Below are 72,089 nucleotides of genomic sequence, written 5' to 3'. Positions count from 1 at the left end.
AGTACTACAGTCTACACGCTCCCGTGAGAGTCTAATTCTTTTTCATAGATCAAGTACGTCAATTTTTTTTTTATATGAGTGATGGTGAGATTCGATCTCAAGACCTTTGTCTGCTTGGATACCATGTTGAAGTGTGTGACCATCTCATCTAAAAGCTTAAGTTATTAGAGAAAACACATTTTTTAATAGTTAATTATATTCTCAACAATTTGAAGTATTAGGTAATTCCAAGATTATTATATTCCATCATTTATAATAAAATAGTATGATCACCATTTCATATAGAAAGTGAAAATAATTAATTTCATGAGATATTTTTATTTATCCCATCCCGCATACCAAACGTCTCCATTAGTCATAGTTTATCACCGAAAGTTTCCCAGTGAATTATAAGAATTAATTTATTAAGTAAATAATTAAAGGAATAAAATCTTCAAAATAGTGTTATAGTTTGTACGGACATTGAAGGGGTTCAGGTATTATGGTTATGGTCGGTAAGCACAAGTGGGCAAAATCAAGAACATAATCAAAGTGCTAACACTTTTTCTAATTTTTTTGTTTGTTAATTAAGGTCTCCATACTTATTTGATTCCTTTAGTTTTAAGAATAAATATCTTTAGTGAATTTCCTCTGTTTCATTTTTAGCTAACTTTAGTATTTTTGGCCTTTGAGTATTTTGCCTTTTTCTAGATAACTATAAACAATGTAATCTATATACTCCATCCATCCCTTTTTGGTTGTCATGATTTTTTTTTTTTTTAGAGTCAAAACGATGAAAATTTTGACTAACATTTGCAAAAAATTACAATTTATAGTACTTTTCGTATATCGTTTTTGAAATATCTAAATTTATAGTTTAAAATGTTGAATTAATGTAATATTAATCAAATTGACTTTCAAAAAGCGCAACATGACAACTAAAAAGGGACGGAGGGAGTACCTATCAAGAATCCCTTATAAATAACCTCAAACATCACTAAACCTTACAACACTAACATCATCATTCTACTTCCTTCTGTTCCACACGATATTTTTTTCTGTTCTCGTTGAGCTCATATTATAAGAAAACTTAATATGGATAAGATTAGAGATTTGTCATCAAAGAGGGCAGCAGTAATATTCACAAAGAGTTCATGTTGTATGTGTCATAGTATCAAAGCACTATTCTATGAACTAGGAGCAAGTCCAGCAATACATGAACTTGATCAAGATTCAAGAGGCAATGAAATGGCATTGGCATTGAGAAGTCTAGGTTGTAATCCATGTGTTCCTGCTATTTTTATTGGTGGACACTTTGTTGGATCAACAAAAGATGTTATTTCTCTTCATGTTAATGGTTCTCTTAAACAAATGCTTATTAATGCCAAAGCTATATGGTTGTAGCTAATCAAACTAGTTTTCTTTCGCCAGGATTGTGGTAGAGTAGTAATTAAGTACTCTTTTATTCTTAACCAAGAAGTCTCAGGTTCGAGCCTCCTTGGTATGGAGTCGTCTTTGTTAGGGATCGCTTTACCTCCAAGGACTTTTCAGTGTGAATTCGAATTTAATCGGACTCCAATATGGGTACTAGACACCGGATGAAAACCAAAAAAATATAATAGTTTTTTTTCTTGTCTTGTTGGACTCTAAAGAAAGCCATGTTTATTATTACTATTATTATGACAATTGTCCATAATGGAAACTATAGTTTTCTCTCGATTCATTTTCATCAATATTGTTATACCGGGACATAACATAATTAGTGGTCTGAAATCAAAACATAGTAGGATATCCTATTAAGTATTAATAACATTACATTTTATGGAAAAATAAAAATAATTAATTTTAAAAAGTGGAATTTAATATAATATATAAAATAATCATCAAAAAAGGGAAAAACTAGAATAAGAAAAAAATCAGAACCAACGGATTAAGTTATGTTAATTAATGAGAGATAAATTTGACTTAATTTTCTCACCTATTTGAGCAACACAATCTAATTAAAATCTTTTTAAAAAATGAAACCTTTATTTATGATGATTAGAAAGAATATATATTTTAGGGAGTTAAATATCATTTTCAAGTCTTTTTAATATAAGAAATTTATAAGTTTCTTGTGTAGTTATGAAATATGAATGTATTAAATCTTATTTTTATATAATCAAGTATTTATTTCAATATCTCAAATTATAAATAATTGTTAATTTTCGACAACGAATCTTCTTATAACCACTTTAAAAATACTACAATATGTATCAGTATTACAATCAAAATTTAGAAAAGTTCATTATTTCCTGATAAAGTCATGATATTATTAGTAATGTAGTAAAAAAATTATTTAAAATTTTAAGTTTGAGATAAATAATAGTAGAACTTTGTTTGGTAATTTAGAATATTGAATTAAACTACTTATAACTTATTAGTTACAAATAAGAGTTTGAGAATAAGAATCAAGTCATTATATTGCAATAAATGGCTAATATTTTACTTCCCAAATTATATAATAAGATACTGAATTTTTGCATACAAACTATAAACTATAAATATTATGATTAACTAGTTATTTAATAAAAATAATATTTTTGAAAACTTTTCACTCTTGAACCTTTGAATCTCTATAACACACTCAATCAATTTGATGAATTCATCCGATAAATTTATTTTTCTTTATTCCGTATCAATAAACTCATTAATAATTATTTGTTTCTCTAAAAAATTATTAAATGCTAGGTTATGATAAAGAAAAATATTATATTTATGAAAGTTTCAAAGCACATGTTCAGGGTTGATCCAACATTTGGATGGTTTAAGTTATGAGTTCTTTGACTTAACAATTTTCGATATCTCTTTTGGTAATCATATGGTTTGTGTTCCATCACTATATATCTCTTTTAGCCAGGGTATGCATTTTGATAATGTTGAAGTCAATACACTAGGATATTGCATTTTGAGAAAGCATTAGTTTTTATATTTATGTTCCAACAAAAAAATGTTGCTACATATTAAATGGAGAGTCTTGCTGATATGCCAGATACTCTTATTGAAAAAAATTATCACCCAAAATTATTTTCTAGATTTTTGAAATACTCCTTTTTATGTAATATAAGTTTAGATGAAGAAGTGTTGATTGAATCTATGACTTTAACACATTTTGAAATTGAGATTTTTTTTAAAAAGAATATTTATTTATCTTATTTGAATTATTGAGCATTCATTGTTTGTTGTTAGGTAAAAAGATACAATGTGGGTCTATTCTGTTGCCTTTGGTTATGCACTATTCTAATTCCAAAAGGAATGCAACAACTTTTGTCATATTGTTGCATGCCTTGTCCAAGTTTCATAGCATAGTGTGATGATCCTCCATGTTATCATGCCACTTAGGCGTCATACATGGTATAAAATTGTCTATATGGTGCTTACATTGAAAGAACAATAGTCCTTGTAGATTTGCATGGAAGGTTCTTGAAATCTTCTAGAGAGAGTTGTCGAATAGGGACTTGTACATAATTAATATTTGTAAATTAACCCTTAGTGAGTAATATAAATAAAGAGACTTTTATTTGTAATGACATCAAGCAAAAACAAGTAATCTTACAAGCAATATAAAAGTCTTCTTAGAAATTCATGAAAAAGGCTTACTTAAGCTTACAAGATCGTGAAAAATTCATGAGTAAGTTGTCAAGTCTCGCACGAAGTACTTAATTGGAGTCTAAGTCCGTGACAATAGGCCAAAAATAGTTTTTCCATTGTTGTATTTTATTATTCCTTCTCTCCCATATTGATGCTTGATTTAACTTTCATCATTGTTGAGTTTAAGGCTTAGAAAAGCTGTTTGATCCACTTGACTTGTATGATAATTGGTACTTAGTAGTTTATATGATGATATTTTTATCCTAAACAATATTAAACTTTTATAGGCACTTTTTTTTTTGTCTAAATTACTTAATTAATAATTAAGAATATTAAACTTTTATTAATTAGATTATGGTCAATCCTTTGAAAAAGGGTTGAAAATTTTTATCATGGTAGAGGTCCAACCAATTAAAGTTGTGTGAGGTTCCATTTATTTTTTGACACGTGGATTGTGGGCCAATATGTGTACTTCGCAAATGAAATCAAATGAAACAAAATTAAAATAAAGATAGATTTTTATATAGTACAATAAAAGTGGAAGGAAAGAGAGTACTATTTTCCCTCCTTAATTAGGATCTTTGCATATCATATCTAAAACAAGCAAAGTAAAAGCTCCAAAATAAAAATACACCATTGTTGATCTTTTATTCTCCAGAGACGTTCAAATTTTATTTAAGTAAAGTTACAAAATATATAGATCTATGAACTTATTTCTTTTACTCTCTTTGTTTCTCAATATTATTTATATTTGTACAATGATATTTTTTTACTAAAATTTTAAATAGAATGAGAAGTTGTTCATTAATAATCCTCATTATACATATATATAAATATTTTATACACAACTTGAAAGAAAAATATTGCTTTTATCTTGTGCAGAATGCTCAAGATTGTGTGACACAATTATCTATGTAGACTTTTGTGTATCATTCAGCAACACTGTCTCTAAAAATTGAACACTAAGGAGTCGTTTGGTAGAGTGTATAAAAATAATACTCAATAAAGTATATTAATAATGTTTGCATTAGTAATGCATGTATTAGTTATGCATATATTATTTCTTATGCTTTGTTTGGTTTGGGTGTATTAAAAATAATATGCATTGTATAAAAAAATTTATTTACAAAAGTATCCTTCACAATTATGGTGGAAAAGATGTAAAAGTATTTTTGAGGGATAATTGAGTCTTTAACCATATTAATGCATGTATTAAATCATTTACATTACTAATACCTAGAAATCCATGGTATTAGTAATACACTCCTCAATACACAATAGAGTGTATAAAGCATTAGTTATACATAGCATGAAAAAATGCAACAAACAAGGGACTACTAATACATATAATCAATGCATGTATTGTTTTTCTAATACACTACCAAACGACCCCTAAGTCTTTAATATGTTAAAATAAAAATATAACTAAAAGTTAATAGTGGGGTTTACATATATTAATGTTCACTTATATCCAAGAGAAAAAGTAATGGGTTTCTTTTCTCTTCTCCAAAGGAGAAAGAAGATTAACATTCAAACCATTTCTTCTAGATCAGAAATTTCATGAACTTTTAGTTATATTTTTATTTTATTTAAAACCATCTTTTTATAGGGTTCTGTCACTTTTGATAGATTTTTCTCCTTTTGATTTTTTTTAGCCTTTACTTTAAGAAAGAGTCCACAATCCACGTGTCAGAAAATGAATGGAGTCTCACACAACTTTGATGATTGTACCTCTACCATGATAAATTTTTTCAAAAGAGTTTTACCTATATGTCTCTCAACTTTTAATTTATCCCAAAAAAGTTAGAAGTTATTCTTCAGAACAAGAAAGTTATAACTTAATTAAATTTAACTATCATAAAAAGTATAAAAAAAATATTATTAAAAGATTTTCGATTTTGCCTAAGTATCAAAGAAAAATATTATGTTCGTTGTCGAGCCATATCTTCTTAATTTTTTTGGCCTAGTGATTTTTATGTCAATTAGGCTATGTTACTTTTTTATTAAAATTTTTTTTTTAGCTATCTTGATTATACTATTTCATAGTAAAGTTGAATGAATGACTTTTTATTACAAATAATTTAGTATCTTTATTGCAAGAAATTAAATTTTTTGCTACCGTCCTAACTTTTTAATCCAAAAGTAGTTTAGTAACTTTATTGTAAGAAAGTAAAATTTTAGTGATCATCCATGCATGCGTAATATATTCCAATACATTCATTAGGTAAGAACATAAGTATTCTGCATCATCTTTATTAAACCAGTTGCGTGTATTTCACATCATTAGTCATTCGTTATAGCAAACAGATTTAAACAAATAATGCTCCATAGATATAGTTTATCTAATTACGCTTTATGACTATAGTTTAGTTTGTTATGGAGCTTTAGATTTGTGTATCTTAGTTTTTTTGTTTTAAATTCTTACAACTTTTTTTTTTAATAAATGGATACATGGACGCTGAATACGGTAACAAAAAATTTACAGAAGCCCATAATTCACACTAATTGTTTTTTAATAAAATGTTTTGTCCAAAATGAGTTCTACTACAACACTAACACCAATATTTATACAAATTAATTACTATATACAAATGCAAATGTATAAATATACAAATATTTGTATTTGTATATAATTATGGATTATATATGTATATGAATATATGACTTAAATATACAAATATATAAATACACCTCAATATAGTTATGTATATATGGAATTAAATCACAATTTGTATGTGTATAAATAATAATATAACTACTAGACATACAAATTGATATATATATATTTAGGATTTATACGAATACATGTGGTTCTTTAGATCTGTCCAGAACCACCTCTTGTTTCCTCTTTCAACTATTTTGATGTCGCTTATCTTAACATTATTGATAACTTCTTGTTGCTGCGATGTCATTGGATCGTTTTGTTTCTTGGATTTCAACTCTTGAATAGATTTTTCCTCTGAAATTTCTCTAGATTTTGCAATAAATCCTACATTGACTCCAAAATCTTGCGTTAAATCCAACGAAAAATTGGACAGCTACCTGCAAAATCTTGTGTTACGCAGCGAAAATTTGGATGCCTACCTGCAGTACATAACACGATTAGGAGGGAGGGAGTAAATTTTGAAATTCAAATTGGATGTGTATAAGTGATTTTATGAGAGAATTAGGAAATGGAGAGAGGAAAGATAAAATTGTGTTTGTATAAATGAGTATACAAAAGCCGAGAAGACTATTTTTGTTTTGGTGTACAAAGTAGGAGCAACTCATATTTAATAAACAAAATATATTAAACTATAGTCACGTATAGTATTAAATGAAACTACACCCTTGTTGAATAATGAACTAGTAAAATTTGCTAACTCACGTAATTTTCCTTGTTATAATGAGGTAATGTTATATGTATACTCACAGTGGCATATGACATTTAGACCAAACTGTTATAAATAAAATAATACAAAAAAATAGTTTAATGATGGTGTATATGACGAAGAAGGAATGTATTCGTTAACCAATTTAATTAAAAAGAATATGAATATAAAAAGTCAAATACTAGCGTAAATTTATGACTATAAGTGACGAGCAACATTTGAATACATTCTTTTCTTTCGGATACTCATATTTGAAATTTATTATATGCACGACAATAATAATAATTATCATGAATATTTATTTTTATACATAGTATGTTTTTTTATATAATATATCATGAAAAATCTGTTTTAAATATAATTAAATTATTATAGTAAAATATTATCATAACAAATGATTGTTATATCGAGATTTGATCGTAAAATTTATCCGCACCGTGTTATGATAGCAATCAATCAATCATTTTAGCTATACTTGCTCTACCATTTGATCAATTTTATCCCATTAAGACAATGGATAGAACAAGAGACTTGGAGCAAGCCCAGTAGTTCTTGAACTGGACCAATTACAAGAGGAAATGAAATGGAGTGGGCCTTGAGACGCTAGCCTACGCTGCAATATGGTGATTTACAAGAAGGAGATATTTATAAATGGAAAAATGATGCAAAATGGCAAACATTTATAGCATATTATTTAGTTTAGCTACAATTTTAAATATTTATAATTTGTTGCATAGGTTCTTAAATTTTATTATTCGGTTTCTAATTGTATGAATCCAAAATTTGTACAATTCGATTCTTGATAGTATATGTCACGACCCAGACCGTCGTGATTGACACCCACACAAACCCTCCGGTGGGAAAACCATTACTACAACCCAAACAAACAAATTTATGAAAACTAAGACATTTAAAGATACAAATGCAGATTTAAATGACTATAAAAATAGAGTTTCCATAAACTCCAAGATTTTAACAAACAACTAACCAACTAATGCGGAAGAGCAACCCCTAGAACTTGAAAGTCATTGTACCAAACTCTACTTATGACAAGTCTAAGAACAAGGGGCACAACCCTGAAACTAAACAAACGCCTTAAACAAATAGTCTGAGTCCGAAAAGAATGGACTTAAACAAGAAAGATCCATGGCAGCCTGAAAGAACGGGCTCACCCTTGAATCCGGTCACGCTCAATAGTCACCTAGCTGAGGTCTATCAATAGCCGCCTGAAGATGCCCTGTACTCAACAAAGAACAAGCAAGTGCAATATCAGTACACAACCACAGTGTACTGGTAGGATCACACGGCTATCCCAATGTGAAACACATGCAAGTAACCACAATCATTATAAAACAGGCATATACCGAACATATACAATATTAGTCAACTATTACGAACAACGAACAGTTTCACGATTCTCACATATCACAGTTATTCAATTTAGAGCAGCATACCGTCTTCCAATATAAATTATCATTAGATATGAACGAAATCATCACAAGTAGATACACAACACAATTCAATGGTCCTCTCACGGAACCCAATTCAATGGTCCTCTCATGGAACCCATACCCAAATCGTTAGCATACCGGAACGTGGTACCCGATCCAATGTTTATGTCGGAACGTGGCAATCGATCCCATATTTATGCCGGAACGTGGCAACCGATCTCGTGGTTATGTCGAAACGTGGCAACCGATCCCATATTTATGCCGAAACGTGGCAGCTGATCCATTCAACAAACCACAATCACAATCACAATCACAATGTATATTCCCACAATCATACAACAAGAGGTGATTCATGTCATACAATTATTCAATTATCCTCTAATGCAACATTTACGATCAGGGTGATCAATAATGCAACATTCACATACATACATGCATTATAATGAGCAATTATTACAAACATATATCACACCAACATGAAATCACAACCATCACCTACCTCGAATCCAAGCTTGAATACCCTAAAGCACTTGAATCTTCCCTTTTCAGATTATTTCCGCTTGTTCTAGGTTTACAACACCAATTTATATGCAAGGATTAATAATCAAGACCCAATTACCCGGATCATAAACAATAATAGCAACCCTAGGTCAATAATTGATCCCTATACCTATATTAGGGTTTTTTCCACCATTAACTTCAGATCAAAACCTTTCCCCAATGATAATTATTCAAGAAACTACATTTTACGGATTGAAAACGGATTCAGAGAGTTAAAACCTTACCTTTAGCCTCAAGAATGGTGAAAATTGGTCAAGAACTCGTCTGGGGTCCTTCCTTAACTCTCAAAGTCGAAAAGTGCAGAATAAAGACGTTTTGAGGTTTATTTACGACCTTAAGTCGCGTCGAATCCACCACAACGGTCCTCACCCCGCTACAACGGCCCCGCTCTAGCGGCATGCACAGAATTAATGAGCTATTTTAATAATTCCAAAACCCCTATTTCACAACACACCTTTAACCAACGACGCTCAGAAAATACCGTTCACGCTAAGATCGATTTCGGGAGTTCTACTCACCCGAATTCAATTCCATAAAGTCGTACAGATTTCTTAACGACTTATCTAACCACTAATGTAATCAAAATCATAAGTAAGTCACCCGATTGTTACCAGATTTCCCTACACCTTAACTACTCTGATTTCATCCAAATCTGGACTAGGTTGGGAAATTGCAAGTTACTACTCAAAAGTTTTATGGCCCCAATTCTTTCCCTATTGGCTTTTCTATAACGACGGGAACGGGTCGTTACAATAGATACCAATTTACCCATCACTCGTCTCCGAGTGAAAAACTAGGAGAAAAGGGCTAAATCAAGAATAAAATAGTATTTGAATCGTCGAATAATTGGGGATACTTGTCCCACATACTTTTTCTGTCAACTCTGGGCTGCTAGAAGCTTAGATTGGATACTTCTCACCTTACCCTGAACATCTTTCACCAAATCAACTCTCAATGGTTTCACATCTTCAACCTCAAACTAACCAATTGAACACCTACACATCCTCTCATACAATGCCTCAATGAAATCATCTCAATACTCGAGTGATAAATATTGTTGTATGTAAACTTAACTATAACAAAAATGATTTCCAAGAACCACCAATGTTGATCGTACACACGTCTACAACATGTTATCAAGAACCTTGACACAATCATCCGGACGAATCCTTTAGCACTTAAGCATGATAAAATTCCAAGTCAATACTCGCTACAAATAGAAGTGAACCTGAATCAACCCACACATACTCATAATATCCAAACAATCACAGTTCTTAACAATATCTCCATTCCACAACATAAATTTTCATGAGCTTAAGTTATAACAAATTTGATCCTTAGAAATCAAATACTCATCGAGGAATATGTCCAAGCATGCAACCCCTTCAACAACACTATTGAAATGCTAGATTTAGTAATTGTAGATTACCTCTTAAGAACAGTAGAATTGGACCCAATGATCCCCACATTCAACCAAACATAATCGATACATGACCTCAACGACTAGATGAATATTAAGATTGCTGGACAACCACAAAGACGCATGGTAGCTCTTCTATAAATTCTCATAAGCAAGGTGGTACATGTAGAGCCACTAAAATACTTTAAAAACTCTAAGACAATACTAATTATGTCATTCGAAATAATCAAATCTTCCTATTCAACCAAGAGAACATCGTAGGATTTGGTACACCTGATCCACCACTAAGGATCCACCCACAAAAGTGAAAACACACTAGAGCATAACTAGTGAATCATACTCATAACACTAAGAACCATCATAAACACTCCGACCTTTTACCTTATTATAAACCAACACTTCTAATCATTCTGACGGACTTGTGATACTATTAGCATAGCCATAACAAAACGAATGAAATTATGCGTCTTTGAACCCAATTATCTACCCCTCTGAAGATACCTCTTTAGCCTTAAGAATCAAATAAAACATTCTTTCTCTCACCTCTCCCTAAAGGCTGTACTACATCCCGCTATTTTTCTTCATCATGACCCTAGCTCTTTTAAATTCTATTCGAGTGGTGTCCCACCATCTCTTAAAACTTTCCATACAAACACGTTACTCAGAAAATATTAGAAAACCACAACCTTAGGTACTCGCAAGTCGTAATTACTATACAAAATTCGCTTAATCATCAATCTTATTATATATTTGCATCCCATCACAATCCATCATGAACTCGTATTACTATTATGCTCAGTCAGTCATAACTATCACTACGAAGCTAACCTTTCATCAACACGACACCTCAAACTTTTCATACTCATCAAATTCGAAGGACTAACCCAATTTTTATACTCACCTTCTTACAAACATCTTCAATTTCCTTCGCCCAAGTATACTCAATGGAACTTTGTTTATCCATAAACTTGTCATTCCGATATTAATCCACTCCCTTATGGATTAAGATAAAATCATCAGTCCTCATACTACCCTCCTCTTTTTAACAAACAAGACATGAGCACCCCACTTGGAAACACTAGGACAAATGAACCATTTATCAAGAAACTCTTGGATTTGAGCCCTAAGCTCTCTTAATTCTGCTGGAGCCATACGATATAGAGGGATGGAAATGTGACGAGTGCCAGTTTTCAAGTCAATGCAAAAATCTATATCTCTATATAGAGGCATACCAGGCAAATCCGTAGGAAACACTTCCTTAAAACTCAAACACCACAAGAATAGACTCAATAGAGGGAGACTCAACCTCAACATCTTGAACATGAGTCAAATAAGCCAAACAACCCTGCCCTACCAGTTTCCTAGCCTGAAATGAGGATATAATCTTAGCTAACTTAGGCTTGTACACCCCTTCCCACTCTAATATTTCCCTACCGGGAATCTTTAGAGTTACCGACTTAGTATTACAATTAAACCCGGTATAATAGGGGGACAACCAAGTCATTCCTAAGATTATATCAAGTCAGTCATATCCAGCATAATCAAATCAACCCAAATCTAAAAATCGATAAACACAACAGGACAACACGATATACATGGGTGGTTATAACGGACTCTCCAACTGGGGTAGAAACATGGATGGGGGCATCAAGTATATCACAACCCACCTTAAATCCCAAGGCAATTGAACTGACACATACGAATAAGTAAAACCCGCATCAAATAAAACAATAGCTATCCAGGCACATAAAAGAGTAGCACTAGTGACCACTGCTTCATACACCTCAAACTCGGTCTTGCCCGGAAAAACATATAATTGAGCCCTGTCATCTTGACGGGAAACGTTATCTCCTGGCTGCACTACTCATCTACGTGCATTACCATCTTTCCAGCCTCCACGACCTCGCTCATTTCCTCCTCATATGTCCAGGCTCTCCATAATTTTAACAAACTTTATAACTTATATTCGATTGCTGAACACTGAATTAGATCGCGGGGGTTAGTTCAGATTTGATTCGGGTTCGAGAAATGGGAAAAAATAGATGAGACAGGGCTGAGGTTTTGTCTCGCTATGTCCCGCTCTAGCGGCCTCGCGCTGTCGTTATGATCTCGCCCCAATGGCTCATACGAAAACAGTACCTAGGCAATAAATTTTTCTGGGGTTTTTTTTTCTCTTTTCTAAATCTCCCAACGTGTTTCAGATTTACTGAGCAATTTAGGATAATCCTCTGAACTAGGATAATCATTGTCTACTCCGAGTCAATCCAACGATACACAATCCAACTCATTCTCATTAATTCAACACCATAACCCACACATATCCCTAGGATATGCCCAGACGCTCACACGGTTATCAGTTGATCGTAACGCACGTCCAGATTTCTCGCATACGAACCATATCATAATTATCTAGACCCTTGTACATAATCTCGTGATGACATTCTTTTCACAACAAGTTTCACGACACTCAAGCAGTTTACAACTTGCAGATAAACCCAAATTCTTTAATTAGTTCATTCCATAGTCGATCGTTACTAATCATCTATGTCTTATACGCCCCCCTAATGCCAGATATCAATTGGAACCTTCTCAGTTCCAATTAACTTGCTTGTGTCCCTTTAACCGGGACTACGATGTCTAGTTCACTTCGTTGAGATACTAATTGGAATCAGGAGATACCAATTGTACTCAACTCATACCACAAGCGATAATAGTAGGTAACAAGCCCCACAAAACTGCTAATTTCAATCTTAGAACTTGGGCAAACCCAATTCTTAACCGTTTCAATCTTTAACTGATGGTAACCATACCTTAAATCAATCTTAGAGAAAATTGATGCACCTTGCAATTGGTCAAAAAAGTCATCTGTCCGAGGTAATGGATACTTGTTCTGAATGGTGACCCTATTCAACTGTCGATAGTCTATACACATCCTCTTTTGCTAGTGATGGTGTTACCGCTGTTGTTGCTCTAGCTCGGACCATAGAGTGAAAGAGGGAAGATACCAATTGGATTCAAGTTATAGCACGAAGGAGTAGAAAAAAATGAGTTTTTTCCTAAAGTCCTATAGCCTCTCCAAGAAAAGTATGGACATCATCGTACCGTTCCGCAAGACTATACTAGACTTATTTTGGTACAATGAGATCAACGAACCTAGGGCTCTGATACCAACTTTGTCACGACCCATATCGTCGTGATTGACACCCACACAAACCCTCCGGTGGGAGAACTATTACTACAACCCAAACAAATAAATTTATGAAAACTAAGGTATTTAAAGATATAGATGCAGATTTAAATGACTATAAAAATAGAGTACCCGTAAACTCCAAGGTTTTATCAAACAACTAACCAACTAATGCGGAAAAACAACCATTAGAACCTGAAAGTCATTATACCAAAACTTTACTAATGACATGTCTAAGAACAAGGGGCACAACCCTAAAACTAAACAAATGCCTTAAACAAATAGTCTGAGTCCGAAAAGAATGGACTTAAACAAGAAAGATTCATGGCAGCCTGAAAGAACGGGCTCACCCTTGAATTTGGTCACGCTCAATAGTCACCTAGTTGAGGTTTATCAATAGTCGCCTGAAGATGCCCTGTACTCAACAAAGGACAAGCAAGTACAGTATCAGTACACAACAACATTGTACTAGTAGGATCACGTGGCTATCCCAATAAGTGAAACACATATAAGTAACCACAATCATTATAAAACAAGCATATATATTTTTTTAAAAATAAAATTACACAGTATAGCTGGGACGTGTTGTATTTATGAGATATAAAAAAAAGGAGGGGGCTGAAGCCTTACTTCCATTACAACACCACAGTGAGCTAGTCACCTCAGGAGCTAGAAGATCATAATCTCATAGAAGGATATAAATCTTCTGGTAGATTCAAATACATACAAATCAACTAACAAAAAAATTAGCCTTATCAAATTTTGTTCTAATACAAGGTATTTGACACTTATCCAAAAAGTATGCACCTTTAGCCATTTCAGGAAATTGTCTGAAAGATGTTAGAATCATCATTTGGTTTAGTCTAGCATCCCTTTTCACTAAAAAGTCTGCAACTTGATTTCTTTCTCTAAAACAGTGAGTCACTTGGGCATTCGATTGATCCACTATCTCAACGATATTATTGATGATTTGCCTGAGTTTGAGATTGTTGTTGCTCTTGTTGTTCACCATATTTACAATGATCATGGAGTCTAGCTCAAGAGTGAAATTAGTTAAGCCTTGTTGGCTACACCATTTTCCACCAAACTCAGCTGCCAATGCTTCTGCCATGTTGTTGTTGGTACATGCCACAGGAATCGAGAAGGCCATCACCATCTCTCCGTTGCTATTCCTTGCTATTCCAACAATCCCATCGCTTCCTGTCTCCCATAAAAAACTTCCATCGGTGTTAACTTTAATGGTGCCTATCTGAGGTGTGCTCCATTTGACTTGAGTCAATTTTTGTATTGGTTTGATCCCTTTTGCAATATCACAAAAATCAATCCACAATGTAATAGTATTAATCGAGGGGGGAAATTTTAGAAACAATGTTTCTAATACACCATATCACTTGGAACACCATTGTAGTATTATGAAATTTCCTTTGTGTTCCATATCGACAATGTAATGACCCGAAAGGTCATTTTGGTAATTTTTCGTGGAAATGACTATTTTTCCCTTTCGGTAGTTGCCCCGAGTTCCATGTTTTGTGGTTGTAAAGTTAGTTTGAGGAAAAGTTGGTAAAAAGTTGAGTTTTTGAGAAGTTAAGTTTTTATGAGTTAAAGTTGGTTAAAAAGTGATTTTTCTAGTTATTTGGAGTTTCGGGACTCGGATCGGATTTCCGTCGATTCCGATAGTTTTAGAATGTCGAAACGGGTCTGTGTGAAGTTACGGAGTTGAATTTGGAGTTGAAACGAAGAATTGAGGTCCTAAGTTGCTAAAGTTGTGAAATTTTGATAAAGAGTTGACTTTGGTCAACATATGAGATTCCGAGGCTCAGATTGAAATTCCGAGAGTACCGTTGGTTTCGGGAGGCGATTCTAAGTCTAGAATGAGTCTTGGTTGAATTTTTAGACGCTCCGTTTGAGTTTCAAATTTTTTTGGCGTTAAACTAGTTTCTTAGCATCTTATTGAATTTCGGGTCAAGGAGTCCTCGAATTCAAATTCCGACGGTTCCATTGAGTCCGGAACGTCGAATTTTGTGGGGGTACATATTTAGTTTGTGTGCACGAAATTCCGAACGAATCCCGATGGTCCAACGGGGACTTAAACTTTGGTGTTATTGTTGTTTCAGCTGCTGTGTTTTTTTAGCTGCAACAACTTTTTTTTTTGTTTTTTTTAAAGCCAAAATCAGTAGCTAAATTCCCACAACTTGAAAATACCCATTTCTCCATTTTTAGACTTTGAGAGCTCGAAAATAGGCGATTTCAAGTGGTTTTTCGCAAGGAATTCATTGGGTAAGTTATTTCCAACTTATATCTTTGATTTCCATCGATTATTTATGGATTTTAACATCAAAATTTGAGATCTCAACTGTAAAATTTGGGGTTTTTTGCCTAATTCGAATTTAATAGAAAATTTGAGTTTGTGAACTCATTTCAACTCCTTTTTCGAAACAGTTTTCACTATTGGATTCTAAATTTCTTGGGGAACATTTTTCACTAAAAATTTCCAGATTTCGAGAATATTTTTCGGAACGAGATTTTTTGACCATTTTACCCTTTTTCTCCAAATTTCACGATATTGGTGTTGTTAGATTCGTATTGATTGTGGGATTCCATTTATGAATAGATTGTGGTGATTTGGAGCGTGCTCGGAAGGGTAAAACTCATATTTGAGTTACTAGTTGAAGTGTTTTGAGGCAAGTGACTTCTAAACTTTGTTAAACTCTTAGACTACACATGACTACTTTCCTAATTTTGTTTGGGAGTAATGGGGATTGAGGATGGGTTTTATTTGTTGATTGAAATTGTTGTAATTGAAAGATGGGGAATAAAACGAGCTAAATGTGTTATATGTGACTTGAATTTGTTGAATAAGTCATGTGATAACTGATATTGAGGAGATAGAAGGGCATGAGTAGGCTATGATTGATACAGACATTGATGTTGAGACAGATGATGTGTGATACTATGATGTGGTCGTGATATGGTTGTGATTGAGACAGACGATGTGTAATACTATGATGTGGTCGTGATATGGTTGTGATTGAGACAGACGATGTGTAATACTATGATGTGGTCGTGATATGGTTGTGATTGAGACAAATGATGTGTAATACTATGATGTGATCGTGATATGATTGTGATTGATGACGTGTGGATATTCATTATTCATCCCATGTGTGAACTATCTGTTGCATGAGTTCTGAGACACTGATATGAGGATGGATGGATATGAGACACAGTTGAGACTAGCTCCGGCTAGCGATTTGGATGCCGATGGGATCTGGTTCCGGCGGTGATACATGGTCCATGTGTGGCCCCCATGGGTTCTGATTTGAGTATTCAGCGCGGTCTGATTACGTCAACAGATGTGTATCTTAGGACAGACATGCATCACGACTACATGACATCATTATTGCATTTGCATCGCATTTGACTTCATCTTTGTCTGTGGTGTGTGGATTTTTCCTATTTGCCCCTCTTCATGTGATATATGATCTATTTGCTCTTACATGAGGATATGAGGTTGATGTTGAGACACTGTTGAATATATCTGTTGATTATGAATTGTGTAGTATAGGTTGTTGGTTCGCTGTTAGAATGAAGTTTCGGTGGTTCGGTTGGGATTGAAAGGAGTTGTTTGTAGCTGCTAGTTTAGCTTAGTTTAGTGTTACTTGTGAGTACCTGTTGCTTTTGGTACTCACTTTTGCTTCTACACAGTTGTGTAGGTTGACAGCTCTATCATATCCGGCTTATTACTCATCTTCAGATTAGAGCTTCCAGACTTACTTGAGAGGTAGCGGTTCATTTCAGGCGTGCCCTCAAGTTATCTATATTTACTGTTCTGTTCTATTATAGAACTTTACTATGAGACTTGTATATTTTATTCAGATTCTGTATTAGAGGTTTGTACATGTGACAACCAATTCTGGGGTTATGTTGAGTTTATTTAAAGACTTCCGCTTATCTTTCTATCTTATTCTTGTTTTATAAATTCTGTATCGTCGGGTTTTTGGGTGTTAGGCTGACGTGTCCGGTGGGGTTTGGGCACGTGCCATCACATCTGGTTTTGGGGTGTGACAGACAAACACATTTTTGTTTCCATAATTCGTAGCATATGAAAATGGGTGTGATGTGCAAGATCCATATGTGGACATTGTTCATGGGTATTATGTCCTACCATTTCTTGAAGACACTTATAACAGACTCATTATTGTGAGTGATCCCAAGAGGATTTCCAATAGCGTTCCAGAGAAAAAAAACTGCTTCACTAGCAACAAATACATGTTGTAGTGTTTCTGATTGTGAGCTCCTGCAACAAAAGCAAGTTAAATGTCTGTTAATTCCAAACCTATGTAAAGTATCTTGAAAAGGCAATTTTTTAAAAATGATTTTCCAAGTAAAAAAGGAAACTTTGAAAGGGACTTTCGGGTGCCAAATCTTGTTCATGAATTCATTCTTTGGTTTGTGGGTTCTTAAAAGTTCCCAGGCAGCCTTGTTAGTAAAGAGACCATTGTCAGTAGAGTTTCACATCGGTTAGTCATTATCATCATTGTTGCCTATATGGATCCCCTTTATGTCGTTTATAAGCTGATCGGGAAAAGTTTGCCTCAACTTCACAAGATTCCAGCCACCATTAACAATGAATTGTTTCACAGAGATTTTAGCACTTTTTCCACGTCCAAGAGATAACTTGGCTAGAGCACCTTTGCCTGTCCAATTATCCCACCAAAAACTAGAACTCCCTGATTGAATAAAACAGGCATATACCGAACATATATTAGTCAACTATTACGAACAACGAACAGTTTCACAATTTTCACATATCACAGTTATATCAATTAGAGCAACATACCATCTTCCAATATAAATCATCATCAGATATGAACGAAATCATCACAAGTAGATACACAACACAATTCAATGGTCCTCTCACAGAACCCAATTCAATGGTCCTTTCATGGAACCCACCCAAACTGTTAGCATATCGGAACGTGGTACCCGATTCAATGTTTATGCCGGAACGTGGCAACCGATCCCATATTTATGCCAAAACGTGGCAACCGATCCTATGTTTATGCCGGAACATAACAATCGATCCCATGTTTATGCTGGAACGTGACAACCGATCCATTCAACAAACCACAATCACAATCACAATGTATATTCCCACAATCATACTACAAGAGGTGATTCATGGCATATAATTATTCAATTATCCTTATTTACGATCAGGGTGATCAATAACGCAACATTCACATACATACATGCATTATAATGAGCAATTACAAACATATATCACACCAACATGAAATCACAACCATCACCTACCTCGAATCCAAGCTTGAATCCCCTAAGGCACTTGAATCTTCCTTTTCCGAATTCTTTCCGCTTGTTCTAGGTCTACAACAACAATTTATACGCAAGGATCAACAATCAAGACCAAATTATCCGGATCATAATCAATAATATCAACCCTATTTTAAACCTTGATCCCCATACCCATATTAGGGCTTTTGCCACCATTAACTTCAGATCAAAACCTTTCCCCAATGATATTACCCAAGAAACTACGTTTTACGGATCAAAAAATGGATTCGGGGAGTTAAAACCTTACCTTTAGCCTCAAGAATGGTAAAAAAGGGTCAAGAACTCGTTTGGGGTTGTTCCTTAGCTCTTACAGTTGAAAAGTGCATAATAAAGACGTTTTGGGGTTTATTTATGACCTTAAGTCGCGTCAGACCTGCCACAACGGTCCTCACCCAGCTATAGCGACTCGGCCTTGGCGGCAGAAATCCCGCCGCAGCGGCTTGCCCGAAACCGGTGAGCTATTTTAATAATTCCATGACCCCCATCTCACAACACACCTTTAACCAGCGACGCTTAGAAAATATCGTTCACGCTAAGATTGATTTCGGGAATTCTACTCACTCGAATTCAATTCTGTAAAGTCGTACAGATTTCTTAACGACTTATCTAACCACTTATGTAATCAAAATCATAAGTCATTGTTACTAGATGTCCCTACACCTTAACGACTCTGATTTCATCCAAATCTAGACTAGGTTGGGAAATTCCAAGTTACTACTCAAAAGTTTTCTGGCCTCAATTCTTTCTCCATTGGCTTTTCTATAACGACGAGAATGGGTCGTTATAGTATAAATCCAGAATTTGTATTTACTTACCCTAGCTATTTGTATACGATTTGTTGATACATTTGATTTGTATAAGTTATGAAAAAATCATAATAAATTACCATGTTTGTATATTGATAAGTGAAATATACAAATGGAGTTTTGAAATATTCCTAAATGTATAAATACACAATTTGTATATACTTACTCTCTTTGTATATTGACAAGAGATATATACAAACAAAAATGCATATAGTAAACGAAACTATAGCTATGAAGCGTAATTAGACAAACTGTAGGTATGAAGCGTAACTAAGTTTAATCTCTTTGCTATTTATGAAATTTTCTCTAACTAGCACTATTAATGTCCCTAGTAATCATACATACAAGAGCTGATTCATTGCATAAATTATGGTACCCGTAAATTCAATGATTTAATTAATATTATATATATGCTGACATTCATGCTCTCAAAAGACTGAATAGTGCACTTTATTAAATATTGTTATTTTACTTAAATGAATAGGGATCAATTCTTACTTTAAACTTTTCTTTCCTCTCTTTTTTAATTGTGCACCCATATTCTAGAAGTTCTAGATCTGTCTCTACATACATACATATTCCTAATTGTCATGCATACTCTAACCATCAAACATACACACAACAGACATATATATACACGAACGAGATACAAGATGCATACACACAACATACACGTATATATTATTTATATTTCACGTCTATATTAAATATGTATGTATAGTCATGCGAATAACATATAATAATTTACATTCATCACACCTGACGTACAATCATTCCACTATCACCATCACCAAAAAAGAAGAAGAAGAGAGTTTTGCTAGGAAAAAATGTGTCCAAAAACATTGCCAAAGCAAGATCTATGCACTCTTCACCCTGAACTAGAACACTCAAACAATACCTCATCTAGAATGGTAAAAACGAAATTCATATTTGATTTTGATTTTAATAGGTAAAAAGACTAAATATATCCCTAAAATTTATTCATAAATATATTTTGAGACTATTCATACATTTGCTACTATTAAATTATTTCGTATTTACCTTTTTGACGTTAAGGAAATTCAACATTTATATTTGAGAAAACTTTAATAAAAATTGGCCGTGTGGGCGCAACAAGATAGAAGAATATAATCAAACACCTTTTCCGTTTCAGAATAAAATCATCATAGCTATTGGGGTATAGCATCTATGCATATATAATTTGACCAGACCACTTTTATATTTCATTATAATTAATTAAATATTTCACTTCGTCCACGTTGTATTTATTTTTTTTTAAAAAATCTATATATGCACACAATTCCCTTACAATGTAAAGTTTTTTTTTTGTTTTTTCTTTTACACTTTTGAGTGTGGGGTTATTGACTTGAAGTAAATTATATTTACTAGGTCACCAACCCATTTTGGTGTATAAACTTATAGTAATTGAGTTTACAAGTAATCTAATTATTTTGTATTGTCAAAATACAAAAGTTATGTACTAATATATATAGAAGATAGATTAAGGTGTTAAATGAATGAATTAAATTAAATTTGAATGGACCAAAATAAATTAAATAATGGGTTATAGTTTGACTCGCCCAAAGCCCCAAACTCATACCAAATTTTAATTAATTTATTTGTTTTCTTATAACTTTATAATTTCTTAATATATTTTTTATCAGCTATGATATTGTTAATATCAAATAAAACAAAGTCCTTTTAAAAATACAATTTTTTTCGTGAAACAATTGGACTATATATATTAATCCATCTTTTAGATGGATTAAAGTAGATGTAAGGTTTGATCACCTCTTCTAATTTAGATAATAAGAGAAAGAAAGCTAAGTTAATAAATAATTCCCAAAGTAGGGTTTATTATTTTTCTTATTCTTCACATTCCATTATATCTCCATGTAACTTTTTTTTTATAAATTTCCATGTAACTTAGAGGCAAGGTTTGATATCCCTCTTGAATTCTTTTGCTTAAATATTTTATTGTTGAAGAAATCAAGAAATTTTTGAATTCATCTTTTCTAACTCTTTGATTGAAATTGTATTAACATTCATTATTTAAAAACTAAAATTAGCTAAAACTTCGTTGATGGTCCGTCTTTGATTTACTCATAGCTAACAAAAATTTGTAGCAATGAATTTTACTGTTTAGCTATAAAATGTGTCCATTATTAAATCCAATTGGTTTTTAATAGTGAGTTCAATACTATAAAGCATAAGCTAAGTATCTAATAGCACTTTTTTGACCCTCAGAGAGTCAGAGAACATAAAATAAACAAAACTAAGAACTTGCAAAGAAGGAACTCATGTATATTTATATAGTAAATAAAAATAAATAATATAATAATATATACTCAACTCTACATTTCACAATCTTAATTAATGAAATTTTAGTTATTAAACACAAACAAATAACGTCTTAATCCGCCTTTTTTCTTTTTTCATATAAAAACATTACTACTTTTTCTTTTTTCCAAAATTTCAATCAAAATATATTTCTGAATATATATTTCATTTGAACATTTTTCAATGGAATAATAGTAAATTTTTTAGTAAATGCACTACATATAATGCGTTGTTAGTCCAAGGAATGAGGGCACCACCGAATAAAGAAAACCTAAAACAAATTTACTTCTACTTTTAAAAGAAAAAAATATTCTTTAACTTAAAAGTATTTTATTGGGAAAAGGGTCTAAAAAATACTTTAACTTTGGTCGAAATTGTTGTTACGATACCAAACTTTATGGAAGACCTTTTACCCCCTGCACTATTTAATAGTGTATTTTAAAGGTATATATATGCCCACGTGGACACATTACTATTTAAAATGATGCAATATTTATGATGTCCACGTAGACACATATATACCTTTAAAATACACTATTAAATAGTACATGGGGGTAAAGAGGTCCTTTCCAAAGTTTGGTATCGTAATAACAATTTCGACCAAAGTTAAAATATTTTTCAGACCCTTTTCCCTATTTTATTTGTAAAAACAAATATTTACCACAAAAAATATTGTTTTTTTTTTGGCGTTTTAAGATCATAAAAAAAAATTCATGATTATGGACGTTCTTTGTGTGTACATATATTTTTCTGAATTTTGGCTAGTCAAATAACTTGGTGATTAATACACAAAGTGCACAAATGTCATTTTTTTAAACGTTTAATCAAAGAGGATATCGATATACTCTTTTTCACACCAAAATATTACTCCATTAATATTGAAGGGATATGAAATACAAACATTTTAATTCAAAATACATGAAACTTATTATTAAAATACTATAGATCGATATTAAATTTCGATCCGTGATATATATATATATATATATATATATTAATTAGTTCTAGGTAACACGCTACATGTCTTGTATTTACGACCATTAAAGGCCGTCTTATCCCAACACCATTGGCATAGAGTAAATCCACCACTGCAATCACTATCAGAATAGCAAGAATTAGAACATCCTCCCAAAATAATATTAATATAGAAAAATAGCTTCATTTTCAGTATTGTTCCTTCTGCGTTGATTTGCAAGTCTCGTAGAGCCATCACTTGCAAATTTGACGTTCCAAACACATCAACTGTATATATTCACTTTCAAGAGGACATAGAATATATATATTCGTCCAACTTGCCCGTAATATGTGGACCAAAATAGTAGTAGTAGGATCTTTACACGATATAATTACTACTAAAGCTCGAATATTAGTCTATGATGCTTACTGAGTACTAGTGATTTTGTACTCACTCGATACTTGTTATATCTTTTCTGATGTAGATCCTGATACTAATAACACTCGTTGATCCTAATAATACTTTTTACGTAATTTAGAATTTTATTTCAAATTTTTTTTGAAGATCTCACACGCAAAATTCTGGTCAAACTTAAACTGTTTGACTCTCGAAAAATGAAATATGTCATATAATTGGGACAGAGGGAGTAATAAAACTCTTGTACACGTGACACAAACTCTTAATTAAGATGGTTATGTTTATTATTTTGCCTTATATATATGAAATATCAGGATTTGGTACTAGTTGCATTATCGTTCAACTTACCGCTGAATTTATTTTATGAGCTTATATATATCATGAAAGGGGATAGACGACTTACCAATCAGGAGATATGATAGGTGTCATTATGATTCGATTTTGAATCATGACAATTTTTTTATTTGAAATTTCATCATATATTTTATTGTTTTTATTAATGGCACATATCATATAAAAAATTATTATTATCGTAAGGAAAATGACCATGATTATTAACTTTAATTTTTTTTTTCCTTCAGAGTTTGCTTGCGACAGTATTATTTACGTCTGATCAATATATGCATAACTGAAATAATATGAATGCATATTATTAGTTATATATATATATATATATATTACTCCTTATTAGAAGTGAGAGTTGAGGCGTACCAACACTGCACTATTAAATTGTACAAAAGGGATCATGAATTGTACTATATATGTTTGGCCTACTTTATTGTTGAATCAACATATGGATTGCATGTGTTTCAATATTTTAGATACAAATAATTCCCTACAATTTTCAATGTCTTCACTATTCCAATTCTCTCTTTTTTTATGTTCATAATTCTTTCATAAAATTCATTTTTTTCTGATTTTATATTCAACTGGCTTCTACAATTTTCTACCCTATGCTCTGTTTGTTAAGTTTGATAAGTTTGCTCCCCTGATTCTTTGTGCTTTTCCTTATCTAGTGTTTAGGTTTCCAGTTCTAGATTTCCTTGATTTTGAAATTTATGTTGTTTTGAATAATTTCTTGCTACATTTGTACATGCATGCTTGAAATTTTATCTAATTTTGACATGCATTTAAAAGGAAATAACTAGCTTCATGTTTGTTATTTCTGATCTCGGAAATTTAAACATAGGGAGATTGTGGATGTCATACCTCTTTTCTTTTTGAGAATTCTTATATTTGCATCATGTAAACTGAGTGAAGACTCTTCTAACAAAAGTTTATAACTGAGTTCCCCACAATACATGTCACGATCCAGACCATCGTGATTGACACCCACACTAACCCTTCGGTGGGAAAACCATTACTACAATCCAAACTAAGCAACTAATTCAAAACTAAAGCATTTAAGTTACGGAAGCAAGTTAAATACTAAGAAAGGAAATAGGGAGTTCCCATAAACTCCAACAAAAGTCTAACAACGAACTAAACAATGCAGAAGAAATAATCTAGAACCTGAAAGTCAATGTACCAAAACATCTGAAGTTCACCATAAGTCTAAACAAGAATGGATACAACCCCAAACTAATGAACTAATAACTAACTAGAAAAGTCTAAGTCCGAAATGGTGGACATAGACGAAAGAGAATCCATGGCAGCCCAGAAGAATTGGCTCACCCTTGAATTCGAACGATCACTGATCTTCTAAGTGAGGTCTGTGAATAGCCGCTTGAAGATGCCCTGTACTCAACAAGGAAAGAGCAAGTGCAGTATCAGTACACAACCACAATGTACTAGTAGGATCACACGGCTATCCCACTAAGTGCAACATATATAAGTCATTACAACAATATAATCACATGCATTTATCAAACATATACAATATTATCAATATTTATGAACAACGAACAACTTCACAATTCTCAAGATACACAATTATGAGAAGTCATTGGTCTCCTCATGGAACCCATATCCAAACAGTTAGTATACCAGAACGTGGCACCCGATCCAATGTTTATGTCGAAACATGACAATCGATCCCATAATTATGCCGAAACGTGGCAACCGATCCCAATTAGTTATGTCGGAACGTGACTACCAATCCATTCAACACACCACAATCACAATCACAAGTATCTTCTCAAGTTCATGCCATTTAGTCATGATTCATGGCATTCATCATTCCTCTATCTCATTTACAACAAGTGTGATCAATAATACAACATTCACATACATACAAGTATCATAATGAAGCAAGAGCAAACATAAATCACACAATCATAGAATCACAACCATCACCTACCTTGAAACAAGCTTGAAACCCTAAGAAGCTTGATCCTTCCCTTTTCGGATTTGATCCGCTTGTTCTTGGTCTATAAACAATCAATATAATACGGGAATCAATAGACACTCACTAATTACCCGGATTACTAACAATTCTATGAACCCTAGATCATACTCATGATCCCAAGTATCCAAACTAGGGCTTTTTCCACCATAGTTTCTAAATCAAAACCCTCCCCCATCGATAATTACCCATTCTATTACATTCTACATATCAAAAAACGGATTCGGGGAGTGAAAAGCTTACCTTTAGCCTCAAGAATGGTTGAAAACTGTCAAGAGTCGCCTGGGGTTCGTTCCTTAGCTCTAAATATTGAAAAGTACATAATAAGGTCGTTTAGGGGTTTCTTTATGACTTTAAGTCACGTCTGGCCCGCCACAACGACCCTCACTTCGCTTCAACGACACCGCCAGAGTGACAAAAACCATTGCCAAAGCGACTTGCACAAAACAGTGAGCTATTTTAATAATTCTAAGACCCCCATTTCACAACACACCTTTAACCAACTACACTTAGAAAATACCGTTCACGCTAAGATCGATTTTGGGAGTTCTACTCACCCGAATTCAATTTCGTAAAGTCGTACGGATTCCTTAACGACTTATCTAACTACTCATGTAATCAAAATCATAATTAACTCATCTGATTGTTACCAGATTTCCCTACACCTTAATAACTCTGATTTCGTTCAAATATGGACTAGGTTGAGAAATTTCAAGTTACTACAAAAAAGTTTTTCGACCCAAAATTTTTCTCTGTTGGCTTTTCTATAACAACGGAACCCGTTCATTACAATACATAATATTACATTCAGTTCTAATGCTCACTGTGTTCATTGTGTTGTGAATGTGAAGGGTAAGAGAAACACTAATACTACCTCCTTTTACATTTGGAGATGGTGGAAGGTGTTGAGTTGAAACCTCAAAAGGTCTATATATATTTCAATCTGCGAAGTCTTAGAAATATTTGTTGTAAGAGAGTGACTTTTAATGTCATGTGATTGTATATTAGATCTCGACAATCTATTTGCGTAGACTAATAAAAAAATATCAATGAGTACGTATCTTATCCTTAAGAAATAATGTATTTTTTTACGATCCGACATGGGTGCGACAAAATATTTGAAGAGTTTGAACAACTTAGTCGGCAATTGTATTTTAGAATGGATAGAATAGTAAACATATATTGATTGTCACTCCCCGAGCCTACACTCTGGGCGGGACTGACACTCGAAGGCCATTATTGGCCCCAAGAAAACCCTTGGCCTGGCTTACTTAACTCAGCGGAAGACTTAAAGCATTAATACAAGGATTAAAATGCACTTACTCAACTATTTAAAAGATAACTTAGAACTTTTTTAAAGATAAAACATTCAACTTAGCTAAAATGGCAACTCAAGTCTTAGTACATAATAAATGACAATGTAAAGACAATTGACTGCTAATTGTCTATCTATGAAGCCTCTAATAACTGAGATGGATGTCGGGACAAAACCCCCGATCATCCTAACAACTGAAAATAAAACTTGAAACAATGAAAAGAAGTCCTCCGGAATGCAAGGAGGCTCACCAACTGACTCTGAACTGCTTACTGGATCAACGGTGCGCTGGATGTTGATCTTGGTTACCTGCGTATGCATCATAAGATGATGCAGGCCAACTGGCATCAGTACATTGAATGTACGAGTATGCGAGTTGGAATGCTGAATATAACATAGGCTTGAAAAGATTTTGAAAGAAACACTTACCTTGGCTCTTCTCAACTCATGAATACTTAACTGAGCTCATTTCATTATAAAGCAGTTTAAACCAAGTGCAATATAAAGAAAAAGGAAAACTGTTTAAAACATTATGTCAACTCATAATCATAATATCATAAAAGACATACCATGCTCTTTCTCAAAGTCTATTTGTGCAATGCATGAATGAAGTCCCATACCCCCATTCATACTAAGTAGAACCCCTTGAGGAACCATGCATTTATTGTTGTGGGAGTTTCTCTAACCGACAACCATCACTTAAGAGCTATAGTGATGATACAACAATCTACCTCACGCTGCCAGCGCATCCTATACCCGGCCAAAGGTGTAGGACCTGAACTACTAAATGGATCCACTAGTCTATATGGAAAAGATTCATCTAAAAAGTATGACCCTTTTCTACCCATGATGGTTACATGGTTTATGGAGACGTGAGTTATCTGAACTCAAACTCGTCCCCATATCAGTGTTCAATACTACTCCCAAAATATGATACTAGCTCTTTATGTTTAAAACATATTTCTTTCTGTGATTTGAGATAATTGCTCAAAACTTAGCTCAAAGGCTATCTTGGAAATCAAAGTTTTCCCTCTTGCTTAATTATGAAAGCATTTACTCTTTTCTGAAAACTAGCTCAAAGGCTCTTTGGAATTCAAGGTTTTCCTTTCTTGTTTAAATGTGAAAACATTTTAAATCTCTTTGGGAATCTTAGTCCCCATATAATTTTGAAGAAAAGAACTTTAACTTTACTCTTTACTGAACTCAAAACTTAAGTCTTAAGTTAAAACGTTTGCAAAAGACTTTTGGAAAACATTGAAGGACTTCCCTTAACTTGACTCTTAACTGGTCCTTGAATTGAATTATGGATTCAAGGATCGTGATTTATGATTGGAAAGATCTCATGATGTTTAAGAATGATTTTAGATAGCTAAACATGAGAAATGACCGAAAATCAATATTTAGTTTTGAAAACGACTTTTGAGGCAGAACGCTCCGTGACAACTCCGCTACGCGAAACGAAAATTCCCAGATCTGGGGAATGGCTCCGCGACGCTGAGGAAGTGTCAAATTTCGACCGACGAAATTTCTTCTTCGTTTTCCAGCTTTAAACCCTTTAAACCCCATGGGTTCTTTCACCAATTACTTGAATCGATTAAATGTTCAAAGTACATCATATTCTACTCAAAGTTGAACCTACAACTACAGATTCAGATCAATCAACTCCTCAACGAATTCAACGAAACAAAAATTTAATGGAACTTCAACAAACCCATCAAGAACTCAATTTCTAAGCTTTCAAGAACTTACATTCGCTGAAATAAATCATGATTGGCGTGTGTGAGAATTAACCCAATGCTATGTGATCTCACATACCTTGTAGGGATCACCCCTGACGAAATCCACAAGCAAATCACGACGATCTTGACGGATCTTGAACGTTCTTCTCCTTTCTCCTCTTTTCTCCTCTTCTTTTCTCTTCTCTCAAAACCCTAACTCTTTTTCCAAAAGCGTAAACTGACTAAGTTCAGTTTAGACCCCTAAGTAATTACCAAAAACGAATTAAAATAAAAGGGTAAGGAAAAGACCAAACTACCCTTCAAAAATCTTGATTTGGACTTTCCTTAATCCAACAATCCAACTTTCAAAGGGCATAACTTACTCATACGAACTCAGAATCGCGCAAACTCGGCGACGTTGGAAAGATCATTCCAAGTGCTTTACAACCATATCTGGAACTACACCTAACTCATTCTGAGCTAGAAGTTATGGTCGTTTGAAGTTGACCACAAATTCACTTTTCCTAACTTAACTAAATTTCCTGATTTTAATTCTTTAAAAAAAAAAGACTATTTCCAATTATAAGCTTCTTCCTAGCTAGTTCAAATTGCGAGATGTTACATTGGTGGCCATTGGACAAGCTATTATATATAGAGATCTCTTCTATATATATGACTAATATTTTACTCCTTAAAGATGAAAGTTAAGATGTTTTTACTACTCCCCCCCCAATGGTATATTTCTAAGTCTAAAAGTGCAAACATGAGTTATTTTTAAAAAAAATATGCTAACATGAATTTCTTATTCCTTAGCACAAAGTGCTTAAATACCATTATGCTCCCTTAAATGATTATTATTTTTTTTTTTAAAAAAACATTGGGGGCTGGGAAAAGGCAAATGGGAGAGGGAATTACATTATGGAGAATCGAATTCTCACCAACAAGGTGGGAGTACAAATTGTCAACTAATAAGCTACATAGATTCCCCTAAACATTTGTGTCTGCCCTGAATGAGCCCTAAATGGTATGAGTTTCATTATGATACTTCTTTTGCATATATAAATTTTCCTTTATCAAGATTTAACATGTTGGGCCCGTGCTTAGCACTGACTTCCCATTCTAGTATATATATATATATTATATCCCGTTTATTTGAGATACATCATGTTAGTCTACTATAAAATTGATACATCACACATTTTTAGTTAAAATTGGTAAAAGAAAGAGATATTCTTATAAATATTATTTTCAATTAAATCGATTTAGAGAATGGAATAAAAGAGAAGATAAACTAAATGAGAGATACACATATGGAATGAAATAGAGAGATATATACAAATGGAATGAAAGAGGATAAAATGGAGATGTCTATGATAATTTTTATTTGAATATTGTATTTTCGGGTTGAATACTGTAGTTTTAAATTATATAATCTACTTCATTGAATATTTTACTTTTGAATTGTATATTGTATTCTTTAATTTAATATTATAGTTTCAAAATAAACATTACATTTTAAATTAAATATTATAATTTTAAATATGGAAGATGGATATTTAAGGAAAATAATATAGTGTTACTTTTTGTTGGATACTACTAATTTGGATAGATTATAAAAATTTCTCTCTTTGGTAGTATATTTATATTTTTTCCATAAACAGATAGAATTGGCCTATAAATAAGGCCACCAAACATACAAATCCTATCAATACATTAAAAAAAAGAACAAATTGTAACATTCAAATCAAAGCTCTAAAGATGGTGAATCGCCAACGAAAAAAGAAATTAAAATTTCCCAATCAAAATCCTAAAGGTATATGTTTATTTCTGTTGTGTGTGTTTTAATTTTCTTTAATAATAATCGTGTTCGAGCTAATTTTTTTTTAATTTTAAATGCATGACAAATAGTTTTGGAGCCTTCAAAGAAAGCAAATCCAACGGATATTCTAGATCAGGTGAGTTCACAGTACATCAATTGAGTTCATTTATTGGAATTTGTTATTAATTTGACTTAGATTCTATGTGCGTTTTGTTGCTATTACAAACAGATTTTTCTTCCCAATTTAATTTATTTCAATTGTCAAAAATCTTTTAAACTTTGGTTGTGTTTGGTAGGAAAGAAAATGTTTAATTTGCTTGAAAAACACTAATCCTCATCTATAAAAGATGTCACATCTGTTTTTTCATTCCCTGCTTTATATGTATGTGTAGATGCTTTTTGGTTTAACATTATTTACATACCTACTAAACAAAGAAAAGAAGTAAGAAATTTTTCTAAATTTTATTACTCCGTATGTTTGTTAATAGTTAATAGGAAAAAAAAATTAGGTTCATCTTTTTTATATCTTTGATTGAAATGGTATTAATATTTGAAAATTTTAAGAGTAAGCCAAGTGTCTTAACAACATTTTTTTGTCCTATTTAGGCCATGAAAGTTTACTTGGAAGAGGGCATACTTAGTGACATCATCAGCAGGTTACCTATAAAGTCTGTTCTTCGATTTAAATGTGTTTCAAAATTTTGGAAAATATTAATTGATGAACCGTACTTTAAGATGAGACATCTCAACCATGCAAAGAATGATCAGAATTCTCAAAGTTTTCTATTTTACCAACAATGCCTTGGGGAATTTAACTATCCCATATACTCTTGTTCTTTATTGCCAGCTCAGTTGGTTGAGGATACACATATACTAAATTTTCCTCTAAACATTGAACCAAAGTTTTTTACTATCTATAATGGTTGTGATGGCTTGTTTATTATTTATGTTTTTGAAACTACTATTGAGCACAACAAACTTTTGTTATGGAATCCCTCAACGAGAGAATCAATGGTACTTCCCATTCCAGAATTTTCAGTGGGATTATCTTCATGTTTGGGATTGAGTCTTGATTCAAGTGGTGACTATAAGATTCTAAAAATCGAGGGGAATGAATTTGGTGGTCACAAAGTGTCTGGTGAAATTTTCACACTGAAAAATAATTCTTGGCGAAAAATTGGTGAACATTCTCGTGTCACTGGCAATAAGGTGTCAGCTATGGATTCTTTGGCATTTATACGTGGGGCATTTCATTGGATTGGTTTTTATTCAAAAACTTACTTTGTGGTTTCATTTAATATTTCTCATGAAGTGTATGGAGAGATATCATTGCCAGAGGAAATATGCTTGTTGAACACACGTAAGATTGACATTTCTATATTGGAAGGAATGCTTTGTGCTTATTCTAATACGTATGATCAGGGTATCCGTACTTTTAAGGTATGGGTAATGAGAGATTATAATCTCAAGGAATCTTGGAATGCAATATTATCTATAGAAGATCGTTATCTTCTTAAAGCCATGCCAAAATATAGGTTTGCAAATGGTGAAATATTATTCTGGTGTGCACATTTACGAGGTATGGACAATAACTTTAGGACACAAAGAGGACCCTTTACATTATTGCCTAGAGGTAAATTTCAGAATGGGTTCACTTACACAGAAAGCTTGATCTCTCCAAGATTACTTATTTAGTATTTATTCATGTATGATCGAGACACTTTTCATTTTTCCATTATCATGTTACATTTTCTTATTTTTATTAGTTTATTTATCAATCACAAACTTTTTAGTTTCAAAATTTGTTTATCAAAATTTTGCTTATTTTATGTTCTCTGAGAAACAACACGAGTCATTTCTTTGTTTCTGAGAAATAATTAGTGATTACCGCCACCCCACCCTCCTATCTTTTTACCTGCTATTGTTTGTGTAGTCTTTTATACTTATTCATGTAGTGAGTAATATATTGTTTATTACTTAATTAGTTGTAGATTAGTGGAATAATTCCTAGTTGATTGACAATTAAATCTTGAATCATTTTGGTAAAAGTGAAATATTCAAGATTAAATTTGAGATTATATTATATATAATGTATTTGACTGACCGTATAAATTTAATCTCAAAAAAGAGAATGAAACACTTTTTATGTTATCCTTATTGGAAATGTTATAGAAAAATATTTTATCTTGAAAATTATAGAAATTTTTTGAAAGCTTAAAACATATCTACGATATTGTCCTTAATGAGATATTCCCTCAAAATTCAATAAGTTTTTCTAAATATTAAATTAGGAGCATGCAAATTAAGAAAGACTTTTAAGAACAAAACTCAACACTAATAGAATATGAGAGAAACAAATTTATTTTCTACAAACCAAAGTGGGCTCATGAAGGGAAAACTAAATCTATAGTCCAATAAAATGGTGTTATCACTTGCTACAACAAATAAATATACAATGTATAAGTATTTTTTATATCGATAATGTATATAACTTAAATTTCATTAAAAATATGCATGCATGACCACATAGAATATATGTTCTTCCAACTTGGCCTTTATATGTGGAACAAAATAGTAGTAGTAGGATCTTTTTTTTTTCAAAGCTTCTAAATAAAGCGCACAAATCTTGACTCATTTTGGTAAGTGTGGAATTAATATTCAATATTATATTATATATAATCTATTTTGACTGACCGTATAAATTTAATCTCAAAAAAGAGAATGAAACACTTTTTATGCCATCCTTATTGGAAATGTTATAGAAAAATATTTGATCCTCGAAAATTATAGAAATTTTTTGAAAGCTCAAAACATATCTACGATATTATCCTTAATGAGATATTCCCTCATATTCAATAAGTTTTTCTAAATATTAAATTAGGAGCACACAAATCCAGAAAGACTTTTAAGAACAAAACTCAACACTAATAGAATATGAGAGAGAAATTCCACTTCTACAAACCAAAGTGGGCTCATGAATGGAAAAATAAATCTATAGTCCAAAAAACGGTGTTATCACCTGCTACAACAAATAGATATAAAACATACAAGTATTTTTTATATTAATAATGTATATAACTTAAATTTCATGAAAAACGTGCATGCATAACCACATAGAATATATGTTCTTCCAACTTGGCCTTTATATGTGGAACAAAATAGTAGTAGTAGGATCTTTTTTTTTAAAGAATCTAAATAACGATCACAAATCTTTTGAAAGGTTCTTTTCTTTATTCATTTATTTATAACTATAAATAGACTCACCACGCCCACCCCTATTTTCAAGCAACCTAACCTATCTATCTTTGAGCTTGTGAAATAAAAATCCTTTTATTTCTCTAGCTCTTTTTTTGGCTAGTTGCTTCATCTAATTTTTGTCAAAAAAAATATGGACAAGGTACAAAGAATGACTAGAGAACATGGAGTGTTGATTTTTAGCAAGAGTACATGTTGTTTGAGTTATGCAGTGAGTATATTATTTCAAGATCTTGGTGTAATTCCATATGTTTGTGAAATTGATCATGAGTCTGATGGAAAAGAAATGGAAAAGGCCCTAATAAGGATGGGTGTCAATAGTTCATTCATGTTTCCTGCTGTTTTTATTGGGGGGCTATTGGTTGGTTCTACTAATGAAGTCATGTCACTTCATCTCCAAGGCTCACTTATTAAACGTATCAAGCCTTACATATCTGTTTTAAAAAGTAATTAAGACCCCCCACTCGGGAGCTACTTGAATAGCAGGTAGCACATGTCCTGGTTCTGGTTCTAGCTGATCCTTCCCATGGTTCCAAGAGGACACCCCCACCTCACCCCTATTTCAAGAAAAGTTTGACATTAATATTAATTAGTACTAGTAGTACTACTAGGAACAATAAATAAATTGTTGAGTTGAAGAAGTTGTAGTATGAAAATGTTATGTAATTGTTGTGAAGATGTGTGTGCTCTAGTTCAACTTATTAAAGAATGTATTCTCATTTGTATCTCAATTAATGGAAGTTAGCATTATTACTTAAGTTAATTTGTTCTTTCTCCCGTTCTGTTGTGGATCAACAACATGTTTGGAGAATTCATCACTTTACAAATGGGGAAAACATGAAACAAAATATCGAGAGAACTGATTATGAAGGTGTTGGGTCTTCAAAGGTGTGAATGGAAAATGAAGAGTTGTGACTTTTATGAAAAGTTGTGACTTTTATGAAAGGTTGTGACCTTTCCGAAAGATTGTGACTTTTACAAAGGGTTGTGACCTTTCCGAAAGATTGTGACTTTTACAAAGGGTTGTGACCTTTCCGGTAAGGCAATAAGAACCTTTTCACACTACCCTTTGTTTTCTAGAAATTGAGGGGTTTCCTCTCATTTAAAGAGAATCAATTTTCTAGACTTCTTCTTCAACTACTACTACTACTATTAAGTGTACTTTACTGCCGTTGAGTGGTTCGCTGACACCATGGTTTTAAGTACCAATACACCGGTGAGTAAGATCATTCTATCTTGGGAGGATATATTCCATTAACCTCAGGTACTTGAGGGGAATAATTTTCTTAAGGGGACACTGTGCATTCAGTGGGATCAATTTTCTTCTTTAAGAAAAATATTCTGTATATTGTTTCTAATCTATTCCTGAGTTTATTTTCTCCACTGGTTTTAATTTTCTAGTTTTGAAAATACTCTTTAAACTTTGTTATTTCTTATCAAGCTCTTCAAAGTATCTTAGGAATACAGGATGAAAAACAATCTTAAGGAAATTCTTATACTGTTGGTATTTCTAGTGATTGAGAGAAACAGATCATGGAAGTAGAAGATTAATGCACTATTTCAGAATTCGGTGCCTTGTTTAGCAAGATCGAATTGAGAATGTAGTAGAAAAATTGGTGGTAGTTCGGTTAAAGATTACAGGTAAACTTCTTATTATTTATCTAAGGAGGAAAATAGTTTCTAAAAGTTAATTCTTTTGATATTTTTCATGTGTATCTTTGGAAAAAGATTTGCAAATCATATGTTTTGGAATAAATTTTACTTGGCAAATAGTGTTGCCTTTAAAATTCTTTAGTTTGCAGAATGAGAGATGCACATTTTTGTTTGATAAAATAGTATGTCAAAATGTTATAGTTGGAAGACTATTTGAAAACAAAAGCATTTCTATGTGACAATCTAAGAATATGCTTTATTCTGTTTGGAGAAAAAAACACTTTTGTAGTTTTGTACTCCGAGTGAAATTTGATTGTGTTTGATTGTTGTAGATTAAAAACTTTTATAGTTTTCTACTCTAGATAAATTGGACTATCCAATTGGTTTGAAAAATATCAAAACTTCACCTAATAAGTCTGTGTTGTACTTTTGATTTTCTACAAACTTCATTGTTAAGTAGAAACAAATTGTACATAATTTATTGTACAAATTTTTTTGTCTTCATTGTTAGTATTCTAAATACTAAGTGGTAAGTCTAACTGTGATAGAAAAGAAAAAGATCGGTGACTTAAAGTGTGTGATTTTGTGCCTGCAATAGGTGCCTCTATGGAATGAACTTTGACAATATTTAAAAATTGTCAAAGAGAATTGAAGCACTGTAATTCTTTCGTAGAATAATATTTCCAAAAGAGGTTTCATGCTGCCAATGACATTTTGATAGTATGAAAAAATATGTGGAAAAATTATTTTCAACTATTTGAAAAATATTTTTGAGATCATATTTAAAATGTGGGGAGTTCTTTGCTTATTACAAAGATAAAATAAGACTTAGTGTCTGATTTAAATTTGGAGCACAAGATATGAAATTCGATGATACTTTTGTATTATGTTAGACCCAAAAAATTCTTGGAGTATATTTGATAATGTGGCTGTTGAGTTTCTCTTTTACTAATATATGTGACTAGTATGAAATTATCAAATTATATGTATACTTGTTCAAAATGATTGTGTTCTTTTATGAAAAAGTGTCACTTAAAATGTTGTGATTTTTCATGAAAAGATATGTCTATTAAATATAGCTATTTATATAGACATGAATATTGGTGAATAGTCATTTGTCATGTTTTGTAAAAGAAGCATTTGAACTATATTGCATTTATTGGACCCGATGAAACTTTGTTCATGGAAAGGACATTATACAAGGTAATGACTTTAAACAATGTTTGTATCACACAAAATTGTAAGAAATAGGAACAAATATTTGTGAGAAAAAGCTACCTCGCGGAGAGTTTTTCAAACTCAATATTTTTATTTGTTCTTACTTACTTGAGTCAAACTGTTTGTGACATAAACACTTAGGACATGTCAATTACAAAACTTTGTAAGGAAAACTGATCAACTTAGAAGTTTTGTCTAACTTTGAGTGCAATAAATAAAAATGTCAAGTTTGTGTGAATCTAAGTATGTTGAGCATTCTTATAAATCTGTTGAAAGGAATTCTAATCCCTTAGAGTTGATTTACTCTGACATTTGTGATATGAAGTCAACACCATCTTGTGGCAGAAAAAGATTATCTCATAACTTCCATTGACAATTGCATTAGAAACGACTATGTCTATTTACTGAATGGTAAGGATGAAGCAATAGAAACGTCTAGACAATATAATATTTAAGTTGAAAATCAGTTGGGAAAAAGATAAGAAGTGATAAGGATGGAGAGTATAAATCTACTTTTGCAGAAATATGTTTGAAAAGTGGAATTGTCCATTGAACTGTTGCCCTATTCACCTCAATCTAATGAAAAATCGAACATTGAAAGAAATGATAGATGCATTATTTATAAGTTCAGATTTACCACAAAACTTGTGTGAGGGAACTATCATTACTGCAAAAGGGAACAACAAAAAGTTTTGTCTTTTCAGAAAGAAAACAATTTTGTTTGTTCAGGACACAATCTATTCCATAAGAGAAATGAAAAGGAAGGAAATCCAACTTGAAGTATTTCAAAGTGTGGGGGTGTCTAGCCGAAGTCCAAGTCCCAGTCTTAAAAGGAATAAAATAAGACCTAAGAACTATGGACTGTAAAATTAGACTTGAGTAGTCTAGTTAAAGGTCTAAAAGGCCTTGGAATGAACAAAAGGAGAATGTATTTAATCAAGAGATTCATGCACATAGTAAATGTCAAAGGACATCTACTACATTCAGATCTGATTTCGTAACATTTCATATGTCTTATGTGGATTCATCTTTTTGGAAAGATGGTGTCAATAGTAAGATTGATTAATTCTTGAGCAATCCTATTGGAAGTTGGTTGATCTTTCTCCAGGAAATAAACCTTTGGGTTCAAAGTGAATCTTCATAAAGAAAATGAAAGTTGATAGAACTGTTGATAAATATAAAGCAAGACTTTTTGTCAAAGGCTTTCGACAAAAACAAGGTTTTGATCTTGTTGACACATACTTGTCAGTAACTAGAATTACATTCATTCGGATGTTAATATTATTAGTTGCGGTATATGACATCCAAATTCATCAAATGAATATGAAAACAACTTTCTTAAATGGAGAATTGGAGGAATAAATTTACATGGAGGGCTCGAGGGTTTTGTGGTTCCTGGTAAAGAAAAGAAAGTGTGTGAACTTGTTAAGTCACTTTATGGACTAAAACAAGCACCCAAACAATGACATAAGAAATTTGACCAAACCATGTTGGCAAATGGATTTAAGAATGATGGAAGTGATAAATATGTTTACATTAAAATCACAAGGTCATTCTTTGTTTGTATATTGATGACATGTTGATCATCAATAGAGACACCAATGACATAAATGCTACTAAACAAATGCTAGAAAGCAAGTTTGATATGAAAGATCTTGGAGTTGCTGATACGATCTTAGGTATAATAATCCTTAGAACTCCATAATGTTTAGCATTGTCAGGTCTCATTGCATTGAAAAGGTACTTGACTAGTTCAAATATTTTGATTTCAATATTGGCATGACTCCAATAAATGTGAGCTTTGCATTTCAAAAGAGTGAAGGCAAAAGTTACTCATAATTGAATTGTGCTAGAGTATTGGGAAGTGTGATGTATATCACAAAGTGTGCGCAATCAGATATAGCATGTGCTATTAATGAACTGAGTCACTTCACGAGTGATCCCAATCAAACTCATTGGATGACAATGAAAAGAGTTTTGGGGTATTTAAAACATACTCAAAACTATGTCTTGCATTATAACAATATCCAGTAATATTGAAAGGATATAGTGATGCAAATTGGATCACCGGGATCAAATGAAGTAAATCCATGAGTGGATATGTATTTACTCTTGGTGGAGGAGCAGTCTCTTCGAAATCTTCCAAAAAGACATTTATTGCTAGGTCTACAATGATCTCTGAGCTAGGTGTTTTAGATAAGGTCAGTGAATAAGTTGAAAAACTCAGAAATTTTTTGATAGATATTTTTTTTGGCCCAAACCTTTGGCATCAGCATGCATACACTTTGATAGTCAAGATGCAATAGGTAGGGTATGGAGCAATGTATAACAGAAAGTCTCACTACAAGCAATGTATAACTTTTGTACTTTTGGCAACAATACAAAAGTTGTTGCATGTTGTTGCAATAACGCTGATGCGAAAAGTTTTTGCAACAACAAAATATATTGTTGCCAAGAATGACTTATCACAACCAAAAAGCTTGTTGCCTTACATTCTAATGGTTGTGGCTTTTTAAATTTTCGCAACAAAATTCGTTGTTGCCACAAATTGAACTTTTTACCAACAATTTTAATTGTTGCAAAAATTAGCAAATGGTTAGTTGTTATTCTGTTAGAAAGGCTTTTAAGCAACGATAATTTTTGTTGCAATAAAAAAAATATTTCTATACACCTTTAGCAACAATTTTTAAGTAGTTGTTACATACACAATACACATTTCTTTTTTAAAATTTAAATAAATATTGAAACTAAAAATTATATAAATTTGTAAAGGTCAATACATAAGATTGATGTCCTAGATATTTACACCTTCCTAAAAAACTAAATACTTATGCAAATCTTTACTAATTGTTAGTATATATATAGACAAGTCATTGTATTTTAATCCTACACGCAATTTTCAAAAACTCTTCTTCCAATAGTACTTAGCTTGTATGACACTTTTGTTGAATTATGCATTTTCATCCTGCAAATAAAAGATAAATATAATTATATTTTGATAAAGTAAATTATAAATACACAAATACAAATTTTAAAAATAGAGAGAATCAAATAATATCTTGGTATTTGTTATAAGCTTCGTGCGCCAAAAAATAACTACTTCTTCCTAGGCCGCACTGAATCTAATAAAAGAAAATATAAGTAAAAGCCTCAATATAGTTTCTTACCTCATCAAATACATAAGAGAACATGCACTACCATAGACAACCTTCAGTGCTAGTAAAAATTCTTTTGTTGCACTATATATGCCACTTTCACCTTTGATTGGTTCAACAAATACAGTAGCTATTTTACCACTCTGAATTACTTATTTTGCTACTTGAACATTTCCATACTCCAGGAAAATAACTCCTGGCATAGTGGCATGCATTACAGTTCTAAAGGTGACCTGTATTGTTTTTTGCTTGTTAAAGCAACAACATATCCACGGTCCTTCCATGAAAGCAATTGGAAAAAATTAATTAAGTTGATATATCAAGTTATAGACATAGAAGAACAAACACGTTAAGGAACGCTTTACTGAATAAGACTAGAGGTGAAGTCAGAAATTTAAGTTTATGAATTCTGCCTTCTAACAAATGTATCTTACACAAGGTTTTGATAAATTAAATTCATATATAGTGAATTTCGCAACACAAATATAAGGTTTTGACAAAAGCTATTCGGTTCTGCCAAATACACAACTTTTTCTCTAGCTCCGGCTCTAACTAAGACACCTCTCGCCAGCATCTCCCAAAATTTCATAAATGAAGAAACTTACACAGCTAGCTAGTTCTAATTATCACATTATACCATTCAGTGTCACAAAATGGATCACAATAAGATATTATTATATCTTTTCAATCCAGAACCATATATACTTTGACTTTATTCAAATAATTCACATTCTAATAAGAACTAGAAAACCTGAACATAATAGAATTGAGTAGTATCTCATGTCCTCATTCTCACTACTTAAGAAGCCTAAACAACAAGCACTCAAGGGTGTGTCTTAGTGGTCAATGAAGTTGATGCTTGTCTCAAGTTTTTTTCTCTTTTTTTTTTACCCGGAAATTTTTATTCAATAAATACTTTCTAACCCAAAGGAGTTCTTTGAGCTTAACAACTAACATGATCGCATTGTTTCACTATAGCTAACACAACACGATAAGCTAAAGTTAGATAGTAATAAAGCAACATTAAGAATTCTCCTTGTAAATAGAACAGTTTACAAGGAGCATTGAGCAGTAAAACTAACTACACTACATGTGTAGTTGTAGAGCTACTTTCTTGAACATTTAAGATAACTCAAGACATACGCCTACGCTTCTGGGCAAGATTCTCAAAAATCTTATGAACATCAGCAGATGTAACTGGCTTTGATGGATCGAAGGATGCCAGGTAGGTACCGATCTCCTTTTTAAGGTCAGCGATACCGGTCAAAACCTCCATTTTCTCGACATGGCCCAGATTATTAAGCAACTCAGCGCTCTGTTCTTGTTCATGTTCAGCTCTCTCTTTTGCTTTGCCATTTTCTCATATTCGGCAATGGTGTCCTCTTTATCAAGTAAGAAGGCAAGACCTTTCTATTTGTAGAATTCTGTGCAATTTGGACACCTACAGAGGTCTTCTCTCCAGTCTTTGGAAAGGAACATCAACTTGCTTTTCTCAAGGGTAATTGGAGCTTCTAACAAATTCAGTCCAACAACACATTTGGTACTAGGACCAACAACTGTGTTACGCTGGTTAATGAGAGTGTTTGTTGCGGCATTTTCTCCAAGAAGAACATCCTTTCCGTTGCAGTCTTCTTTAGGATTATTATCGGTTATATGAGTCTTAACTGAGGAACTTTCGTTGCTAAGCTCCTTAGAAGATCCCATAGTCAAGGGTGCATCTTTAACCACCTCCTTGTCCCTTGAGGAATTTGTAGTAGTTTGCTGCTGGACTGGTGCAAAGATAGAATCTGGATATAGCTTTAAAAAAGAACAAACAGTTGCGCACCCCTGGCAGATAAAATCCTCAAATTGAGGCTCCCCTTTGTCATCCCTTGGAACCATATCAGAGGACTCAAGACCAAGATGCTCCTCATGAAACCAGTCCTCACAGATGCAACATTGGAGATTCTCCAATTGGTCTTCAACATCAGGATCAGGATATGGCCAGCACACATGTGCAGTATGAATCTTTGAAATTGTGATTATATGTATTCTTCGTGTTTTCAACATCTTTTCTAGCATCAAGCTTGCAAAAGAACTCCCCGAACTTTGAATTTCCATAGTCACACCTGAAGTTTCTCTTCGTCCAAAGTTCCAAAATCTCATGAGCATCATGGCAAGAGAGGCTACAAGTTGTGCATACTCCAACATTCCCATCTGGTGTGCATGTCAAACAAGAAAAAATAGCATGTCTCTTCATATAACCTTTACTATAGGTGCACTCCTTGCCTTCATCACCACCTAAGACCAAATCTTTCTCCAGTTCTTGCTGTTCGATATCTTGGACAAACTCTCAAATTGAAACAGTATTCTCAGCATCTTCTTCAAATGCATCAGCCATTTTAAACCCAAAAATGAGCTATCAAACCAAATTAAACCCTAAAAAAATAGGAAAACCTGGGAACACGAAACCCTAAATTGGATAAAGAAGAAAGGTATCTACACGCAACGATCAACTGATTCGATGAAGTTTACTGCCATTATCCATTTCAAGTCTAAATACCGACAGAGACAAACACTAAGTTGTTTCTTTTCATATTTTCTATCCTTGTTGGATAGAGTTATCCTGTACAAACTGTCTATGTCACATGAGCTCACACCCACTCTCCTTCCCTAATATAGTTGAGTTTTAGATAAAAACCTAGCAAACCTTCATTATCGTACCTTATTTTGACCTTTTTCCCACACTCCATGGCATACTTAATATAGTTTGTGAATTCTTTCAACAAATTAGCTATGATTGCAAAGCATCCCTAGTTCAAATCTTAGTCAGGGTCATCTATTTCTCTTATGCCAACTCCTTCAAGCACATCATAAATCATAATTAGACTGCTTTTTATTTGAAAAGAGTAATTGGGTTGAATGAGTGCCTCATGAAAGCTAGACATTTTCTCTTCTTTTGGTAATTTTAACAAACAGTTAATGTACCTTGAGATCAATTGTCCGACCCACTCTTTCATAAAATTTCAGTCTTTTCGATCTCCATTAATGATGACCTGAAACTTTCCCAACTCCCTTGAGTCACCAAGCACTAGTTTCTCTATGACCCTCTAAGGTATGCGTTTAGAATGCCCATTTTTATTTTAATTCATGCTGCTTACCTTGAAGGATTCAGAAACTAATACGAATGTTTGAGAATAAAATATAAGCTTAATTGCCTACAATAACAATAACAACATACTCAATATAAGATCACAAAGTGGAGTTTGGGAGGATAGAATGTAGACATACCTTACCTCTACTTCAGAGGTAGAGAAGCAATAACAACATACTCAATATAAGATCACAAAGTGGAGTTTGGGAGGATAGAATGTAGACATACCTTACCTCTACTTCAGAGGTAGAGAAGTTGATTCCGGTAGATCCACTACTCAAGGAATAAAAGATACTTACTAATAGAACAAAACTAGTTTACCCCTAAATCAGTATGGATTTTCAGATTGCCAGAGAATTTTGGTAAAGCTTATAAGACAATTTAACTTGTCAATGGAAAACAAACATTTCCGATTGATATTTGACGAAAAAGTTGAAATGGATATAATTGACTTCACCAAATATAATCATAAATCTAATGTAGCTAGCTCCCAAACAAGATACAATCATCCGATCAACTCTTCCTCAAAATAAACCCCAATATTCAAGTCATTACTATCTAGGATGTCAATTTTAAAATTAGGAAAAAAGCTCAATGTAGTCAGAAACCACAAAAGTATTTGCAATACTGATACATTTATCACTAATAGAATTTACAAATACCCAGAAGAAAAAAGAAGACTTGAAACAAACACAAACATATGTACACATAAACAAAAGACTTCTTAATCGGTCAGTTCATAACCCCAATTAGGAATACAAGAAAACACAATATAGCTTTACACACTATTGATCCAAGTAACACTTTAACTCAAGATAGAAAGATGAAAATTTGACAAACACCCAGCAAAGACTTAACCAACAATGCTCAGATAAACAAAAAAGACTCCAAATTTAACATAATTAACGAAAATTTAACATAACCATAATTGAATGCGAAGGAAAATTATCAAAAGTGCAGACAAGAGGTTCAAAACAATTTTATATTGGTCTCACTATGTAAATTTAGGTTGTAATGGTTCATACGTAAGAAGACGATAATCAAAGACACTAAAATCATAAGATAATCATAGGCAAAAATTCACCAAACTTTGTGAAAAGTGACTAAATAAGTAAATAGAAAACATACCAGATACTACCCATAACCTAGCTTTCACTGAAGAACCTAGCTTTCATTTCAGGAAAAACTAAACCGGCCGCTAAAATTTGGGGAACTTCCCCGAGTTATTTTGGTGAAAATTAAAAGACTGCACTCTGTTTTGGCGGTAAATTGAAAAAGAAAATTAAAACAGCGCACAACCTGTATAAGTTATCTCAAAGTTAAGTACATTAGCAATAAAAAAAATTATTGTTGCCAAATATTCTACAAGATAGCAATAAATTAATTAAATTGTTGCAATTTATTTAAATTAGGCAACAGTATTATGGTTGTTGCAAAAATATTGTTGCAATTTTCTTATATTTGAGATTTATTATATTAAAAATAGATTATAACAACAATATCAAAATATATGGCAACAATAAAAATATTGTGGTTAAAAATTACAAGAAATACCAACAATCAAAACAAGTTATTGCAATTTATTGATATAAGGCAACAACACTATAGTTATTGCTAAAAAGTTGTTGCTAAATCCATGCTTTCTTGTTCTCGTCATATAACACATAAATATAAGACCGTTAGAAAACTACTCTCTAGTGGAATTATCACAATTGACTATGTAAAGTCAAAGGATAATATGTCGGATCCACTTACAAAAAGGCCTAAATAGAGAGAAAGTTGAAAGATCATCTAAGGGAATGAGTTTACGGCTTAGGGCAAGTCATCATGGAGGTAATTCTACCCAGATTGGAGATCCCAAGATTATGTTCAAGGATAAAAATAAAGTTGTGACTGACGGTTTGACCTTGTCAACCAACTCAATCCATTCTCATGATGAAGTCAATGCTCAGGAACAAAGATACAACATTAAGGCTTGTAAATGAGTTAATATAGTTAAAAGTTTTTAATGATTTGCTAAGTTTGGCAGATTTGACCAAATAATGTATCTACGCGATAACACGGTTAGAAATCACTTATGTGAGTGTGAAGTGTAAACCGTTTCAAAGAGGATGATTTTCCAAAGCACATTTCTCTATACATTCATGAAACCAAGAGGTGTTTATGGATGAAACGAACACAACCGTAAGAACCATAAATGGTAAAGGGTTGATTGTGTAACATATGCATCGTTGTCTAGGTATACATCAAAGATTGATAGTTCAAAGATATCAAGGCTATTACTTCCTCTATGGCTCTTTGATCGTGCTTACACACTACTATCCCGGCCTCTAAAGCATCAATATTAATGCTTAGTGGTCTCACAGCATTGTCGAGGGAAACCTGAATCATGCCTGAAACGGAGCTTTCTATTTTGGTAGTCCGATAATTAGCAGATTGGGCAAGCTGTCCCATTCGGATCAAGGATGCCTGAGTGATCGGCTTACAGGAAGCAACGACAGTTGTAGGTCTGGGTGGTAATGAAGCAGCAAAGAGACCTGTAGGGTTAGAAGAAGTGTTAATGACATCTGATATACCTGAAGGCTCAGGGGCCGGAGTAGGCAAAGATGTTTCTGCAGGTATAGATCTAGTGGCCACAGCTTCCTTCTGTTTCTTTTCTACTTGGTCCTTAAGATATTCGGCTTCGATCTTTCGGTTACTGGTGGAGGTGGTGGCAACCAATTCCACATCATTCGTTGCATTTCTAGGCACCCGAGCTATTTTGCATAATTTAGTGATTAATATCAGGAAAATGAGAGATGTATGGCTTTGATTTGCACGCATATGGATCTCAGAGGCAATGATCATCCCGAGATTTATCCTGGTTTTCTCCATGATGCATCCAAGACAAGCTGCCTTAGCATGGCGAAGGATTGATTCATTATGTGATGGCATAACTGTGCTGCTGATGAATTCGAACCAGTATCGTGCAGCTACGTTCATATTTTTCTTCTCAATTATTGGAACTTCTTCTGCTAACCATGTTGGAGCATTATCATCTGAGACTAGTGAAGCTAACCATTTTTTTTATCATATCTAGCTTCTGTGTCCTGATCAAGTATTGGTAGTGGTCATTAATTTTATCAGGCATACCCAAGTTGTGTTGATAGTCTTACTTCACAAGCTACCTTCCTTCCTCTGACAACCATGTAGCCAACTGTTTTAAAAGATGAGACTAGCCTTTTCCGTTAAGGTACTAATGCATTGTATGCATCGTAGAACTCTCTAGCCCAGCTTGGTATGTAAGAGTCGCGATGTCTTGTGAAGATTTGGAATTTATGGTGTTTCAGGCAATCCATCACCTCTGTATACCTATCAATAAATTCGTTTATGAAAAGTCATTATTCCTCAATGATCGTTCTCAGACCTTCCACCTTTGATCTGTTCGTTGATCCATGATGGGGACCTTGTACTGGAGGTTCCAACATTAATGTTTGCTCTGGAGCTGGAGGAGTTGGAGTGGTGATTTGACTATTTCTGATCCGATATAGATCATGTATCATTTTGGATCGTAATTCAGCCCTCCTTGCCTCTGTATGGTAGTCTTCATCAGACCTCGCACTCTCACTATTATATGTGGGTGGCTCAGCGGTGTAGAAGCATGTGCTGTCAGAGCTTGCGTTGGATAACTCGAGGGCTTTGCTCTTCCCCTTGCTTTTTGAAGTTGAGGTGGCCTTGCCCCTAGGTAAAGGTGCATTTTCACTGATCACAATTCCTTTCTCCCTTCATTTGGTCGGTTGTTTGGCCATATCTGTAAAACGTTAGAGAGAGTAATTAGTAATTACATTGTAGCACAAAATTGCAGACAGACTTGTCGATCTACTCAGTAAATCGCCAAACCTCTTTGGAGATCATGCATATGTCTGCCGAAGGTTACAGAGCCCACAACACTTAATATGTGAAATTAAGGGCGATTCAGGGTTAGTAGGTGAACCGCAGAGTGATTCGGCGAGCTCAACTCAGCTCACCGACTGACTTAATGTGCCTGAGATTCAACTCACTTCTCAAAATCGATCGTACAAACCCCAAAAACAAAATTAAACTATGCAATAATGAAATTCAGCCCAGACGCACAACACCCAATCATGGTCAACACCCATTATGCATAGTTCACAACATTTAGTTTCAAGATAAGCAGAGTGAAAAAGGAATTCGAACAGTAAAAGAAAATAGGCCCCAAATTTACAAATCAGAAGTAGACATTCGAGAATTTCTACTCATATGAGAGAGATCTAACATACATTAATGGGCATCTAGATTGCAGATGAGATTTATCTTTTCAAGAGCGAACAGGGTTTTTTTTCAAAAACTAACCTTTTTGCTGAGTGAATAAAATTGTAATGCTAGGCAGCAACGAAAATCTGAGTTCCAAGCACTAATCCGTGACTAAAATACTAATTTAAGGTGAGAAAATGTAAATTACTACCTTGGTGTAAAGTTATGGAGTTTGAAAGTGAGAAAAAATGAATAAGTGTGACTGTTGGCAATATATGTTGTTTAATTTGTGTCCATTTAGCGACGTTAGTCGCACTCGCCAACCCACTCAGCGATTCGCCGAGAGGTCATTTATCTCGCCCTTTCTCCAAAATCTTAAATTTTCAGAGGGTGAATTTGACGGTCTGCATCGAGATCGCCAAACTTGTTGACGATGCGCTGAGCTACTTTTCGAGTTCGCCGAGTTTTACAGGCTCTATACAACTCTTGTATTGAGCCAAACGACGGGTCCAGTCGAGCTTGCCGACCTGTTTGGTGACTCGCGAAATGGATTTTCTGCTTGCCAACTTGAAATTTTCCACACTTTTCTCATTTTAACCTGCAACATCAACACACCATTATTCATAAAAGTAAAATCCTAAACGTAAGACCTTGGGTTGCCACCCAAGAAGCTCCTTACCGTCGTGACACGACGCAAGTTTTTGCTCAAGTTTCATTGTTGGGGTTGGCCATGTCCTCATTAGGCCACCCCCTGTTTTTTTGCGGATGGAGTTGAGGCAATGCATGACTCATCAGGTTGTCGAGTAGTTGGACAGCCTTAGAATGAGACCAAATATTTTGTTTCATTCCTTCGATGTTTTCTTTCAGTCTCTCTAGCTCCTTGTTTTGCTCGGTCACCTTGTGGTGAATCGTTGAGAGCATTTCCTCGATGCGTTTGATCTCCTTGTTCTCATTATTTCTTCTATTATAAGGGGGAATGTATTTATCCGTCCTATTGGAATGAGCTTAGACCTTCACCATATTTTTATTTAACTCATCCATTTGAGTCATTAGTGCGGTCATCAAGAAATCTTTTTCAACCTCTTAGCTTATTTTAGCCATATTGTCAAGCAGTTGGACTGCTATTGCATATGGCTGCTTTAATGTCCCATCGGGAAAGAGTTGGTCGACCAACATCTTGTTTCTGAGGCCAAGACTTCGGTAAAGGAAATAAATGAGGATCGTACTGGGAATTCCATGAGTTAGACATTGAGTTAGCAGTTTATTGAATTTTGCCCATGTCTCATGGATCTGCTCATCCTCCAATTGCTTAAAGGTTAGGATACGATTCTGATACATCATTACCTCTTATGGAGGAAACTCCATTGGTAACCGAATATTTCTTTCCATGATTGCTTCCCCTGTTTAGATTCAAACAACTTACAAAACAAAACTACGAATTAAATTAGTGAACTACCACTAATAAGAACAAAAATTCTATTAATCTAAAAAATTTCAAATAACACCACTCCCCAACAGTGGCGCCATTTTAATGCTTATCATGACCAACGACACTAACCTACATTACGAATTTCTACGATCGTCGATAATATAGTAACCTAACCAAGGATTGGGGTTATGTCCCAAGGGAGTGGTTTTGAGAATTACTAGAGAAATAAAATTTAGTTCAAACTAGTCGTAGATAAAAACATTAACGATTAAAAATATAGTAATTAAAAGGGGGGTGACACAAAAGTGTCAAATATCAATTGGGGTTTTGTCACAAGTAGTAGAAACAACAAATATAACAAGAAAATCAAGTATGGGGACAAGTTCATGAGGTGTGACTGCAATACAAGTTGAGATAAATCGTTGGGTACATGTTTTCGATAGGAAATTTGCAAGATAATAGTGACTAGGCTAAGCTTTAGATGGAAATAACATCCCTCTCGGGCAACTTACCCCATTTCAAATGCGTTCCTCTCGGACACTCATTTGCCGCATGAAGGCTAGCCTACGCCTTACCCCACTCACTCTCTTAAGCTGAGTGTTAGGATATGGGACTAGGACTGAACCTCATGTCGACCCACTCTTTAGGCCATCAGTCTAGCGGTCTTGGTTTCGCGACCTCCCTCTCGGGCAAGCAAAAAACACATGGGTGATTTTGTATTTGCAACTACAAACCCATTAAATCAAACCATAACCACTAGGTGAAATCACCATTAAAATACATCTAACGTATCAGCAAGCAAGACCTAACAATAATATCAACACATATTTGTTAAATCACACCCCAAAAATGGGGGTTTTTAGCCACACATAAAGAAATAACAAAATACACCTAAAATGTTACTAAAATCAAATGGGTATAAGGAATTAAACCTTGATTTAAGCAAAGGAAGAAGAATGGAGAAGACCCACTTCCAAGTTGGTGAAAATGAAATCCTTCTTTCTTCAAGTCTCCCAAAAACCCTCTTCAAACTTGAGAGAAAATATCCCAAAAGTACTATTCTATTGTGAAAATTAAAATAAATGTTCGACTCCTCTAAAAATTAATAACAAGTTTAGTATTTATAGACTTCAGAAATTAGTGCTGGTGGATCGTTCAGCGAGGTTAGTCAAAATCGCTGATTAATTCGGCAATTCACCCTTTTGTGTAGTTCGTCACCGTTTTGTACTAGCCTTCAGCATCGTCGTGCTCTGTGTCATTGGGCGACATAATACTGCTTCGTGAAACTATTCGGCGATACACCGATTGCTCCTTTCATCGCCTTTTTGATCCTGCTCCTTCAAGGCTTCGCGTACTGGAACAAAAGGTTGAATATGTCCCTTCGGTGAACCGCCAAGTGTGCTTGGCGATGCTCAGGCTTCAGCTTCTTCGTTCTTTCCAGCCTTTTTGTTCCATTTTGCGCCTAAGTGTCCATGCTTCCACTAAAACTTCAAATACCTGAAACTTAGGTGTTTTTATCAGATATTTAGAATAAATAAGCATTTGAGAACACTATTTCTATTAAAATAAAGCCCTAAATAAGTCTAATTTGTGGACTCATCATCCTAAATGTACCACCTTGCTTATGAGAATTTATAGAAGAGCTACCATGAGTATTTATGCTTGTCCGACAATCTAATATTTCATCTTGTGTCGAGGTCATGTATCGATTATGTGTGGTTGAATGTGGGGATCATTGAATCCAATTCTACTATTCTTAAGAGGTAATATACAATTACTAAATTTGGCATTTTTATAGTGTTGTTGGGTGGTTTGTATGTGTGGACATATCTTCCCTCAAGGAGTATCTGATATCTAAAGATTGAAATTTCTGTAACTTAAGCTAATGGAAATTTATGTTATGGGGTGGAGATGTTGTTAAGAACTATGATTGTTTGAGTATCATGAGCGTGTGTTAGTTGGTTTAGGTTCATCTCTAATTGTGGCGAGTTTTGATTTTGGATTTTATTTTGGTTATGTGAGAAAGAATTTGTCCTAATGTTTGTGTCAAGTCCTTGACAACATTTTGCAGACATGTGTGCGATCTGTCATGATCCGAGCCTACACCCTGGACGTGGCCAGCACTCGAAGACCATCATTGGCCCTAAGCAGACCCTTGTTCTGGCTTACTTAACTCAGCGGAAGACTTAACTCAACAGAATAAACTCAATGCAATAGTTTAAATGATAACATATTAGCCAAAATGGCACCTTATGTCTCAAAACAAAGTATCTGCAAATACATAAATGAGAGACTCAATACTAACTGTCTGACTGCCTATGAAGCCTCTATAATACTGAGATGGATGTTGGGACAGACCCCACAACATCCTAATAAAGAAAAACTAGAAAAACGAAATAACAAAATCCTACGGAATGCAAGGAGGCTCACCACTACTCTGGAGTGCTCAACTAGATCAACAGCGTGCTAGATACTGATCCTGGTTACCAGTGTCTGCATCATAATAAGATGCAGTCCAACTGGCATCAGTACATTGAATGTACGAGTATGAGAGTTGGAAAGCTAAACAACAACTTAAGGTTGAAAGGAGTACAAAGGAACACTTACCTTGGCTCTGTTTAACTCATGAACAACTGAACTCAATATAAAGCAATAAAACACATGCAATATATATAAAGCTTGTAAAACAGTGTAAACAACTTAGTTTGTTAAAGATAAAGCAATAACAAACTCAACTTTACTTAAATATAAAAGTAACATAACTTGTGTGGGAGATTCTCTAACTGACAACCACCACTATGAGCCTAAGTGGAGATACAACGTCTTGCCACACTGTTAGAACTGTCATATACTTTGCCGTCATATAGAACGCTTAACTTAGTGGATCCACTAGTCTATGCTAAAAGCATCTTAAGGAGTCATCTAAAAAGTATGATCATTTACTACCCATGATAGCTACATGGTTTATGGAGGCTTGAGTTAATATGAACTCGCATCTCCATATCGGTGCTCAATACTACTCCCAAAATATACTTAGCTCATATGTTTGTAAAAACAAAACTCTTTCTTTGAATTGAGATAATTACTCAAAACTTAGCTTAAAAGCTCTCTTGGAATCGATGTTCCCTTTATTGCTCAAATGTGAAAACATTTACAAACTCTTTGGGAATACTTAGTCCCCTTATAGCTTTTTGAGAAATGAACTCAACTCCTTACTCTTTGCTTAACTTGACACTTGAGCCTAAAAATGAAGTTAAAACGAAGTTTAAACGTTTGTTAAAGACTCTTAAAAACTTTAAGAAACTTGGCTTTGACTTACTTCTTAACTTCTAGACTTTGACTCTTAAATTCTTCGACTTTGATCTTAACTTTCCTTGAATTAGATTATGGATTCAAGGTTCATGATATCATGTTTATGGATGATTTCATGATGTTTAGATGTACCTTAGAGTGTTGGAAACAACTAGAAAACATAGGTACATTGCTTAGGAACAAGTACGAAAAGGTGGGAAACGAATGGGGAGAACTGGCATCCCTGGCGCTCTGAAAGGTGCAGGGCGCCAGCCCTCAAACTTCAGAGAAGTCTGGCTGGCGCGACACGCTAGAGGCCAAACTTCAGAGAAGTTTTTGTGGCGCTCTGGCAGGCGCGGCGCCCCAGCCCTTTTGCCCAGCGACTTCCGATTTTTCTTTTCCGTTCTTTCTCTCTAAACCTCCCTAACTTCCATAGTTCCTTCCCCAAACACTTAGGATCAATTGTACCCTCAATATACAACCAATCTAACTAGAAAAACAACTTGGAAACATGAATCAACTCACCCCCAAGCATCAACAACTCAACCAACAAGAATTCTACAATTTGTTCTTCAAGAACCTTACTTCCTCAACATGTAAACAACTCAAAGCAATTGGATTGAAACAAGTTGGTGTGTGGGTGAACTAACCCAACACAAAAAGATCTCACATACCTTAATAGGGATCACCCCCGATGAATTCCACTCGCAAGTTTGGATGATCTTGATGAATTCTTGCCTTTTTCTCCCTTTCTTTCTTATTTTCTCTCTTCTCCAAGCCATAAGCGTATTTATCAATTGTCCAAACTGACTAAGTCATGTTTTTACCCCAATAAATCCCTAAAATCAAATTAGCAAATTAATTAGAGAAAAGACTACTTTGCCCTTCCCTAAATCCGGATTGGGACTTTCCTCAATCCAACAGTCCAACTTCCGAAAGACATATCTCACTCATACGATGTCAAAATTGTGCAATCTCTGCGGCCTTAGAAAGAACTCTTCATGGGATTTCCAACCATATCAAGGTCTGACCCTAACTCCTCTTGATCTAGGAGTTATGGCCGTTTGAAAATGACCAAAACTCATTTTCTTAACTTAGACAAAATTTTCAGATTTCCTTATTCTTTCCAAAAATCAATATTTTCATATTTTAAACTCTTTATAGTCGTTTCTAGGTGCTAGATGTTACAATATCACCCCCTTGGGAACATTCGTCCTCGAATGAGCTTTATTGCACTAAGCTAAGGATATTAACATCAAGTTCAACACTAAACAAACAACATCAAGTAACAACATGCATACTCATAATTTAGCTAGTACTAAGAAGAGGATTAGTACCTTGATCTGAATTTTCCCCGGATTCAAAGAGATCACATATCTCTTCTTCATATCCTCTTCAGCTTCCCAAGTAGCTTCTTCAACAAATTGGTTCCTCCAAAGGACTTTGACTGATGCGACCTCCTTTGTTCTCAACTTGCGAACTTGGAGATCTAAAATCTGGACCGGAATCTCCTCATAAGATAAATTATCCTTAATCTCAACATTTTCAGTTTGCACTATCAATGAAGGATCTCTCATGCATTTCCTCAACATAGAGATGTGAAATACCGGATGAACTGCCGTTATTTCCTGTGGTAGCTCCAACTCGTAAGCTACATTGCCAATCCTATTAACTATGCGATAAGGTCCAATATACTGGGGACTAAGCTTCCCTTTCTTACCAAACCTCATAAAACCCTTCATGGGTGAAACTTTCAAATATACCCAATCATCTACTTTGAACTGTAACGCCCATCTCCTAACATCAGTGTAGGATTTCTGACGACTCTATGCTGTTTTCAATCTCTCTTGAATTACTTTCACTTTCTCCATAGCTTGATGAACTAAATATGGTTCTATCAACCCTGCTTCACCAACTTCATATCATCCAATAGGAGATCTGCATCTTCTCCCATAAAGAGCTTCATATGGAGTCATTTGGATGCTAGAGTGAAAACTGTTGTTGTAAGCAAACTCGATGAGAGGTAGGTGATCATCCCAATTTCCCTTGAAATCAATCACACAAGCCCTCAATATGTCTTCTAAGGTCTGAATAGTGCGCTCTGCTTGCCCATCTGTCTGAGAATGAAAGGCAGTACTTAAATTCACCTTCGAACCCAAACCTTTCTGGAAAGATTTCCAGAACTTTGCAATAAATTGTGCACCTCTATCTGAAATAATGGATACTGGAACTCCATGGAGTTTTACCACTTCTTTAATATATAGCTTAGCATAATTTTCTGCCGAATGGGTAGTCTTTACCTACAAAAAGTGGGCTGATTTTGTCATTTTGTTGACAATCACCTAAATAGAATCATGTTGTCTGCGATACCTTGGCAAACCTGTGATGAAATTCATATTAATCATCTCCCACTTCCATTCTGAAAGTTCTATATTCTGTGCCAAACCACCGGGCCTTTGGTGCCCGACTTTCACTTGCTGGCAATTTGTACACTTAGCAACAAACTCTGTAATACCCTTCTTCATGCCATTCCACCAATACACTTCTCTCAAATCGCGATACATCTTTGTGGAACCTAGATGAATGGAATATCTAGAGCTATGAGATTCCTCCGTGATCCTCTCTTGGAGTTCATCCACCATTGGTACACACAATCTACCTTGATATCTCAATACACCATCTCCCCCTTGTTCAAAAGCTAATACTTTTTGCTTTTGAACATTTGCCTTCAATTCGAGCAAAATGGGGTCTTGGTCTTGCTTTTCCTTCACTTCTGACACTAGTGATGATTCAGCTCTGTTCGTCACCATTATTCCTCCTTCTGTGGAATCCATAAGTCTGACTCCCAGGCGTGCAAGTTTGTGCACATCTTTGGCTAACTCTCTCTTTTCTTCCTCAACATGGGTGATATTACCCATAGATAACCTGCTTAAAGCATCAGCAACAACATTAGCCTTACCTGGGTGGTAAAGAATACTCATTTCATAATCCTTGAGTAATTTCAACCACCTCTTCTGTCTGAGATTGAGCTCCTTCTGAGTGAACACATATTGCAAGCTCTTGTGATCAGTAAATATATCAACAGGAACACCATACAAGTAGTGTCACCAAATCTTCAAGGTGAAAATTACAGCAGCCAACTCTAAGTTATGGGTTGGATAATTCTTCTCATCAACCTTCAACTGTCTGGAGGCATAAGCTATCACCTTGCCATTTTGCATTAACACACAACCCAAACCAACTCTGGATGCATCACAATACACTACAAAACCTTGAGTACCCTCTGGTAAGGTCAAAACTGGGGCACTAGTCAACCTCTTCTTCAATTCCTGAAAGCTCTTCTCACAAGCTTGAGACCATTGAAATTTCACTGTTTTTTTAGTCAACTTGGTCAAAGAAGACGAAATAGATGAGAACCCCTCTAAAAACCTTCTGTAATAGCCAGCTAAACCCAAAAAACTCCTAATATCAGTTGGAGATGTGGGTTTAGGCCAATTCTGCACTGCCTCAATATTCTGAGTATCAACTCTAATACCATCACCAAAAATAATATGGCCCAAGAATGCCACAGACTCAAGCCAAAACTCACACTTAGAGAACTTGGCATACAAATCCTTATCTTTCAAGGTCTGAAGAACTATTCTAAGATGACTAGCATGATTTTCTCCATTCCTTGAATAGATTAGAATGTCATCAATGAAGACGATGACAAACATATCTAAATAAGGTTTGAAGACTCTATTCATAAGATCCATAAACATTGTTGGTGCATTGGTCAAACCAAAGTATATGACCAAGAATTCATAATGTCCATATCTAGTCCTGAATGTTGTCTTTGGAATGTCGCATTCCCTAACTTTCAACTGATGGTAGCCTGATCTGAGGTCAATTTTCAAAAAACAGGTGGAACCCTGAAGTTGATCAAATAAATCATCTATCCTTGGAAGAGGATACTTATTCTTGATGGTAACCTTATTTAATTGACGGTAATCTATACACATCCTAAGGGAACCATCTTTCTTTCTCACAGACAAGATCGGGGCGCCCCAAGGTGAGACACTTGGTCGAATGAAACCCTTATGTAGGAGTTTTTTTAACTGCTCTTTCAACTCTGTTGGTGCCATTCTGTATGGCGAAATAGAGATAGAACGAGTATCTAGAATGATGTCTATACCAAAGTTTATTTCTCTCTCACGAGGGACTCCGGGTAGATCATCAAGAAAGACTTCTGGAAACTCTCTTACTATAGGAACTGACTGAATGAGAGGTACCTCAACACTTGAGTCATTAACTCGGACTAAGTGATAGATACAACCCTTCAAAACTAACTTTCTCGCCTTAAGGTACGAAATGAAACGATCCTTAGGCACAGTTGAACTACTACTCCACTCTTTGACTGGCTCATTAGAAATCTGAAACTTGACAACTCGAATTCTACAATCTATTGATGCATAACAGGCATGAAGCCAGTCCATACCTAGAATGACATCAAAATCTACCATGTCTAACTTAACTAAATTGGCCATGGTGTCTTTGTGATTGATGGAAATGACACAATCTCGATAAACTCGCTCAGCTAGAATAGACTCCCCAACAGGTGTAGAAACACAGAAAGGTTCACAAAGTTTCTCAGGAATAACATCAAACTTATTTGCTACATAACGAGTCACAAAAGATAAACTTGCTCCTGGGTCAAGCAAAGCATAAACATCAAAAGTAAAGACTGATCATACCAGTGACAACATCTGGAAAGTTCTCTTGCTCTTGGCGACTGGTGATTGCATAAAGGCGATTTGCTCCTCCGCTAGTACCAGAAGTAGCTCCTCTAGGTGCAGCCCTATCTGGAGGAGCAATTGATGAAGACTAGGCTCTATTGCCTGGATTTCCACTACCTTGCTTATTCTTAGGACACTCTTTCAAGAAGTGTCCCTCTTGTCCACACTTGAAACAACCTGTTAAGCCATCACGACACTTACCTGGGTGGGTTCTCCCACACTTAGCACATGCAGGAGCCCAACTACCTCCTTGTACCACACTACCCTGGGATTGCACTGGTTTAGATCTGAAGTTCTATGAATTTTGACCATAATATTCGCCTTTGTTTCGAGGTGCAGGTGCACTAGCAGATGATGGAGCAGGCCCCTTTTGCTTCAACTGAAAGGACGAACGATTCACATTGCCTTTCTGCTGCCCAGACTCATTCCCTGTCTTCGCTTTCTTACTTCTGAACTCTTCTCTGTCTCACAACTTCTCTTACTCAACCTGTTGCACATAAACCATCAACTTTGATATGTCCATGTCACCTATCAGCATCGCTGCCCTGCCCTCTTTGCTTGACAAACGACCCAAGCCAGCAATAAACAAGCTCATTCTGCTCCTCATGTCCTTGACCATTTCAGGAGCATAGTGAGACAGCTGGGTGAAATTCAACCCATACTCATGCACACTCAAGGAATCCTGTTTTAGTGTAAGAAACTCTCGTACCTTAGCCACCTTCAGTTCTCGGGGAAAGAAACGCCCCAAGAAGGCTTCCTCGAAACAAGCCTAACTAGCAGGTGGTGCATTCTCAAGTCAACCCCCCTTCCACTAATCGAACCATGTTCTAGCAACATCCTTCAGTTGATATGTAGCTAGTTCAACTCCCTCAGTATCTTCCACATGCGTCACATCAAATACCTTCTTCAGCTCCTCAATAAAAAAAATTGGATCCTCAGTAGTGACCGAACCAGTGAAACTAGGAGGATTCATTCTCAAGAATTTGCGAATCCTAAAAGTGTTAGCCTCATCTTGTTTTATTCCTCTTGGTTACCCAACCTGGTTAGTCACAGCTTGGCTAAGCATCCGGATAGCCTCACGAAATTCAACATTAGTGACATCACCCTGAGGTTACACGTTTGGTGCATTAGGTACCCCTTGCTCTTGTGGTTCAACATTTCTCCTAGCTGGACGACCCCATGCTGCTCTTCGGGAGGCATGGTTATTTGTAACACGCACAAGCACGAATTAGAGAGAAACTTTTAGAGATAAACTCTAACGCACGAGATGGATATGAAGGGAGTGAAGAATTTCCTAAATGTTGTAGCCTTCTAATTATAGATGTGGTGCGTTTCACACCGATAACTATGACTCTACTGAAATAACTTCATAAACTCCCCTAGGACTCTTAAACTCTGTGCTCTGATACCAAGTTTGTCACGGCCCGAGCCTACACCCTAGACGTGGCCAGCACTCGAAGATCATCGTTGGCCCCAAGCGAACCCTTGACCTGGCTTACTTAACTAAGCGAAAGACTTAACTCAACAAAATAAACTCAATGCAATAGTTTAAATGATAACATCTTAGCCAAAATGGCAACTTATCTCTCAAAACAAAGTATCTGCAAATACATAGATGAAGCCTCTATAATACTGAGATGGATGTTGGGACAAACCCCACAACATCCTAATAAAGCAAAACTAGGAAAGTGAAATAATAGAGTCCTCTAAAATGCAAAAAGGCTCACCACTACTCTGGAGTGCTCAACTGGATCAACGACGTGCTAGATGCTAATCCTGGTTACCGGTGTCTGCATCATAATAAGATGCAGGCCAACTGGCATCAGTACATTGAATGTACGAGAATTCAAGTTAGAAAGCTAAACAATAACTTAAGCTTGAAAAGAGTACAAAGGAACACTTACCTTTGCTCTGTTTAACTCATGAACAACTGAACTCAATATAAAGCAATAAGACACATGCAATATATATATATAAAGCTTGTAAAATAGTGTAAACAACTTAGTTTGTTAAAGATAAAGCAATAACAAACTCAACTTTACTTAAATATAAAAGTAATATAACTTTTGTGGGAGATTCTCTAACCGAAAACCATCACTATGAGCCTAAGTGGTGATACAGCGTCTTGCCCACACTGCCAGAACTGTCCTATACTTTGCCGCCATATAGAACGCTTAACTTAGTGGATCCACTAGTCTATGCTAAAAGCATCTTAAGAAGTCATCTAAAAAGTATGATCATTTCCTACCCATGATGGCTACATGGTTTATGGAGGCTTGAGTTAATATGAACTCGCATCCCCATATCGGTGCTCAATACTACTCCCAAAATATACTTAGCTCATATGTTTGTAAAAACAAAACTCTTTCTTTGAATTGAGATAATTACTCAAAACTTAGCTTAAAAACTCTCTTGGAATCGATGTTCCCTTTCTTGCTCAAATGTGAAAACATTTATAAACTCTTTGGGAATACTTAGTCCCCTTATAGCTTTTTGAGAAATGAACTCAACTCTTTATCTTTGCTTAACTTGACACTTGAGCCTAAAAACAAAGTTAAACCGTTTGTTAAAGACTCTTCAAAACTTTAAGAAACTTGGCTTTGACTTGCTTCTTAACTTCTATACTTTGATTTTTAACTTGTTTGACTTTGATCTTAACTTTCCTTGAATTGGATTATGGATTCAAGGTTCATGATATCATGTTTATGGATGATTTCATGATGTTTAGATGTACCTTAGAGTGTTGGAAACAACTAGAAAACATAGGTACATTGCTTAGGAACAAGTACGAAAAGGTGGGGAACGAATGGGGAGAACTGACGTCCCTAGAGCTCTGATAGGCGCAGGGCGCCAGCCCTCAAACTTCAGAGAAGTCTGGCTGGCGCGACACGCTAGAGGCCAAACTTCAGAGAAGTTTTTGTGGCGCGGCTCCCTAGCGACTTCAGACTTTTCTCTTTCGTTCTTCCTCTCTAAACCTCCCTAACTTCCATAATTCCTTCCCCCAAACACTTAGGATCAATTGTACCCTCAATATACAACCAATATAACTCGAAAAACAACTTGGAAACATGAATCAACTCACCCCCAAGCATCAACAACTCAACCAACAAGAATTCTACAATTTGTTCTTCAAGAACCTTACTTCTTCAACATGTAAACAACTCAAAACAATTGGATTGAAACAAGTTGGTGTGTGGGTGAACTAACCCAACACAAAAATATCTCACATACCTTAATTGGGATCACCCCCGCCGAATTCCACTCGCAAGCTTGGAGGATCTTGACAAATTGTTGTCTTTTTCTCCCTTTCTTTCTTCTTTTCTCTCTTCTCCAAGCCATAAGCGTATTTCTCAAGTCTCCAAACTGACTAAGTCATGTTTTTACCCTAATAAATCCCTAAAATCAAATTAGGAAATTAATTAGACAAAAGACTACTTTGCCCTTCCCTAAATCCGGATTGGGACTTTCCTCAATCCAACATCCCAACTTCCGAAAGGCATATCTCACTCATACAATGTCAAAATTATGAAATCTCAGCGGCGTTGGAAAGATATCTCCAAGATATTTCCAACCATATCATGGTCTGCTCCTAACTCCTCCTGAGCTAGGAATTATGGCCGTTTGAAAATGGCCAAAACTCACTTTCTTAACTTAGACAAATTTTCTAAATTTCCTTATTCTTTCCAAAAATCAATATTTTCATATTTTAAACTCTTTATAGTCGTTTCTAGGTGCGAGATGTTACACGATCAACTTTGGTGGTTATTGAGAATCGCTTTTGTTGTTAGTTAAGTTTACATACAATAATATTTATCACTCGAGTATTGAGATGAATTCATTGAGACATTGTATGGGAGGATGTGTAAGTATTCAATTGGTTAGTTTGGAGAGGAAGATTATATCATAAAGTGAGACTCATTTTGTTAACCAAGACCTTCTGTATGAGGAAGAACTAGTTGAAATTCTTGATCGTGATGTCCGGAAGCTAAGGACATGCGAGTCGAGTATCTCCGGTTGTTTAGCGATTCAGGTACTACTCTACCCTTACTTTAGCCAGTCTTTTCTAGTTGATCACTCGGGGACGAGTGATGAGTAAACTGGTATCTATTGTAACGACATGATTTCGTCATTAGGGAAAAGTCAATGGAGAAAGAATTGGGGTCAGAAAACTTTTTGGTAGTAACTTGGGATTTCCTAGCCTAGTCTAGATTTGGACGAAATCGAAGTCAGCAAGGCCTAGGTAAATCTGATAATGAATGAGAGATCTAATTATGATTTGGACCACATAAGTAGGTAGTTAAGACGTTAAGGAACCCGTATGACTTTATGGAATCAAATTTGGACGAGTAGAACTCCCGAAAATGATCTTAGCGTGAACGGGTAACATTTTGTCTCCGTGCATCCAGCTGTAGCAGGATGGATCTAGCTGTAGCGGGATGGGTCCCGCCGTAGCGGGAAAGTCGCGATTTAAATAGGGTAAAACCCTCCAAAAATGTTATTTTCTGCAAAAGTTCATTCTTAAGAGCTAAGAAACGACCCAGGGCTATTTCTTGAAGGTTTTCCACCTCTTTTAGCACTAAAGGTAAGGACTTTACTCCCCTAATCCATTTTTTGATCCGTAGAACCTATTATCTTAGGTTATTATCAATAGGGGGATTGATCTAGAATTCATGGTAGAAACAACCCTAATTGAGATCATGAGTTGATCTAGGGTTGATAGAATTGTTAGTAATTCGGGTAATTATTGTTCATTTATTGATTCCCGTATTATAATTGTTGTTTGTAGACCAAGAACAAGCGGAACGAATTCGGAAAAGGAAGGATCAAGTTTCTTAGGGTTTCAAGTTTGTTTCGAGGTAGGTGATGGTTGTGATTTCACGTTGGTGTGATATTAGTTTGTAATCGCTTCATTATTATCTATGTTTGTACGTGAATGTTGCATTATTGATCACCATAATCGTAAATGAAGATAATTGAATAATTGTATGCCATGAATCACGTCTTGTTGTATGATTGTGAGAATATACATTGTGATTGTGATTGTGGTTTGTTGAATGGGCGAGTGTTACGATCCGACGCTTTAACTGGGATCGGTTGCCACGTTTCGGCATAAATATGGGATTGGTTGCCACGTTCTGGCATAAACATTGGATCGGGTACCACTTTCCGGTATGCTAACAGTTTGGGTGTGGGTTCCATGAGAGGACCATTGAATGAGGTTCCATGATAGGACCATTGAATTGTGTTGTGTATCTACTTGTGATGATTATGTTCATATCTAATGATGATTGATATTGGAAGACTGTATGTTGCTATAAATTGATAACCAATGTGTATTATTGAGAATGTGGGATACTACATTGATACTGAAAAGATGACTAATAATGTATATGTTCGGTATATGCCTGTTTTATAATGTTATGGTTACGTGCATGTGTTTCACTTATTGGGATAGCCACCTGATCCTACCAGTACACTGTGGTTGTGTACTGATTCTGTACTTGCTCTTTCTTTGTTGAGTACATGGCATCTTCAGGTGGCTATTGATAGACCTTAGCTAGGTGACTATTGAGCGTGACCGGATTCAAGGGTGAGCCAATTCTTTCAGGCTGCCATGGATCTTCCTTGTTTAAGTCCACTCTTTTCAGACTCATACTATTTGTTAAGGTGTTGTTTAGTTTCGGGGTTGTACCCCTTGTTCTTAGACTTGTCGTTAGTAGAGTTTGATACAATGACTTTCAGGTTCTAGGGGTTGTTCTTCCGCATTAGTTTGATTAGTTATTTGTTTGGTAAAACCTTTGGAGTTTATGGGGACTCAATATTAATTATATAGTTATTTAAACTTTGTTTTCATATCTTTAAATGGATAGTTTTTTATTAAATTGTCTAGCTTGGGTTGTAGTAATGGTTCTCCAACCGGAGGGTTAGTGTGAGTGTCAATCACGACGGTCTGGGTCGTGACACTTTTATATATATATATCATAGACTTACAAAGATAGGTGTCATCAATTCATGATCCGATTTTAAATCATGACAATCTTATTATTTGAAATTTCATCAGATATATTATTGTTTTTATTGTTGGCACATACCATATAAAAAAATTATTATTATTGTAAGAAAAATGACAATTATTATTAACTTTATTTTTTTTCCTTCAGAGTTTGCTTGAGCAGTATTGTTCCATATGATTAGTATGCATGACTGAAATAATATGAATGCATATTATTATTTTATATATATAGATAGAATAATATGATACTGAGCTATTGTATAGTCGGAATAATATGTATACATTTTAATGTCTATTAGAATGTATATCACCCGTTTATTTGAGATACATTATGTTAGTCTACCTATAATATATGTCATATATTTCAAGTTAAAATTGATGATCATTATCTTATTTAATCCATGGAGATGTATAAAAGAAAGAGATATTTTATAAATAATATTTTCAATTAAAACGATTTAGAGAATGGAATAAAAGAGGATAAACTAAATGAGAGATACACAAATGGAATGAAAAAGAAAAAATATATACAAATGGAATGAAAGAGGATAAAATGGAGATGTCTATGATAATTTTTATTTGAATATTGTATTTTTAAATTGAATACTGTAGTTTTAAATTATATAATCTACTTCATTGAATATTTTACTTTTGAATTGAATTCTATAATTGTTATAGTATGAGTTGGATATTGTATTCTTTAATTGAATATTGTAGTTTAAAAATAAACATTACATTTTAAATTAAATATTATGATAATATGGAAGATGGATATTAAAGGAAAATAATATAGTGTTACTTTTTGTTGGATAATACTAATTTGGATAAATTATAAAAAATTCTCTTTTTGGCGGTATATTTATTTTTTTTTTCCAAAAACAATAGAATTGTAGATTTTAAATTAAATTATTATAATTTTAAATATGGAAGATGGATATTAAAGGAAAATAATATAGTGTTACTTTTTGTTCGATGGTACTAATATGGATAAATAATCAAAAAATTTCTTTTTGGTAGTGTATTTATATTTTTCCCAAAAACAAATAAAATTGTCTTATAAATAAGGCCACCAAACAATCAAATCCTATCGATACATAAAAAATAAAAATAAAAACAAATTGTAACATTCAAATCAAAGCTCTAAAGATGTTGAATCGCCAACGGAAAAAGAAACTAAAATTTTCCAATCAAACTCCTAAAGGTATATGTTTATTTTTGTTGTGTGTTTTAATTTTCTTTAATAATAATAGTGCGTGTTTGAGCTAATTTTATTCAATTTTAAATGCATGACAAATAGTTTTGGAGTCTTCAAAGAAAGCAAACTCAGTGGATATTCTAGATCATGTAAGTTCACTATACATCAATTGAGTTCATTTATTGGAATTTGTTATCGATTTGACTTGGATTCTAGGTGTGTTTTGTTGCTACGATAAAAAGAATTTTTTTTTTTCAATTTAATTTACTTCATCAATTGCTATTAATATTATTTACATACCTACGAAACAAAGAAAAAAAGTAAGAAAATATTTTTCTTAATACCGAACACATTCTTAGTGAAAAAGCTAGTTGAAAAGTGATGTATCATTACCAAGTATCAATAGTAATGCTTCTAGCCACCTGAATTGTATGGATGCATATTATATATAAATAAATTAACTCCTTTTCAACCAAAAAAAAAAAAAATAGTTTCAAATATAAAATAGTAAGTCACATTATAAATAGTGTTAGGTGATAAATTTATGTCTTCACTTAAACATCAAATATGTTGAAAATGCTTAAAGTAATTGGCTCATGTGTTGCTCTCTCTTGTTGCCACTACTATGGTCTTGAAAATTTTCCTCCACCAATTTTTTTCTAAATTTCAGTACTCCGTTTGTTTGTTTTATTATAATAAATAGAAAAAGATCATTCTAGGTTTATCTTTTTAATATCTTGATTGAAATGGTATAAATATTTGACATTTTTAAGAGTAAGCTAAGTGTCTAATATCACTTTTTTTCCTATTTAGGCCATGAAAGTTTACTTTGAAGAGGGCACACTTAGTGACATCATCAGCAGGTTACCTGTGCAGTCTGTTCTTCGATTTAAATGTGTTTCAAAATTTTGGAAAACATTAATTGATGAATCATATTTTAGGATGAAACATCTCAACCATGCAAAGAATGATCAGAATTCTCAAAAATTTCTTTTTTACCAACAATACATTGAGGAAGATGACTTTCCCATATACTTTTGTTCTTTATCGCCGGTTCAGTTGGTTGAGGATACACATAAACTGAATTTTCCTCTAAACATTGAACCACGGTTTTGCACAATCTATAATGGTTGTAATGGCTTGTTTATTATTAAAGTTCTTGAAAATACTGTTGAGCCCAATATACTTTTGTTATGGAATCCCTCAACGAGAGAATCAATGGTACTTCCCATTCCAGAATTTTCAGTGGGATTAACTTCTTGTTTGGGATTGGGTCTTGATTCAAGTAGTGGTGAGTATAAGATTCTAAAAATTGAGGGGAATGAATTTGATAATCAAAAAGTGCCTGGTGAAATTTTCACACTAAAAAGTGATTCTTGGCGAAAAATTGATGAACATCCTCGTGTCACTGGCAATAAGGTGTCTGGTATGGATACTTTGGCATTTATACATGGGACATTTCATTGGATTGGATTTTATTCAAAAAAATACTTTGTGGTTTCATTTAATATTTCTCATGAAGTGTATGGAGAGATATCATTGCCAGAGGAAATATGCTTGTTGAAGACCGGCAGTACTGGAATTTCTATATTGGAAGGAATGCATTGTGCTTATTCTAAGACGTATGATCAGAGGATCCATCCTTTTAAGGTATGGGTAATGAGAGATTATAATCTCAAGGAATCTTGGAATGCAATATTATCTATAGAAGATCGTTATCTTCTTAGAGCCACACCAAAATATAAGTTTGCAAATGGTGAAATATTATTCTGGTGCGCACATTTACTAGGTAGGGACATTAAATTTAGGACACAAAGAGGACCCTTTACATTATTGCCTCGAGGTAAATTTCTGAATGGGTTCACTTACACAGAAAGCTTGATCTCTCCAAAATTACTTATTTAGTATTTATTCATGTATGATCGAGACACTTTTTCATTTTTCCATTATCATGTTACATTTTCTTATTTTTATTAGTTTATTTATCAATCACAAACTTTTTAGTTTCAAATTTTAATTTGTTTATCAAAGTTTTGTTTATTTTATGTTCTCTGAGAAACAACATGAGTCATTTCTTTTCTGAGAAATAATTAGTGATTACGATATATTGTTTATTACTTATAAGTTGTAGATTAGTGGAATAATTCCTAGTTGTTTGACAATTAAATCTTGAGTCATTTTGGTACGTGTGGAATATTCAAGATTATATTATATATTATGTATTTGACTGACAGTATAAATTTAATCTCAAAAAAGAGCAATGGAGCACTTTTTATGCCATCCTTGTTGGAAATGTTATAGAAAAATATTTGATCTTGAAAATTATAGAAAAATTTTGAAAGCTTAAAGCATATCTATGATATTGTCCTTTATGAGATATTCCCTCAAAATTCAACAAGTTTTTTTAAATATTAAATAAGGAGCACACAAATCAAGAAAGACTTTTAAGAACAAAACTCAACACTAATATAATATGAGAGAAAGAAATTTCACTTCTACAAACCAAAGTGGCTCATGAATGGAAAATTAAACCTATATATAGTCCAAAAAATGGTGTTATCACCATTCACCTGCTACAACAAATAAATATAAAATGTATATATATTTTTCATATCGATAATGTATATAACTTAAATTCCATTAAAAACGTGCATGCATGATCACATAGAATATATGTTCTTCCAACTTGCCCTTTATATGTGGAACAAAATAGTAGTAGTAGGATCATTTTTTTCAAAGCATCTAAATAAAGCTCACAATCTTTTAAAAGGTTCTTTTCTTTATTCATTTATAACTATAAATAGACTCACCATGCCCACCCCTATTTTCAAGCAACCTAACCTATCTATCTTTGAGCTTGTGAAATAAAAATCCTTTTATTTCTCTAGCTCTTTTTTTGGCTAGTTGCTTCATCTAATTTTTGTCAAAAAAAATATGGACAAGGTACAAAGAATGACTAGAGAACATGGAGTGTTGATTTTTAGCAAGAGTACGTGTTGTTTGAGTTATGCAGTGAGTATATTATTTCAAGATCTTGGTGTAATTCCATATGTTTGTGAAATTGATCATGAGTCTGATGGAAAAGAAATGGAAAAGGCCCTAATAAGGATGGGTGTCAATAGTTCATTCATGTTTCCTGCTGTTTTTATTGGGGGGCTATTGGTTGGTTCTACTAATGAAGTCATGTCACTTCATCTCCAAGGCTCACTTATTAAACTTATCAAGCCTTACATATCTGTTTTAAAAAGTAATTAAGACCCCCCACTCGGGAGCTACTTGAATAGCAGGCAGCACATGTCCTGGTTCTGGTTCTAGCTGATCCTTCCCATGGTTCCAAGAGGACACCCCCCACCTCACCCCTATTTCAAGAAAAGTTTGACATTAATATTAATTAGTACTAGTAGTACTACTAGGAACAATAAATAAATTGTTGAGTTGAAGAAGTTGTAGTATGAAAATGTTACGTAATTGTTGTGAAGATGTGTGTGCCCTAGTTCAAATTATTAAAGAATGTATTCTCATTTGTATCTCAATTAATGGAAGTTAGTATTATTACTTAAGTTTAATTTGTTCTTTTTCCCTTTCTGCGGAGGATCAACATGTTTGGAGAATTCTTCACTTTACAAATGGGGAAAACAATGAAACTAAATATCGAGAGAACTGACTTTGTAGGTCATTTACAAATTGTTTTTTTAAAATAAAGTCTTCATTGTTTTACAAGAGATCTGAAAAAAATATTTTCTTTGTTCACTTTTTAAATGTCCAAGAGATGTCATTTCCTCATAAATAAAATATTATGTCAATAGACAATACAATATATTATGTACGAGTAATTGAAAGAGTATTATCTCTAACAATTTCAATTTTTAAATGTGAAGGTTACATTGTTCAATAGAGTGTTAGAGTAGAGCGAGAGATATTTGTTTTTATATATAAGAGATCTGAAAAGACTATTTTCTTCTATACGATTTGTAAATGGCCAAGAGATCTCATTCCTCAAAAATAAAATATTGTTTCAATAGACAATACAATATAATTATGTATGAGTAATTGAAATTGTGTTCCTTCTAACAATTTCAATGTTTAGATGTGATGGTTACATTATTCTGTATAGTATTAAAGTAGAGTAACAGATATTCTGAGTTCAAATCTCATTGTCCACGAAAATGAATGGCCATGGACAAACTTGGCCAAGTGGAAATATTTTTCGATTTTCTTAAGTTTGTTTGGTCGAAAGTTTTAGAAAATATTTTCTTGAAAATAAGTTTGCTTTTAAAAAGTACGGAAACAAGTTCTACAAGTGATATCATACATTGATTGTGTCCTCCCCGCCCTCCAACACACTTTATCTTCACTTCCAGTACTACTCTTGAACCCCCCCCCATCCTCCACTCAACCCTCACCTTTCATAATAATTGTCTAAATTATATTTTTTTTTAAAAATAATAAGATACCCACTTATTTTTCTAGAAAATATTTTCAATAAAATATTTTGCTTCACACCAAACATATTTGTAATGCATAAATTACAAGCTCATCTAAATCGAGTAACTTTGGCCAATTTTAATCTCCTTATTGTATTCGAGGTTATGAATAAAGAGATATACATGTTATTAGCAGTACCTTACACGTATATCAATAACTTCGTCAAACTCAAAAATTGACAACACAATCACACAGACTCGATATTTATTTGTAAAAAATAACAAAAGAAGTAAATTCAATGCAAAAAACGAAGGGTAATAAACCCTCATTATTTAATTATAGCCTAAAATCTGGGTTCAAAAGGTGTAAACTCACTTGTTCAGAACAGTTCGGTGCTTGGTGTCTGTCGGAAGGAAGTATATGTTCGAAGATCGATCGATCAATGAATCAATCAATCACATCATTTGCTAAAATCGAGCAAGCGACGACAACGACGGCGCAAGAAAAACTCTTCTCAACTCTTTAAGTGTTAGAAGAGGTGTTTCTATATATATAAGCACAAAAGTTCTCCTCTTCGTTACCAATGAAGAAAAAAGTTTATATATATCAAAATAAACCTTAGCTTCAAATTTCCCTCCCTTTATTTTCCATTCACGTTACACCTTATCTTTAAAACTTAATTTTTAAAGACTTAAAACCTAAAAAAAATTAGTCCACTAATAAAAATTTCAATTGGCATTAATTTTGAGAACTTATTCCAAAATTTGCACTACCATGTAGTATAGATACTCTTCACATATTAGAAAGGAGTCAAAAATACTATACTCTTCATGATATATTACATTCTTGCTCCATTTGCTTAAAGTTGGGAAAGGAAAATAAAATTCTCCACTCTTTGGCAAGTTGCTCTCATACTATACTGTCAAAGTAAATTGCTTTTTCCACCAACGTAGCAAAAATAAACAAGGGGAATTTCAAAAAAATATCATATGTGCAAAAGAATCTAAGCATCCAATTAAAGATATTGATGGAAATTAAAAAAAAAAAAAAAACCGAAGTCTTAATGCTATTAGAAATAGAGGGTTTTCTCACCGTGAATCAATGGAAAATTTTTGTAATAAAACATGATATCCATTCCCATTGAATCAGTTTACTGGAAAAAAAAAATGCACGATGAAAAATAGATTCTCACTAATAGGGGTGTACATTACAGGGTTGGTTCGAGTTTTTCAAATATCAAACCAAATCATTTGTGTAAAAATTTTAAATTTATAAACCAAACCAAACTAATAAAATTCAGATTTTTACGGGTTTTTCAACCTCGGGTTGGTTCGGGTTTTTCAAATACCAAACCAAACCATTGTGGCGAATTTTTAAATTTATAAATCAAACCAAACTAATAAACCTCGGATTTTTTCGGTAAAGTTTGCGTACAAACATATAATTAACTTGAGCTCCAAATATTTCTTTAGTCCAACCAAAATACAATTATCTAAGGTGTTTCTTAAAAAAATAACACAAAATATGAGATTAGTACTGATGACACAAAAATATTCAATAAAAAATAATAATGAAATCATCATATAAAATAAATATTGCAAAGTCATAATGAAAATTATCATAATTTAAAAGTACTAAATCATGCTAAAATAAGTTTAATAAGTATTAGTTACATTACTAAATATTTAAGGAAAAATAAAATTAGATTATGTATTTTAATTGTCTAAACCAATGTAAAACTAAAGAACAAATATTCAATATTATTATCATTCTTAGTGTTGAATTGATTTTCTTTTTGCATTAGTATTAATTTGATTTTGATTTAAGTTTTATTATAATTATCAACATCTATGAACTATAATCTTTATTGGATCATTCCGAATTCTAAGTTTTAAACTTGAATTAATATATTAAAAGATAAAAACTATGAAATTGTATAAGAAATATTTTAAAATAATATAGTAAATATTTTTATGTATAAAATAAAATTTTAAAATTATAATGTCGGGTTGGTTTGGTCTCGGGTTGGGCTTTTTTAGTTAAACCAAACCAACCCAAATATAGTCGGATTTTTTTTCCCAATACCAAATCACTAGTCGGGTTTTTTTTTCGGGTTGACTTGGTTTGCGATTTGGTTCGGTTTTTGGTTCGGTTTTATACACCCCTACTCACTAATATACTGGAAATGCCACTAAATATTTTTTTCTTTTTCACCGATACAATCAAAATATTTGTAGGAATAATCTGTGAATATTTCTTAATAGAAAAAATAGTAATTTTTTAGTAAGGTAAGGCGACGGGTAGAGTAATTCAAAACTGTTTAAACGACTTTACATATATGCCCATCAGTCCTAGCTAAAAAGCTTATGTTATTTTATGTTTTCATCTATGTACTGAAGAATTAGGTTCTTCAACAAATAATCAAGAAGTAAATTCAGAATAATAATCAATATCATGATTTTACATAGAAAACTCCTTGCTCCGATGAGTAAAAAAATACCACATGCTAATAGATTTTTCTCTCAAATTTTCACTAAATCTTGAGAAAAATTCATGGTTACAACTCAAATGGCCTAACTATTAACAGCTTTCACTCTTTCTAATTGCAATTATCCCTTTCAAGATTCTACCTCAATATTGAAAGTTTTTACAACTCAAGAATTAAACGCCTAATATGAATACTTTATGAATGTAAAAGGTTTACAATTTAAGAACAAAAAGAATCAAATTATATAGACAACTAATTAAGAATTATAGCAATAATATCTAGGTTTTTTTTTCACACTGAATAAATTCTCTCTTCTTTCGGAACGTCAATGTAATGCTTTATATATATATATACTAGATATGGGACCCCGTGCTAGCACGGGGCCCAATATATGTTACTGTTTCTATTTTAATTTATGTGGTACATATGAAATTTGAAGTTGATCAATTTTTTAGTATGTTTTTATATATTTTAAGTTGCTAATTATTTGTATTTAGAGTATGTTTTACGTAAATATATTAGAAATCACAATAATTAACAAGTTAATATAAAAAAAAACTTAAAAAAAATTCATTGACTTTTGAAATTTCATTTGTATCACATAAATCAGGACCGAGTAATATATATGAAAATTACATAAAACGTACTATAACTCACAATAATTAGCAACTTAAAATATATATATATCTATATTTCTCCCAATTTATGCGGTATAGATGAAATTTTGAAAGTTAACAAAAACTTTTTATATGTTTTGAAATATTTTAAGCTATTAATTATTATGATTTATAATACTTTTTACATAAAAAAAAATTATTTATATAAAGTATAAAAGAAAAAATTTAGAAAAAGGAAACATAAATGTCAGCAGGAGTCCAATCTATGTTAATTTCTATATTTTAATTATTGTAATACCGATTGAATTTGGAGAGCCAACTAAAAAATTTTAAAGGATTTTTTTTATAAATTTTAAGTTGTTAATTATTATAATTTATAATATTTTTATTAATTTTAAACCAATATATGTTTTTCTCTGTCTCAATTACATGAGACATATGGAATTCGGAGAGTCAACTAAAATTTTAAAATATGTTAAGTTGTTAATTATTATACCTTATAGTACTATTATGTGATTTT

The 72,089-nt window shown here is 33.6% G+C and overlaps 3 protein-coding genes and 1 pseudogene across 3 annotated transcripts; 3 read left to right on the top strand and 1 right to left on the bottom strand.

Moving 5' to 3' along the window:
• Nucleotides 1-1,064: 1,064 nt before the first annotated feature.
• Nucleotides 1,065-1,401, top strand: LOC125808273 (glutaredoxin-C11). Its single transcript, XM_049487992.1, has one exon. The coding sequence runs from the start codon at nucleotides 1,075-1,077 to the stop codon at nucleotides 1,381-1,383; it is 309 nt and encodes a 102-aa protein (XP_049343949.1). The 5' UTR covers nucleotides 1,065-1,074; the 3' UTR covers nucleotides 1,384-1,401.
• A 32,567-nt stretch (nucleotides 1,402-33,968) lies between these two features.
• Nucleotides 33,969-67,599, top strand: LOC125808308 (glutaredoxin-C13-like). Its single transcript, XM_049488032.1, has 2 exons — nucleotides 33,969-34,409; nucleotides 67,327-67,599. Exon 1 carries the CDS (start codon nucleotides 34,057-34,059, stop codon nucleotides 34,375-34,377), a length of 321 nt encoding a protein of 106 aa, XP_049343989.1. The 5' UTR covers nucleotides 33,969-34,056; the 3' UTR covers nucleotides 34,378-34,409; nucleotides 67,327-67,599.
• On the bottom strand, nucleotides 41,020-42,329 carry LOC125808306 (uncharacterized; annotated as a pseudogene).
• Nucleotides 66,959-67,572, top strand: LOC125808307 (glutaredoxin-C13-like). The gene has a single exon (XM_049488031.1). It carries the CDS (start codon nucleotides 66,974-66,976, stop codon nucleotides 67,292-67,294), a length of 321 nt encoding a protein of 106 aa, XP_049343988.1. The 5' UTR covers nucleotides 66,959-66,973; the 3' UTR covers nucleotides 67,295-67,572.
• Nucleotides 67,600-72,089: the final 4,490 nt, after the last annotated feature.

This window comes from Solanum verrucosum, unplaced genomic scaffold (genome assembly GCF_900185275.1).
Source record: "Solanum verrucosum unplaced genomic scaffold, falcon-dt-bn FXZP01000234.1, whole genome shotgun sequence".
In the NCBI taxonomy this organism is placed as follows: domain Eukaryota; kingdom Viridiplantae; phylum Streptophyta; class Magnoliopsida; order Solanales; family Solanaceae; genus Solanum; species Solanum verrucosum.
The sequence above is the reverse complement of the archived record's forward strand: the minus strand, read 5'-3'. Positions and strand labels throughout refer to the sequence as shown.

Coding starts and splice junctions, on each gene's coding strand:
- LOC125808273 (XM_049487992.1), top strand. CDS start 1,075: ATGGATAAGATTAGAGATTTGTCATCAAAGAGGGCAGCAGTAATATTC.
- LOC125808308 (XM_049488032.1), top strand. CDS start 34,057: ATGGACAAGGTACAAAGAATGACTAGAGAACATGGAGTGTTGATTTTT.
- LOC125808307 (XM_049488031.1), top strand. CDS start 66,974: ATGGACAAGGTACAAAGAATGACTAGAGAACATGGAGTGTTGATTTTT.